Raw genomic sequence first — 60,948 nt, 5'->3', positions numbered from 1 at the left:
CTTCAATGTGCAACGGATGGTTATGAGGGTGACTAAATGAATTATCATTCTCTTTAGAGAAGGACAAATAGTGAGGTGAGGTCAAGTGATCCATCATAGATTAGAACCTATCAAGATCAAGATCTTGAGGTACACTTGCATCATTGAGGGATTTATCAAGAATCTACCTATGAGTAGGAGAGATTTTAAGTAATTCAAAGATTTTTATTTGAGTGCTTTTCCATTGTAATTAGTCAAGGATATTATAGTTGGTAAATGTGGAAGATGTTACAATTTTCATACCTTTGTCAGATGGACCAACAATAGGTTTGTCTTTATGTTGATCTACCTTGGGAGTAGAAGGCAAAAGACCTTTAAGTACTATCTTGGCATGAGAATGTGTAACAACATTAGCACAAGATTGTAATAGTTCTTGATCAGTTGTAGGAGATGTAGCACCTCTTAAGACAAATGATGTTTTTAGTTTTATATTGTCATATTTTCCTTTAATCATGATAACATCTTATGTCCATAGGTTTAACCATGTTGATCACATTATCATCATAGGTGTACTTATAATTGAACTTGTTATTAGATTTTTTTTAGAGTTTTCTCCTTTCTCATAATGTGAAAATGGCTCCTTAAAAACCTTGTGGTCCAAATTCTTATTATGTCCATCTACAACAATTTCACCATTGTCAATTAAGTATTGAACTTTATGATGTAGGTTGATGCAATTGCTTGTTTTGTGACCCTTGTTTTGATAGTATTTGCAAAATGAATTCTCATTCCACCATGTGGGTTGTGGTTATGGATTATAAGGACAAGAATTTTCCAATGGAGAAATGATCTTGTTTTATAGTAAGGTCTTATAGACCACATCTAGCAGTTCACCAAGGGGTGTGTACTCTCATTTTTGTTATGTAATGCAAGATTAATTCTTCATTTTGTTCCCAAATGTCTTATTATTAGAAGGATATATTTTACTAGTCTTAGACACTTTGATGTTGTTTGTGAGATCGAAAGTCATTATAGCAAGTTTGAGAGTAATGTCATCAACTACTCCATTGTGTACTACCTCTCAATTCTTGTTCACATACTTGGATTTGTCCTTACTAGAGGTAGATCCTTGCTTAATGTCCTTTTGAAGGGTTACTTCACCCTTTTTGACCATGAACTCCTCTATTCAAATAGCTTGTGTAATCATATCTTCAAAGGTGCATGGACCTTGAAGTTGTATTTTATACCCAAAATCAAGCAAAAGATTATGTGCAAAGATATCAATTTTTTCTGTTTCAGGAATCTTTCATGAATATTTGGTATACAATTGTCACCACCTTTGAAGAAATGTGAGGAAAGGTTCTCCAAACTTCTATTTGAGGTTACAAAAATCGCATATGTTGACTAGATGTTGTATGTTGTGTAAGTATTGCTAAATAAACATATTAGCAAACTCATCAAATATTTTAATACCAGTAGGTAACCTTGAAAACCATTCCATGGCCTAACCACCAAGACTCTATGGGAATAAATGTATAAGATATGTTTGATTGTACATGAATTCCATAGACAAAGAACCAAATTCCCTCAAATGATCTTGGGGATCAGATGTTTTGAAGTATTTGTCATACTTGGGTAACTCAACTCCTCTTGGAAAGGGAGGCATATCCAAACTTTTGTTGAAAGAAAATGGGAAAATGGTGTCTAAAGTGTATTTTTTTGTTGGTTTATCCTTGTCATGTATCATTTGGGCCAATTGTTCTTGCATGTCCTTTAGTTTCTTTTGTAACTTGGATGTTTCGATTTCTTTTTCTTGGGTGACAGTTATTTCAACATTGAAATGTTGAGGTAGTTTTGCTCCTTCTTGAGGAAGCTTGAGAAAATATTTCTCTTTTTCTTCATTATCTCCATCACTTTCTGAAAGTTTTTATCCTTATGAAATTTCTTTATGTCTTCGGGAGGTATCTCTTCAATATCATCATACTCATTTGTGTAGTTGTGAGGTTCTTTTAGTCTTTTGTTTCTTTGGTAGTCTTGTCTCCTACTATGGTATCCTATTTCTTGATCTTGATCAGCCATTTTAGGAGTGTAGAGGTTTCAATATATGCCAGTTAAAAAGGTGTTCTGAACAAGAATTCAACTTTTTCTAAAAAGATGCAGGCGTTCTATCAATTTCAGGATGTTCTTGATACAATGGATTCCTATTTTGCTGAAAGTTTATGGAAAATGTTCTTCGAGGACTAGATGGACCAATAGGTGAAAGAGATTGTGAGGATCCTTCACTAGATTTAGCTTTGCCACAATTTCTAACTCTAGTTCTACCATGTCATAGTATATAGGAAGAAAGCAAGTTTCCACTCCTTGTGGCAAAAATCATAGACAATGACTTAAAACAAAGTTTAAACAAGGATTACACTAGAACATTGTCTCAAAGTGAGTAAGTGTGTTGTATATCTAGGTACAAATAGTCCAAGAAATGGCTAGAACAACCAAGATTTGTGACTATTGTGACACAAGGTATAACAAACATAAGAGAATAGAATAAGACAACCAAGTAAGGAGACTAATTCGTGTATAAATCACAAGTGATCAACTAAGCAAGAAATTAGAGTTTGACACTATTACGGACAAAGAAATGACTAACTATTTTAAAGATAGATCAGATTTGGATCAAGTTTTGATGAGGGAGCTCATAATAGCTCATTGTTTTGGACAAATTTGGATAGACTCACATGAGGAAATGACTTTCAAGCAAGGGAATATAGAAAAACAAGCAAGAAAACACATCTGATAGAGAAATTTTAACAATTTTAGGACAAAATCTCGTGTGAAGATTCACACAAAGCCATACTAGGAAGTACAATGAACTAGGTGAGAATTCAAAACATCAATTTTGAACTTGTTTTCTCGCATGAGAATTTAGATAAAGCCACATGAGGAAAGGGAAAAATGAGAACAAAAGTAGGTTTTTGACTCAAAATTCAATATTTTGGTAATGTTTTACATGAGGATTTACATCCAAATACATGAGGAAATGCAAAGAACTAGGTGAGGAAATGCAAAATGATAGTTTTCTCACATGAAGTTTTGCAGAATAGCAAGTAAGAAAAGGAAAAAATTGACAGTTTTGGACTTTACTTGAAGAGATTTTCAATGATTTTGGTAATATCTAAATAAAGGATTAACAATATTTACAAATTTCAAGTAGATGGGACATTATTTTCAGATTTTTCGGACATCATGTTGGTTTGAAAGTAGACAGTTGTTTTGCAAAAAAGGGATGCAAGCAATAGTCTCAAACAATCTAACTGAGGACAAAGCAACTTGGAAGGATGGGGGAGTCTTGACCTTTTGATTTTTTGGATGACTTGGACAGTTTATAGACTCGAAAAAGACACTTTTTATGCCTCTAACCAAAAATGGTAGAGGAAGCAAAACCTTTGTCTCACAACTTATGTGCATGCGTTCACCTCACACAGTTGTGTTACCCCACTAGAGGGTGCTCGTGTTTTTGGTGTATTCCAAGGACTCAATGACATATATGCTCAATGAAAACCCTTGTTTTAGGTGTCAAGGACATATACCACCTTCTAGTGTCTAGGTATATGCCTATAGTGAGTATCTATAGGAGAGATTCTTCCCCCTACTTGCACAAAGATTATGCCCTCTTTCAGAGGTGAACTGGGTAGCAACTATCTAAAAGCTTTTACTTGGCTTCCATTTGCATTAATCCCCAGTGGCTTTGTGAACAAAGTTGAGGCCAACAACCCACACCAACATATGTAATTTCATACACTTAAACTAGCAAGCCTGGGGGTGGTGGTGCCTAGTGCAATAGATAGAGTCTCTTCTTGATATGTGATATCATAATGAAAAAGAGGAAATTAACATGTCTTTGGAGCATTTCTCTCTACAAAACTTCTTTATTATAGTGAGTTGGAATCACTGGCGAAAGGTGTGTGCTCACTTGGGTCATTCTCAGAGGTTGGATCACTTTGGAAGGCCCTCTAAAGGTTGACTCAGACTGGTGGTTCAGATTCAAGAGTCAAAGTTTATGATTTTCTCAAATGGAAAAGAGTATACTCCTCTACCTCACCACCTTACCCAAACACATAGATTATGTTCATGACCGAATTAGTTTATCAATCCCAATGCATCTTTTTTCAAGATTTTGATTTTCCTAAAAGAAAGTCATCATCTCTTTATAAAAAATATTTGTATAGGAGAATCACTAACTTTCTTGCCTCCGTTGGGTACTGTCTTCCAAAGGCATCTAGGTTTCTAATTTACTCTTGGGCATCACTTCCAAGTAGCAAAGAGCATATTCCCATATTCCTTTGTCTAGAGCCCTATGAAGTTCACAAGCCCTATTAAACTATGTGTGTAAGAAAATATTAAATAGACACAACATTTGAGTGGGTTTGAATACATTCTTTGACCAATGAATCTTTGATTGAGCATCCTACAATCAAACTATCAGTACTTTTTATATGTCCATGGTAAGGTATCTTTGAAAAATGATTTGCACACCACTGTTAAGCTATCAAAAATAAAAAATAAAATATCAATGCTTCAAAAAAAAGTTTTAGTTCAAACAGCATTATGAAAAGAAAAATCTAAAAATTATAGTTTTCTTTTACTGGTGCCAAGTTTCGTGCGAGCTTCTACACAGTCCCATGCGAGAATAGGCTATGTGTGAGCTTCTACATAGTCCCACACACGAATATGCTATGTACCACATGAGAAATGGCTTTCTCACATGCAAAGATACACTTTTTCGCTCAAGAAAGTATAAAATTATAGGCGAGGAATCTGCTTCTTCATGTGAGAAACCACTAAATCAAATGGAAAAAGACGTCAGAAAATCATAATGTTGAAAAAATATCAAAAGTTGAGGGCAAAAATTTGATTTTTTTGCCCCACGGTGGGCGCGAAAAATGCATGTGCTAATTGTGGACCTCTAAATTAATCACACACTTCAACATGCTCCTTACATGCTAGAAATATCTTGAAATTAACATGGGATTGTTGATCCAGAATGATCCAACAAATCAATCTGTTGCCTTCTGACTAGATGGATTTTGCTGTCCACTCTCACAATTGAGAGATCAACAACCAGACCACTAGTATGAAATATTTTAATCGATATGAAATGCAAGATTAAACTAAATGATGAGCATCTTAATCTAAGAAATAAATAAGCAAATTAATCTAGATGTATGCATTATACCTATATGAGAAGGGAATGTGAAAGTGATAAAGCTATGAATGCAAAGTGCTTGAGTAAACAATTTGGAATTAGTTCAATACTTTTCATGTGCATCCTCTAAAATGAGGAGTTGAAGGTTTCTTAAATAGAATCCTAGAATTTGATCAACAATCAAAGATCAAATAGAATGAATGGTTGAGATTGAAGATGAAATTTAGTCTGAATAGAAATTCCCTTGCAAAAAGGAAGTTAACTGATCACTTCTGAGTGTAATAAGGAGTTAACTGATCTAATTCCTATTCTAATTTCAATTCACTTAGTCTTTCCAATTCTGAACTAGCGAGATAATTTGGAGAAGATATTTGATTTAAAAAGGTTAAATATGACCTCGTAATTGAATAATCTAATTAATTAAATAATTAAATTCAATAATTAGAATGAGGATATTTAATTAAATCAAATATATTTCATTCCTCATGTATATTAGCTAAAGGAGTGAATTTAATTAAATTATAGTACTAAGACTTGTAATTAGATTAATTCAATTAATAGGTTTAATGTAGCTAATTCAATTAGTATTTAGGAATTAAATGAAGTATGTGATTAATGTAGATTAGGGGATTTTTGCATTTGACACTTAGGTCAAGTAGAGATTATCAAAAATAGAATTGCCTAGTACAATATGACTTTAAATTAGATTGATAGACTAAAATTGGTTCAAAATATCAATGTGCCAATTTAAGGGTAATACAAATATGATTTGTACTAATTAAATAATATTCAATATAAGTAAATTAAGACAAAATAAAATATTTTCAAGCTTCAAATGTTTAAGAAATTTAATAGATTTTAAATGACTTAATTTTGCAAAATTTGAAATTTTAAAATTATTTAATTCAACCATTTTACATAATACTATAGGAATTTTAGATAACTAAATTGTATTGGTTTGAATTTTGTGTAGGGTTGTTTTAGGATGGTGAGTGATTATTGCCCCTATCATGTCAAAAGTATTGTTATGATGGTTAAAAAATCCAAGCACTGAATGTAGTATTTTATTTTAGCATAAATTCTAATTGGAGTTATTATTTTACAAATAATTGATCATTACAATAGTTTCAAATAATTGTCACAATTTTGTATCTATATTGCTTTGTTTCACAAAAAAAACATCATGTCATTATTGTTTAAAAAATGTAAGCATTAAATATGTTTTTTAATAATAAATATGTCTTTTATTGCTTTCTTTCAACTAAACAAATTGAGGAGAATATTATAAAAGAGAAAGTATGAAAATCTATTTTTTGGCAAATGACAAAAAAAAGGTAAAAATAAAATTAGAATTTTGGTAACTTATGAATTAGTAAAGACCAAATTATAAGAAACATGTTTCCTTAATTGTCAAAATTTTATACGTAAATGCATTCTTTATAAATTCATGAAAATTGAATGAAGATGTAGTTGCATTATTCATAGATTCTCAATATTTAACGAAGATAACTTGCATTTTTTACAAAATCTCAACAGAGATGTAGTTGTACTCTTTACAAATTCATAAACATTTAAAGAAGATGCAACTAACTTATTTACTTGTATATTGCCACCTTCACCTCTAGAAAATTGCACAGGGTAACTTAGCTTATAGTTTCATCCCTGAAGATGAATTTGGGTGTCCCCAAAGCTAGATACATCGAGAATGAATCTTCTATACTCAAATAAAATGCACAATTTATTTTCGTCGTGAGAACTTATGTGCTATTAGGTGCACTTGTTAGATCCACACCCATAATTAATTCAACTCAACATCATAAATGCATATGGACCTAAACCTGTAGTAAACAAAACATTAGTATGGACAAAAATAAGTAACTATATGGATACAAATCCACATCAAACTTTCTCCTAGAAGGAGATTTCAATGCATAATTAAGCCTAGAGGAAAAATATGGAGGATTACATACCAAGTCACAAGTTATGACAAATTTCAAAGAATGGAACTAATGAGAAAATCCTTTTTAAACATTCCAACATCAAATGAAGCATACACTTGGAATAATAGGAGGAAAGGTTTTAGTTATATTGCATAAAGACTTGATAGATTTATCTTCAAGGTGATTTCAATTCTATTGAATTCACCTTGAATGCATCAATCCTCCCCTATGTAGGATCATATCATTTCCCTATTCAAATAGAAATTAGTGAACAATGAAAACCTACTAGGAATCCCTTCAAATGTGAAAAATATGGTTTCTCAACAAAAAAATTCTACAAAAAATCAAGTTATGGTGAAAAAAGAGGAATTTGAAGGATCTAAGATTTTTTTTTTTGTGAAAAAAATTAATGATACTAAAAGAAAAAATATTTAAATGGAATAATAAACACTTCAACAACATATTCAAAGAAAAACTAGACAATGAAGAAGTTATAAAGAATGGAATGGATAATGAAAAAATTATGAAAGAAAAAGAATTACTATTCAAATAAGAAACACTTTTGCCCAAAGAAGAAATTAATATTCTAAATGAAGAAGTTATAAAGAATGGAATGGATAATGAAGAAGTTATAAAGAATGGAATGGATAATGAAAACTTTATGAAAGAAAAAGACTTACTATTCAAATAAGAAACAATTTTTCCCAAAGAAGAAATTAATATTCTAGAAGCAAACATTGAGAGAAACATGACTAAATGAAGGGGACAGAAACACAAAATTCTTTCATGCTAGCACGATTAATAGATGTAATATTAATAGAATCTCTAGAATCAAAGATAATACAAGTCAAGAGATTAAAAACCCAAATCTTATTGCAAAGACTTATGTTAATTATTACTTGGATATTTAAATAACTATGAATATTCATATCTTGATGCTCAAAACAAAATGTTAAAATCGATCCCTAGAATGCTAACTGATGAAGAAAAAAAGTATTTCAATAAAAAATTCACCATGGAATAAATTAAAGAATCTCTCTTCTCTCTTAACCCTGATAAAACCTTGGGACAAGATGGTTTTCAAGCCTTTTTCTTTTAGAAATGTTGGGAAATTCTAGGAAAAGACTTATGGGAAGCTATAGAAGCTTCTAGGAAATCAGGCTCATTACTAAGTGAAATTAATAACACCTTCCTAGCATTGATTCCTAATAATTCTAATCTAGAAACTCCAAGAGACTTTAGGTTGATAGCATTACACAACACTCTTTATAAAATACTATCCAAGGCTCTAGCGATTATGCTCAAAAAGGTAATTCATGTAAATTAATTTGAGAATAAAAAACTAGTTTTGGTCCTAATAGGTCTATGTATGATGGGATAATCATTATCCAAGAATTAGTTCATTCAACACAAATAAATAAGGACCCAAGTATGCTAATGAAATTAGATATCTACAAAGCTTGTGACAAGATGAATTGATGATTTCTTTGCAAATTAATGAAAGCATTTGGATTTTCCCACCAATGAGTTAATTTAACCTTTAACTTTATTTCAATACCCAATACATCCCTGATAATTATTTTAATATATCAAGAGGGATAAGACAAGGAGACCCTATATCTCCCTTTCTCTTCATTATTATGGTTGAAGCATTTGTGAGGGCTATAAAAATGACCCAAGTAGAAGGAACAATCAAAGGAGTCAAAGTTAATGATGATGTGGCTAGGGTTACACATCAACAACTTGTCGATGATATGATATTTCTAGGAGAAAATTCCATGGAAGAAGCCCACCATTTTAAGAAGATCATTAAAACATATATGGAGACTTCAAGTCAAGAAGTTAGTGCAAAAACATATGAGATTTGTTTCCCTCAACACACCCCCAAATCTTGAAAGAAGCATATGCAAAATTATGGGTTACAGAAAAGGATCTTTTCCATGTAAATATCTAGGAATTCAATTAGAAAGAGGAGTAAATAAATGTAAGACATGGAACTTGATTGCAGATAAAATTGATAAAAAAATAGAAAGATGGAAATAGAAATACTTAAACAAGGTAGGCATATCTACTATGATCAAAGCAATATTAACAGATATTCCTACCTATCAAATGTCTTGTCTACCCCTCCCCAAAGGCACCAAAAAATAATTAAACAAAAAATTAAGTAACTTCTTTAGGCAAGGAACACATGAGAAGAAGGAATTAGCCATGATAAAATGGGATCAAATATGCAAACCCAAAGAATTTGGAGGCCTAGGTATAAAAAACCTAAGTCGGTAGAATGAGGCCCTAGGAGCCAAACTAGTATGGAGAATGTATCAGGATCATGATAGTAAATGGGCTAAAAATTTATATCACAAATATCTAACAATTAAACTCGCATAACTCTCTTTCACACTAGAAGTCCTACTAAAGGCTCAAAAGTCTAGAATTTTATGATGTAAAATCAAGATCTAATCTTGAATAACCTAACTTGGGATATAAGAAATGACCAAGATGTTATTTTTTGGGAAGACTCGTGGGATGGTCTTCCTTCACCAGATAAATCAAATTTACCTGTTAACATAAAGAATACTTTAACTTTATGGGGCCCTCATGTCAAAGATTAAATAGAGTATGTAAATGAGGATAGCCAAAGAGGATGACATTTGAAAAAAGTTACAAATACAACTTTGACTAATAAAGAAAAAAGAACCTTTTGAAATTTTTTTTGAGTAATAGATTAGAAAATCACAAAGAAAGGAGTGACATTTTAGTTTGGGGAGCAACTAAAAATGGAAAATACAATGTCAAGAAAGGTTATGAGACTATTATCAATTTGCAAGGATGGGAAAAATGGAAACTCCCCTTAATCTATTTTAGGACCTAACCTGCCTCCCTAAAAAATGCCCTTACTCCCATCAATGCTGGAAATGATTATGTAAGAAGCTAATTGGAATTTAGTTTTCACAAGTAACCTTTGGAACTTCCTTAGGAGTTGGCCCCAAAATGGATCATCCAAAGTATACAATAAACTATTGTGAATAGACTAATCTATTCTTCTATGGGAAATCTAGAAAGAAAGAAACAAAAGAATCTTTACTATCGCAAAGATGGATATAGAATCATTTTTGAAAAAAGTGGAGACTAATATTCTAGAAGTTTCCAATAATCATTTAAGGAATTCCCTCAAAGAAGAAGGTTCATTTTTTGATTGGGACGCATAGATAAGGAAGAATTGACATAATTTAATCACCCCTTTGATGTCCTACTCTAAAGCTAATAGGCTTGCAAGAGCTTCTAGTAAATGGGAAACCCCGAGGTGGATGGTTCAAATTGAATTTTGTTGGAGCCATGAGGGATAATCTTGGGGATTCGGCCCTAGGATACATCATTCAGAATGATTCAGGTGCATGGATGGTTAAATGAGCTAATTTTCTAGGCACTAACTCTAACAACTTAGTTGAACCTATAAGCTCTTATAGAAGGCTTGAAACTAAGGTTAAAGGCAAGTATTTCAAAATTATTCATAGAAGGAGACTCAAAATATTCTTAGTGAATTAAGAAAATGAAGCACACCAGACTAGATTCTCAACACCAAATTGGAAGAAGCTATCAAAATATTAGATAAAATTTAGGAAACTATAATTGGGCACAAAGAGGCAGATGTCCTATCTAACAAAGTGGCATAAGGTGAAGACTTCATCACATTTAACATAGATCGAGGGTATGTTCTAGAGTAAATTAGGATAAATTAAAATATTAACTTTCAAGATACATTACAAATCCAAACCATCTAACAAAAGTAGTTATCAGTAGGATCTATTACTCTCCCCTATTAGGATTCCCATAATTTCATGTTATCTTAAAGGTTTCCTATAAAATTTTCCTTATATTTTCCCTGATTAACAATTTTGCAATATCTCCCATGCATGTATTCACCATTCTTTGATTTATCTTATAGTTTTTCTTGAGCCTTGTTTTTTCTTAGCCCTTAGCCTTTTCACTCTTTCTCTTAGGTTTAAATAGTTGGTTGTTTCACCATTTAGTCTTTTGGTTGTGTTTTCCTATAGGACTTCTAGCTCATTTATTTGGTGCTCTCTCTCTCTCTCTCTCTCTCTCTCTCTCTCTCTCTCTCTCTCTCTCTCTCTCTCTCTCTCTCTCTCTCTCTCTCTCTCTCTCTCTCTCTCTCTCTCTCTCTCTCTCTCTCCATTGTTCCTTAATCCTGGTTAGTCAACTTTTTGTATCCTGGATATGCTTGTGATTAGTTTTCTCCTTTTAAGTTCATGACAAGTTTTGTCTTGTTTCCTTCATGTTTATCTTTCTCCTATTCAATTTATGATAAGTTTAGATGACCTTGATGTCATTAACTTAAGCTAAGCTTTATGTTCTCTTGTCAACACATTTGAAGGAACTCCTCTTAATGAGTTAATAGTTATTATTTAATCATGACCTGGCTTGGCCTTTGTTGCTTCCAAGCCTTTCTTGAAATTTCAGGAAGTATCTATTGGCATTTAATTCACAACCTTGTTCTCCTTTCCTTCCATCTCTACGTATTCAACTTGACTCTTCCTTTAAATTTGTTAGCCATTTATTCATGGAAACAATTTCCCCATATCACAAGTATGAAGATTGAACTATGAAATTTATTGGATGCATTAAGCTTGAAATATTTAAGAAAATTGATGATGTTTCTTGGCTAGAAGTTAAGTAAATAATTGGTGAGAGGGATTTAGCCTATGACAAAATCTGGAGAACCAATGGGGATGTTATTGGTATTTTCATAGCTATAGCTTTTAAAGACAAGCTCAAGTTCTGTCACATTAGATCTCTCTGTCTTTCAATCTTTGATGAAACCTAGATGAAAGGCCTTGATAATGTGGTGGTAAGCATTAATTACCGAATGGAAATCCCCCATCTAGAGGCCTGCATGACCTGGCCTATAGGGAGTCTTAAGGTCACAATGTGCCAAAAGGGTGATTTTATATATTGAAGACCAAGAGACTTTTGATAGTCAGGCCAGATATGGTGAAGCACCTGTTATTCTTGCTTAGTTGGCATAATGTCATTGAAGATAAGAGCGTCTGGGCAAAAGATTTATTTAAATCCTTGGGGATAAAGATTTCTTCAAATGTGGATTGTATAGATTGAGAGCAATACAAAGTGAAACTCCCTTACCTATACCAAGCTAATAGACTCCATAACAAAAAAGGGCAAGGTTTGCAACAGGGGCGCATATCCTTGATTCACACTCATAATCCAATGAAGATATTATTACAATCAAACCTAGGTATCAATAAGGGTGTAGAAGACTACTTGCTATTGTCTAATATGTTGTTATAGTCTTTGAATATAGTAGGGTTATGTTCATAGGACCTTTATTGTAGCTTGGCTTTGTTCATAGGGTTCTTGTCTTGTTTATGTGTTGATTTTCTCCTTTCTAATCTTAGTTCCTTTTTATAGTGGTTGTATATTCTGTCTCTGTTATACAATTAGTCTCTCTCTATAGGTTATTAGATTTACATTATTCTCAAGATTAGTTATAGTTTTTTTATCTATGCCTTTCTCCATAACTATACTTTATTCACAACATATAGGTTAGTTTAATAAAATTTGAATGTTTCTGTGCTCCAATTTTGTATCACTTAAATAAAAGTGTAAATTTACAATATGAGAATGAGTATTTTAGCTATAGAAAATTACAATAAGTAGTAGAAATTTAAAGGGTTTCGTAGGCACATAGCCACAATATTTAATATTTAGTTTCAACTAGTTTAAATCCAAATACACAGGTAATAAGGCAAGTTGTCATATGTAGAGATTCTCAATAACAATCCAAAAGTATACGGTATCAAGTTGATAGAATTGGAACTTGAGAAAAAATAAATCATGAATGTTAAAAGTATTATAATCGACATATAAATAGCTTCAAAGTAGAATCTAAAAATGAGCTATTATCAAGAATATTGTCTAACAATAATTGTAATAATTATGTATATAAGAAGAGTTAATAAGCTTATATTCTCATATTTCATTTATATAGAGAATATTATAATGGATTTTGCTAAGGCATATATATTTCTCAACAATAAATACTTTGTTAAGTGAAAAGGGTGAGATAGTACATCAGACCACTCTCAATAACAATTTAGGGCTCTAGTTTTGAAACTTTTTGTAGGTTCAACTGTCCTTAGATTTATTAGGTTATATCTTTCTATGGTAGTTTTTGGACTAACATTACTTGTGAGTTGGAAGATTTCTTGTAGTGGTAGAGGTTCACAAAAGAAAACAAGAATAATTATCAAAGTTAGTCAATGCTTGACACTCAATGTAGAGAGAGACTCTAATAAATCATGGTCTTCCTCAGAAACCCAAATTGTTCTTGCAACAAACATAAAAAAGGGATCATTTAATCGTGCCAAAAAAAGTAAAGGAAGGAATGCCTTCCTAAGACCCCAATTATGACAACAACACTTGTATTCAAGCTTAAAATTATCAAGATGCCTGGTTTTAGATGTAAAAAAAAGTTTGCCCTTCATTAAGATTTGGAAATTGGAGTATGTCCCTTTTAATTTTGTATTCATATATATGACTTTGTCTTCGGCAAGACTGAAGATTTTCTTCTCCATTCTTTCCTACCAGTGTCTATTTGAATGAAGATTTTGTAATCTTTATATATAAATATAATCTATAGAGCTTCAACCTTTTACGAATAAGAAAAAAAAATCCATTGTAATATTAAAATTTTTTTTTTGATAATATATGAAATTTTAAAAGTTTATTTAAAAGATTAACTTTTGTAAATTTGTTTATTTATGAATAGTCTCTTTCTATTAATATAAATATTAAGTTACATATTCACAAGAAAGGGGTTGAGAGACATGACATCACCTCGCGAAAATTTACACACCCAAAGACCAAACACTTAACTATTCATTAAAATAAGTATAGAAAGCAACCCTCAACCTACTAGAACATTGCCAGCCAACCAAAGAGGGATGGTCACGATCATCATAACTAGAGATGCTTCAAATTTATTGTACTTTCAATAAACTCTCGCATGTTGCCGCCAGAGATAGATAAACCAGCACGTAGGCTGCCCACTTTACTAATTGTCAAAGTATTTATATAGACGCTAAAATGCAGAAAGTAACGTGAAGCCAATTCATTCCCGTCAAGAAACAGGAAAGACAACACGACAGACATATCGTTGACATTGAACGGTATCGTTCTCATGGAACATTCGTATATTCCTTCTCTTCTCCGTGCTGGCTTCGGTATTGAAACACGGCATCGGTTTATTTTTTCATTTTCTCTCCGTCGCTTTACAATAGTTGCAGGGCGATTTCACACGTTTCATACTGCAATGGAGTTATCCAGCTCCCAACTTCTTCCCTATTTAAATGAAATGGCCGCTCTGTTTTCTCACAGTATTCTGCACTCTTGTTTATTCTCATTGCAATGGCGGAGATCAAGATCGAAGGGCCGATAAAAACTGTGGTTGTTCTTGTGCAAGAGAATCGATCCTTCGACCACATGCTCGGATGGATGAAGCGGATCAATCCAGAAATTGACGGCGTAACAGGGCAAGAATGGAATCCTCTGTCCACTGCAGATCCCGACTTTGCCAAATTGTTTTTCGACGACAAATCGGAGTATGTGGATAAAGATCCTGGCCATTCATACCGAGCCATCAGAGAACAGGTCTTTGGAAATTCCACAGACATTTGGGTGGATCCTCCTCCCATGAGCGGATTCGCTCAGCAGGCCGAGAGCATTGAGAAGGGAATGTCGGAGATCGTGATGAATGGCTTCAAACCAGAAGCTGTTCCAGTCTACGAAGCCCTTGTTAAAGAGTTTGCAGTCTTTGACAGATGGTTTGCGTCCGTTCCTGCAGCAACGCAGCCAAATCGGCTTTTCGTTCACTCGGCAACTTCTTACGGTGCAATCAGCAACGATTCCATCAAGCTCATCGAAGGATATCCGCAAAAGACGATCTTTGAATCCGTTTACGAGTCCGGCCTCGACTTCGGCATTTATTACCAGTATCCCCCTTCTACTCTTTTCTACAGGAATCTCAGAAAGCTCAAGTACATCACCAAATTTCACCAGTACGACCTCAAGTTCAAATCTGACGCTAAGAGCGGGAAACTGCCAAATTATGTCGTAGTTGAGCAGAGATATTTTGATCTGAAGATTTTGCCAGGAAATGATGATCATCCTTCGCATGATGTCGCCGAAGGTCAGAAATTTGTGAAGGAGGTTTACGAGACGCTGAGATCGAGTCCTCAATGGAACGAAATGGTGTTCATTATCACTTATGATGAGCACGGGGGTTTCTTCGATCATGTCCCGACGCCTGTGCGAGATGTGCCGTCTCCTGACGGAATTGTAGGCCCCAAACCCTATTTCTTCAAGTTCGACAGATTAGGTGTTCGTGTGCCTACCATTGCGATTTCTCCCTGGATCAATGCAGGAACCGGTATATTTTCTCTCCTCAAATTTACTTTCCTGTCACAAACAATAGCAAAATATTTGAAAATGATCATAAATTTGGCCTGTATTTGCAGTGGTGCATAAACCTACTGGACCGTACCCTTCCTCAGAATTCGAGCACTCATCGATACCTGCAACAGTGAAGAAAATTTTCAATTTGAAAGCAGATTTCTTGACAAAGAGAGACGCTTGGGCGGGAACTTTCGAACGAATTTTACAGTTGCGGGAGACTCCAAGAACAGATTGTCCCGGTATCAGATGATTCTCTTCACTTGTATCGTTTCAAATCTTTACCGTCACAAAATCAAATCTGATTTCTTTAACAAATTTTGTTTGTGCAGTTACGCTGCCGGAACCGTCAAAGCTAAGACCTGGAGAAGCAAATGAAGATGCGCGTTTGAACGAATTTCAGAGTGAGCTGGTTCAGCTGGCGGCTCAATTGAATGGAGATCATGCTCTGGATAGCTACCCGGATGAGCTGCCGAAGAAGATGTGCGTCAGAGAAGCTCAGAAATACATTGACCGCGCTGTAAATCGCTTCTTTGACGCTTGCGAACAGGCGAGAAGAGACGGCGAAGACGAATCGAGCATTGTGAAGCTTCCATGTGAATCAGAGTCTTCCGGAATTCGGCTACTTTTGAAAAAAATGATATCCTGCCTCGCCTGTGGCAGATAATTCGTCAAAAACAACGTCTTGATCTCCAGCCATGACTAGCGACAGAGTATTCTGAATTGAAAGGCAGAAAACTTCAGGAATTCAAAATAAATTGAAACCCCAATAAAGAAATAGAGGCTTGTGGAGCCGCCTCACAAGCTTCCTATTCAAGAAAATCAATTCGTCGTTGCAGAATAACGACGTTCTGTTTGCTGTGAAATAAATTTTTAGGCTATTTTTTGTGTGCGTCTCTCTTGCTGTGCAGCTCTCATTTGCGGTGTTAGCAGCCGCCGAGGAATGGTAAAATAAAATAAGGACGCATAGCCACAAGTTCGTTGCATTCAAGAATAAATAAATATAGTGTTTTATAGACAATTGTTTTTCAAAAGAATTTAAGATTATTTTGTTAATTATTTTTTCTTGGTCAATTAACTGAATTGGTTTATTTTGTTGTATGATGAAGTGGCTAGATTCTAATATGTTTTGTTTGGAAGAATCTATTTACGTTAACATTATTTTATTTTGACTAAACTCAATGTATTATAATATTGTTCAAAATATTAAATAATATGTAATAAAAATATATATTACACAAATAATAAAATTTTTGGTGATATTATGAGAATTGTAATATTTATTTGTATCATTATACAATTTTATTGAATATTTTTATATATTTGTCATTTCATGCGGAAAACATATTAATATTAAAAATTAATATTAGCAAGGTTATCATAATAAATGAAATTGAAAGGTTATAGGTGAAGTTCATCCAAATTCATGTAAATCAATCATTTATTTTTTATTAAATAACATGTACAAGATATTTATAGTTATTGTTAGATTGGTTGACATTATTTATAATTTTATTTAATCTCCAAGAGTGAAATGTATAAAGTTTGTAAAATCATTTATTGAGTTTTGTACACAAAAAGCTAAAAGTCTGAAACTACTACTAAAACAAAAATAACTAATCAAATCTCAAATAAATAATTTCTTTTCAATCATTTAAAATGCACCATATCTTATAACTTTATAGATGGAAAAAATAGGTGAAAAATAAACTTATATGATTGGACAACTAAAAATTTAAAATTCAAAAGTTACATTTCAACGAATGCTATGAAGTCTCGTGAGAGGAATCATTATGATAAAACACACCAACTCTTCAACAATATGTGAAACAATGTAAATGACCATTTAGAGGGTTAAATATTTTGTTTAATATGAATTGAAGGTTCTAAGAAGAAATAAAAATGATATGTTTTATTCATTTGGAAGAAGATTGTTTGTGATAGATCTAATAGTAGAAACAGATGTAGGAATAATTTTAATAGTTGAAATTAATATATGTCAACTAATATGATTCAATTATTTTATATCATATTGTGGGATTTCCTCAATTGATAAAATCGAGTCCTAAGAAAATATATTAAAACCAAACAATGTCATCTATAATACAAGACATTGGTAATTGAGTGATCTCGGTTAATAGTGGTTCCATCCAATGTTACCTTCATTAACCGAGTGAGCTTAGTTAACACTCAACCTTTGTGAACTTCTCTTTGTCACTCGAGTGAACTCGATAGACACTATCGTTTGAACTTGGCAGAGCTTAGAATGCTCAGCAGACATAGGAAACTATCCAAAACATAATATATAGTAGAAGCAGATGTAGGAATTTGATAATATTAATTTTAATAGTTGAAATTAATAGATTGCAGCTAATATGATTCAGTTATTTCATATCATATTGTGGAATTTCCTCAATTGATAAAACTGAGTCCTAAGAAAATCTATTAAAACCAAATAGCATCATCTATAATACAAGATGTTTTCTTTCACTCTAAAATACAATACTAAAATTGCAATTAGTCAATGTGAAGAGAGATATCTATCGTGCGCATCCTGCCTATGGAAAGAACTAATAAATCAAAATATGACATTGTAGCTCTAGTAGTTGTTTATTTATTTTAAAGAATTTCCATCCCAAAGTTTTGATACCATTGTAATCATAATAATTAAAATAAGGACGTAAACGTCAAAGTTCCCGTTTATAGTAGGACGCTATTTGAAATCAGAAAAGTAGAGCATGGTTACAAACTAAGTGAACAATTTTTGTTACAAATTAAGTGAAGAATTTTGGTCAACCATAAGTTCTGGAAGTGATAAAATTCGTCATTTTAGGAAAAAGTGAACAATGAGAAGTCCTAATAATTTGGTTGTGGATTCAAGTGTACAATCTTTTCATACATAGATGCTTTCAATAAGGCATGTGCTTCATTTTTTATTTCTAAAAATCATGTTTTATTTAACTATGGGTAGGTTATGTCCACCATGCATAATTGGAGATGCTCAATGTTTATTGAAAAGTTTCAATTAAAATGGTTTAGATAAATCTTTTGCCTCTATCAAATTACGAGAACTAAATTTTTTAGTAATTTTTTAAATTTTCAATTAGCTCTAAGTATACATCTTTTAAATATTTTAAGAATGATTATACAATTCAAGGCTACAAATATAATTTGAATAGTGGTAAATAATAATTTAACAAATAATTTATCTAAATATTGTTAATTAAAAGTATTCCAAAAGTTACATATGTAATTATGCTTTCCATCTTAATCTTAGATCTTAGGTCAATTTGTTTCTCAATATAATGCATAGTGCATTAAAAATATTAAATTTAATCCTTTATAATAATAAAATACTTTTACATATTCTTATGTCAATCTCACTTACATATTCTTATATTGAAAAGTGATATACCATTTAACTTAAATAATAATATTATTACAATTAATAAATACCATTTTTTATGTTTAATAATAAATTTTATAATTTAATTTTTTATATAAATAAAAAAATATATTCCTAATATAGAATATTGTAAGATAATAGTCTTATACAAAGAGAGCTAAGTCTTCCTAATCAAAGTATTGAAAAAAATTAGAAAGTAATATCTCAAAGATGAAACCTTATAATATTTTTAATATATGCTTAAAAATAAAATGATTGAAAATTTTGGTAGCCTTTATTTATTTTGGTTTTTAATATTGTTTTTGAAAAATCAAATTTTAAAAAGATCTTTATATTCAAAAGGAACCAATGCAAAAATATGTTTCAAATAAAAATTATTATTTTTCTTGAATAGGAATATGTACTTGTGATTTTCCACACATGTCTGGAAGCACCCAAATGTAAGCATGTTTGAAGTTTTTGTTTGACACATGGACATGCATCTAGTTACTTGTTCCTTTGCAACTGTAGCAAGCTTTCTCATGTTGCTAATCTAGAGAAATATGACCCAAAATAGGATTTAGAATAAGGCAGTAGTTATGATGTTTCTTGTATTTTTATTTGTAAATTTTTTATTTCTTTTGAATGAAGTTAAATGGGATTGTTTTTATTGCTTACTGAATTAAAGAACAAAGTGAATACCTTCATTCTGAATTGTAATTGTATCAATAAGTGATAGGCATAATCACTACATTACAACCCCAAAAAAACCACAATGTTTGTTGCTATCATTTTAATTTTTTTTTTACTATCATCTATGACTTACTCTACCTAAAAACTATGATGCAATGAAACATAACTTTATCTATTAATAAAGAGGCATCTAGTTGTAATTGTTATATTTTCATGAGTGAGGATTAATTAAATTTATTTTTTGTTGTTCACTTCATCCATTGAAGATACCTACCTAAACAAACAATTTGTAGAGCCAAAAAAATTACATGCAATCACAAGAAAATAGAAATCGCTAATCCGTCAAGCAACAAGGCATGATTAGAAATATCTAGAGGGTTGGACTACTTCACAACCCTTGCCAAAAATGTCCCACAAAGGAAATGCACATTATGTTTATAGATTTTTGCATCTCAAATAAAACTTAAAAAAACTATTAATCAGATTAGATCGAAGCATTTAGATAAAACTAAGAATAGAACAACTATCCAACTTCATTCACACTCAAAAAGTGACTAAATAAAAACTAATGAAATATTTTTATAGGGAGAAAAAATTGAATTTATTACAGATTCTAGGAATGTAAATAGAGCATTCTGATCTAAAAATGCTTAATAGTATTATTTTTGTAATCATTCATACTCATCAAAATCTCTTCTCTTTGTACTTCTAGAAATCAAGACTAGAATTTATATGCATCAATCTATGAATTTTTGTTAAAAATCCTTGTCATGATAAGTCACTAATCACTTATCCTTTTCTATTTTTTTAAAATCTAGTTGTTAGAGATAAAATGGGGTTAAAAATCATTAGTTGTGCCTATTTTTCCTTAGATACTAAGCCATTGAAACTAAACATCACCGGAAACCAATGTTTTAACAAAAATAAAAATAAAAATTTGATTGTATCATTTTTGAAACACCTCATGTGTCTTACCTACAACTTGCCAACTAGAAGGAGAGTTTTTATAGCCTAATGCAACATGTAAACTTCCATCCTCTACAAAATGTGGCAAGTGGCTTACTTTCCACTCCACCATGTATTTTTGTAGCCAAGTAGTCTCTCACCTATGGTAATTTTAGAAAAAGTAATTATTTATTGAAATTTCTTCACACTATAGACCCAAGTTGCACTTAAGTCATACATTTTTCTCAATTGTGATGGGTTTTATGAGGCTTGTGCATTATTTGTGAAAAATATAGGGTTGTTTTAGCACCTATGAGGAGATGCAGAGCACTAAAACATGTTTCCCAACCAATGTATGTCAAATGTTCCCCAATCAACACATGTCAAGTTTTATTCATAGAGAACTAATATCAGTGAATTCCTCATCTCTAATATTGTAGCAGTCACCAATGACAGTATTGGGTAAGTCAACATATTAACTTTCTAAAAATATAGAATTAGTATTTGGGAAGAGAACTGTTTTGCCTATTTGCTTGGCAAGGATATCACATTTGTCAATTTGAGGTTTTAGGTTTAAGATTTGGGAAATAATTTATGTTCATTGAACAAAATATAATGTTATATTATCTACCAAAATATGAAAGTGTAGATTAATTTATCTTCGCTTTTGGATTTTATAGTTTATCGGTTAGAGGGTAAAGCCCTAATATCTTCAATAGATAAGAAAGCCTAAGCCTCTTTGCTAAATTACCATCATAGAAGTAACATATTAGCCTCTATGCTAAATAATTGGCATGCCACTTTGCTCTCAACATCTGTTCTTAGCAACACATATTACAATACTCTCATCGTCTCTACTAAAAAGGACATTGTTGTGTAGGAAGATTAGAATGATAAGCATAAAGGGATTGTTGTTCAGAAGAGTTTGTACCATATGCGTACCCTTTGGATGGATAAGGAGAAAGGTCATAATCTCTTGCTGCCCATAAGAGTTTTGTTGTTATGACCATTTCTTTTCCTTTAGACAGATTGTGATTTCAGACTTTTCCTAGAAAGCCCTTGTGTTCATTGACTAAGATAGAAATTATTCAAGATAAACAATTTTGAAATGAATTTTTAATGGTGTCAAGGTACAAAGCTAGAAGAATCCCCATAATTTGGTTAAACAAGAGATGTACATTGCTAATAAGGAAGAATATATCTAGTAAGGACCTCATGGAAAGTTCAAATTTATTTTTCATTGCTCTGAAGCACAACAAATTTGATAAAGGTTTTCAGAAATATCTCTAGGTTTAGCAAGAGGCTTCTAGAATTATCCAACCTAATATGGATATAAAATGATGTTTGAAAAGTTTATGTATTATTTTGTCATAAGAAATATTTTTCTCATTGTTATTTTTGCTCTAGTTGAATAGAAATAGAAATAATTAATTTTTTTAATATTTCAATAATAATATGTATAAGTTTAGAAACATAGAATATATATAAATATGTTTAATTTTTTTTGAAAGGCTATTGGTTGATCAATTATTAAATGCACCTAATAGATCCATAAGTATCCTGCCATAGGCAAGAACTAATAACAATGGGCTATATACTCTGAGAAATATTGCTGAAATAGAAGTCACTATTCTAAGACAACATGTTGAGAAAGTGTATAAAATGCTAGAAATGTATGTTGTATGACAATGTGCACTATTCCTCTTTTATCTGTGAGGAAGAGGGTTTGTTACAGTTCATGGAATGTATGTATGGTGGGCATGATGAGAATATTTAAAAATAGTTTGTTTTGTTCTAGAATGATAGGAAAGTTATGTTGGGAGGTCTAACGTTTGAGGTCAATGAAGAGGTCATATCAAAACCCACATGCATGGGCATGGAGGGGAGAAAATGGAAAAAAAATGAGTAAGACTTCTAACTACAATGTCCTTAACCAATTCTTCAATCCCCTAGAAGAACCAATTAAAAAGCAGGGTGGGTTCAACAAGGAAGATTTGCCAGGCATTTGGAAGGATATTTACCACATTATTATGAAGTACTTCACTCTTAAATTTAAGTTTATTGTTAACTACTTCTACCACTTAAGTTTTATAAACCATTTATGCCACAAAATCTTAATTTCCATTCCATTTTACTTATTGCATTCCACTGGGGGTGACATTGAGGCTAACAAAAAAGATAAAAATAATGTCATTTTGTATCAAGAGTTATTGTTTAGGCTTTATATCTTTCACTGTGCACTTTTTCCACCGGTTAGGGGAACCCATTATGTCTCACGCGACCATCCTCTCTGGTCCACTTGATATCAACCCTTCCCATACTAGAAAGAAAAGATCCAAAATGGATTCTCCACCTGATAAAAAATATATCAAGCTCACAAAAAAAGGGAATCATGAGGTTTATACTATTGAGTTGGGCGATGTTATTGAAACCCCTAGAGCCTATAGGTATGATTCCCTTACCAAAGAGAAGTGTAAACAAGACTTAAAAAAAGTTTGTGGCTTGGATTCCAATAGGTCTATGGTTGCTGACAAAATTTTTGACAATTCCTTTAGCAAATCCTTGAATTCCCCCTCCCTCTAGTGTCAAATATACCCATTTTCCCTCCCCCTCAGAGATCCATAGCAAAAACCATGTCCCAAATCCTGTCCCCAACCCATTTGTTGTGCAGGTTCTAGAGGAGACTAAGGAGGCTACTAGCTCAATTTCTAGTGGGTTGCATAGCAAAATGAAGGACAAAATTGATAAGAAAGACTTGAAGATTCATGAGCTGAGAAGGGAGATCAACAATTTCAATAGGCATCTAGGGGACTCCAAAAAAATTTCTATTAAAGTTATGCATTCCTATTCGATGACACTTGTGCCCTCCATGACAAATTTATTGGGACTAAGCCAAAGGTGGGTGAAGAGTACAAGGATGTTTTCCATTTCCTCAAGGAAGAATGGACCTCCACATTGTTGTCTATCCAGTTGGGGAAATTCTAGTTCTTAAATTGCTGAATGGGCTTTCAATTCCTAGTTTCTTGCTCATCCTGAATGGCTTTAGAAATTTTACCTTCCTTGTGTGGCATATATACTCTATTACTATTATTATTTTATTGTATGACATTACTAGTACTGTTAATACATTGAAATTTACATTTTTGTTTTTTGATAGAGGCAAGATAGTTTTTGTTAATGTGTTATTAATATTTTAGTTTGTTATATGGGCCAACACCCTCTTATTGCTTTTAATGATAAAAAACAATGTGCAAATGTAAATCAATAAACATTTTTCCTACACTCGATAATAATAATTGTAGATTGAAGGTGGGAGAGAAAAAATGGAAAAAATGAACATTGAGAGTAGGTAGTAGATTGAATCACTTGACATCATTTTCCATTTTAAAATTTTGTAGTCCTAAATTTTCATACTCTATTATGTGTAATATTTTCTTTCATCTATAATATTTGTGACAGCTAATTTACGTTCCTATTAATTTTTGTGGTGAAATAGTTTTTGATTGTGAGTTTTTAATAGATAATATTTTATTACAATTATATTATATTATTTTTAGTCTATTTTAATTTTGTATCTCTATGTTTGATGTATTAAATAAGTGCTCTTTAAATGAGGTGGGTGACAAGGGTTCGTATTTATTTTTCTATGAAAAGATAGATATGTTAATAATCTACATATAATTTTTTTTGGATGGGTGATAGGCTGAAGTGAAGGTTAGTTATTATTATTTGTTGCAATTAATTATTATTACTTAATGTTGAATAGACTCAAACCGAAGATCTCTGAGATAAGAGACTCATAATTTACCATTGCGTTGTAGAATCTTGACTATTTTTGTGCATATAAAGTTATTATTATTAAAATATGATCTATTCATATTTTTTATAAAATATTATTTTTAAAATATGATCTATTCATCTTTACAATATTGTAATTTTTTTATTATTAATATCTAATAATATTATCAATAATTCTTGATTGTTGTCTTTTAATTTTTAAAATTTTATATTATTTCAATTGATAAAAATATAAGAGCCAATAGTTTTGTAATGTTGGATACCTAGAAGCATCTAAATCCTAGAAAAAGTTAAAATAATAAAAATAAAACCTTCATTAATGTTGCATAGGATATTAGGAAGTCTATAAAGAAAATACTTTTAAGCTTGATAAATATTTGGCTTAGCACATTGCAGATGACAAACATTGAAAAAATATGAGCCTAGTGCAATAAATGTAAATAATTGACATTTATCATGCATAGCATATATTTCTATTTTTTCAATTAAAATATAAATTAAAACACCAACAAAATAATAGCCAACCAATCAAAAAATTAGAATTTATTTACATAAATTCATTTTAAAAATAGAAGTCCTTAAACTTTAGAAACTTTGAATTTTCATGAGCACAAACTAATAGGCAAGAGCTAGCCAAAAACATTACTCCCCTATCTTATAAATGTAGGGACTGATAATGAAAAACTACAAGATATCTTAAGTTTCATTTGATGGCACAATTTTAAAGTTATTTAAATTAATTGCAAATGGAGTGCATTGAAAATATTAGTCTCTACCTTAATTACTAAAGGTTTTTTTGAGATATACACTATTACTTGTGGATCAATTGGTGAAGATAGAACTGATTGTTTGGAGAGATCTATGGAAGACAGAGCTGGTCAGTCGAATAGATCTGACACTCAGTTGAAGGAGAAGTATAAGATGGATGTTTCTAATTTCTTAGGTACTTGGAATCCTAAAGACCTGATTAATTGGATTGGTGTATTGGAAGACTACATTGAGTTAGATAATATTGGTGATTTGGTCAGAGTGATGTTGGTACAAACTAAGATAAAAGGGCTTGCTACCCTTTGGTGGAAATAATTACAAAGAGATGGAGAAGAGGAAGGTGAAATGAAGATTACTCATTGGAGATTTATGGTGACAAAATTAAGGGCTAAGTTCATTCCTGCTAATTATGAACTTGAATTGTTTAAGAGGTTGCAAAATCTAAAATAGAAGGATTTGTTTATGAAGGATTATACTGAGGAGTTTTACAAGTTGACTATTCAGTCTAGACATAGAAAACTTTTTAAGGAGATGGTGGCTCGGTACATTAATAGCTTGAGATTCAATATCCAAGATGAGGTTGGTATGTTGACTATTGCTTCAGTTGAGGATGATTATTAGTGTGCTCTGAGGGTAGAATATAAGTCAAAGACAAGAAATCAAGGTATTTCCCATGGGAAGGAGAAGCACGATCACTCAACAAAGGATAAATTGAGTGCAGAAGGTGAACCAAAACCTATTGAACATAAGAAAATGATACGTAGAGGTAAATTTAAAGGTACTTTTTTTCATTGTGGAGGAGAAGGACACATAGATTTTGAGTGTTCATAGAAGGTTTGTGATAGAAGAGTTTCTATTGTGAATGAGGTTGAAGACTATATCAATGAACTTGACTAGGAAGGGGAGAGTTTATTGGTTTGATGAGTACTATTCGGTAAGATGAAACTAGAACCTTCTCAAAAGAGTAATTTTTTTAGGACTCATAATTTTGGTGGTCAAATCTACAAAGTGATTGTGGATGGTGGTAGTTTGAATAATTTTGTTGTTGAGGAGATAGTTTAGAAACTTGGTTTGAAGAGAATGGGATGCTCTTGTCCTTATTATATTGGTTGGTTGCAAGATGATCATGCTTTGGAAGTGAGGGAGAGATGTCATGTTGATCTTTAGATTGGGCAATATAAGGATCAAGTATTGTGTAATATTGTGGGCATGAGTAGTTTTCACAATTTTCTTGGTAGACCTTGGCAATATGATTGTAGGGCTATACATGATTGTGTCAAGAATGTGATTAATGTTGAGATAGGTGCCATGAAGCAGTCCCTAATTCCTTTATAGAATGAAGAATTCAATAGGAGGTACCTGCGTATTGGCAGTCAAGTTGAGTCGAAGGATTCTAAGATGGTTAGAAATCAACATGGAAAGAAAACCTATGGAACACCAAGGATGGATTTGAAGGAGCAAAGAAAAAAATTGTTTATTGCTGAAAAGGATTGGAAAAAGTGGAACAAGGGAAAGAGCATGGAAGTCAAAGATTAGGAGGATATGTATGTGAAGAACCAATTTTTGATTTATGTGTTGAATCCTAGAAGACGTTCTTCCAACTACTAAGAAAATCTTTTCACACCTAGATTGTCTGATGTAGGAGCATCCTAGGATAGTTGGAAATCCTCTATGGTGAAGTGGTTGGACCTTGGAGTTGGAGAACTTGATCGTAGAACAACTAATGCTCAGTCATTGTTGGGTAGTTCTTGGGTGTACTATTCAATGAGGAGCTCAATTCTTGAAGGTTTTCTTGGCACCTACACTATTTATTATCTTGTACTATATTGCTTGGCACTTGAAGGAGCTCGAAAGTGCTTAGTTATGGAGTTCTTGAGGATTTGATCAATTGACTTGGAGCATTTAATGTGTGAGGAGTGTGATAGTGATGTGGAGCAATTGTGGGAGTTTGTGTGGACCTATTTGGGTCTTGGTTATTTGTCCTAGGCATATTTATTAGGTGTTGTAAGCCATCTTACAAATTTGATATTTAATATCTTTTTTCGGCCAACTTGTGGCTCAAATATGTATTTGATATAAGGGGTTTATTTAATTTATATCTTTCTAGGCCAACTTGTTTCTTAGTTGGGCATAAGTAGAGGGTCTTGTAGAGTCTTAAATCATAATCATCTAGCATGGAGAAAATGGTGTATCTTAGAGGAGAAAAGTTTGAGTAGAGCTAGTAGCTAAGTGTGGCTTAGAGAACAAGAAGCTTGCTTGGTGATATTACAAGCATAATTTCAAATTCTTCTTGTTTTCTTCTATCAAATTGTGAATCTGGACTAGCTAGGATTTGGATCTTGCGAGATCTTGCAAAATTTGTGTTGGAATTACTTTGTATTTGGCTGTAATCTAGAAGGCCTTACAATTGGGTGTGTTGGATGAAAATATTATGGTATTATTATGAGAATTATAATTTTTGTGGATCTTTATTTGTGTTATTTATTATATTCCAGTGCATGGTTATTTACAAGGGACTAGGACATCTCTTTGGGGATTCTTGTGCCTTGCACTGCATCAATTATATTCCCATGCATCCATTGATTCCCTATCAACCTAGGATTCAACTAAAATGGCACCATCTTCATCACTCGTGTCCACAAAAGCCATCATTTTCCACACTTTTTTTCCTTTGCTAGACCCAAGGGTTTTCCTCTTATTCCCCTCATAGGGTAGGCTAGTGATTTCTGAAATAAAGTAAGTGTTGAGTGGAAAAGAAACCCATACATTGATTCTCAATTAGTAATGTTATCCCAAGGAATTTGCATAGTTTCCATGTCATTAATTTTAAACCAAGTTTTGAAGTCTCTCAACCATCATGCTTCAATAAGTTCCCATATGTTATATTGTCTTAATAATATTCATTTTTCAATCATGGAGCAACCTGCAAAGAAAGTTGTAATCCTTATAGAATTACCTGTGAGTGGTAAGTACAAATCCAAAATTATTTTCTTCTTAGTATTTATATGAATTCATTCACGATGTCTCATAGAAATTCATGAATCACTTAAAATGTTAATATTTTTTTTTTTCTATTCATTTTTGACTTCTTCAAGCATATCTTATTTTAAGAATTATAAACCATTATGTATCAACATGACACTTCTGGTATGAAATTTATTTTAGCTAATTTAGAGAAAGATAATTAACATTAGTATAGTTTCATTTTGTCCTTTAGGGATTCTTGCACCTCTCACAAAAAATTGAAAGGTAACATTAAATCCGTATATACTACATATATGCAAATCTGAATTCTATATAACATATTACTTATTTAAAAATCTAAAATGCTTATATACAGATATGAAAACACACTTACATCATTTACATGTCTAAAATGTATTTCTTTTGGATGAAAAAAAATCGTGTATTGAAGAGTTAGTTTATTTTACATTCTATCTCCTTTTATATGCATGTCTTTGGGTTGTCTTCATATTGTTCATATTTGCCCCTCACATTCATTTGTATGTCTCTAAGTACTTTCTATGGAATCATTTTGGTGCACTTTCTTCCAATGCATAATTTTATTTTTTATTTTTTTATTGGACATATAATTTTATTAATATTCTAATATCAATACTTGTTTCTCTTTCTTTAATGTTTATTTATGTTTTTTCTTAATTTTTCATATATACCTATACTATTTTTTAAAATGTAGAAATAAAGCCTATTATGAATATTGATTGATCTTTTCAAGTGTCATGCTCTAAACTTTTTCATGCAAATATAGCTAACCATATTAAGGGATTCACTTAAGAATTTAGTGGTTAAACATCTAAAACATGGTTTAACTTGGAATAAAACCTAAATGATTTGGAAACACCTAAAAATGTTCAAAACCTACCAAAGCCTTCCATAAATGTCTCATTAGATTCCCAACTGAAAGTTTATCTTTGTTGATAATTTTAGGATTAAAATATGAGAAAATCTACCATTTAAAAAAAAAAAATTATATAAGTGGCTAATAAAACATGATATTCAGTGTTTAATCAAACTATTCAAAATAACTATTCAAAAGAGCCAGATAGAAACTACCACTAAGAGTTTAAACTATTTAAAGTTAAGAAATTTAATATATTTCATTTGTTATTATCTTTTTAGTCTTTTCATTTTTTGTTAGTTATTCCATAAATATTTCTAATATTTAGTTTTGGTAAAAAAAATGTTCATGGGAGGTCATAATAATCATAGTAGAAAATTCACTTACAAAGGGACAACATAACCTTGAGCATGTATCCTTGTTCTAACTCAATTTATTTATACATAGATCAAATTTTTGTAGGGTAAGTATTCAGAACTATTACATGAAGAGTGTGATATTAGAAATGAGGTAACCACTATTCAATTTTGGTTACTACCTCATATGGAATTCATGCAACGACATCTACAGACTACATATACATCTACAGACTACAAAGAATCTTGTATAGAATTAACACTTATCTATTGTTTTTAACATGGTGAATCTAGTGAACAAAATAGAGGTTGAAGAGAAGGTCCATGAAACTTTAAAGATAATTGCAATAGTAAATTTTGACCCATTTTTTGATGAAACTTGGTCAAAATTTTGACCTTTGTTGGTCAAATTTGTAACCAAGTGGTGCATAAAAAATTTTATCATCGAAATTTTGATGAAACCTTGAATTGGTCAAAATGGACCACATTCGGTATGACCATTATTGGTGGCCATTGGTCAAAATAAGCAACCAAGATTAGTCAAAATTTTAACCAATCTTTGGTTGAAATGGACACCACAATGACAAGGATGCCATACTCACAACCAAAGAATTGGTCAAAATTCTAGCCACAACGACAAGGATGCCATGGTCATGACCAAAGAATTGGTCAAAATTTTGACCAATCTTGGTCTGATTTATTTTTTTTAAACAATACAACAAATGATGCATGACGATGCATGAAAATGGATGGAAATAAATTGGTCCACCTTTATTTAGAATAGTAGGGGCCTCTACACTACCATTTTATAGGTAGACACACCACCCACCTATAGAATGGTAGGCCCCCCCACCTTATCATAGATTTTTCCTCTGGATGCATGCACCACTACACTTGACTGACTATCCACCAACATGAATTGTAGGGGGGAAATAGGAAGGGTTCACCCCTACAATTCTATGGTGACCAAGGCTAGACCCCCTATAGAGTTATGGCTAGAAGCCTAATGAATCATAGGGCCCAGTTGGGACCCTACTATTCTAAAGGGGGTGGGATCTGGTGGACCATTCAATTGATGGTTCAAAATGAGTGATTATTGGTTGTGTTTTAAAAAAATACATCAAAGGTCCTAGGATAGAAACAAATTGAGGTATGAGAGAACAAAAACTTGGCAAATAAAGTGCATGAAAACCTCCAAAAATAACATAGAATAATTTAAAAGATACCCTTGCTTTCATCTTCAAAGAAAATGTCTTGGCATCATATGGATTCGCCTTCATATAAGTAATGATATTGGGGAATGATTCAAGGATTGTTAATCCTTTTTGAAGTGCTTTATATTTTTTCCTATAAGAGAAGTTGGTATATATCTCTTCCCATTCTCTACAAAATGCCACATGCTCTACATTTAGATTCCAATAAGTGCAGAAGTCCTAGGATAGAAACAAATTGATCATTCCTCATTATAGTTATGCGAATAGGATTGGTATTTTATTTTTTATCTTGACTTTCTATATCAATGGAGCTTCTTAGCACATCTTAAGTAACAAGGGAACTCAAAAAAAATTTACCTATTCCAATGAACAAGAAGATCGCCAAAAGCTAGTTAAGTATCAATGTAGCTTCTTAGCATATCTTAAGCAATAGCAAGGGAACACAAATAGTCAAATGACCTATTGATTAAAACATTTAATATCACGAGCATTCACATCTTAATCTATTATTACTAAACCTAATCAAAAGAAGCCATAAAGCACCTAGATCATGCAAATATACATTTTATTAGTGATCTGTTTAAATACCACACATTATAATTCTTTTTATATTGATTTGAAAATTGTATTATCAAACAATGTTAAGATTGTTATTGTTGCACTTTATGTTTATCATTGAAGCAATAAACTTAATTGTTGTGTACCTCATAGAAAAGGAGCTTCACTTCCGATGAGACTACCAATATTAAAAATCTCTTTAGAGAATCACCTTTGAATTGATTGGAGACATGTTGTCTTAGTTTAACCCCTCATAACTTGTAGAAATAATTTTGTCGTTTGTGCAAAGTTCAAATTGTTATAGAGTCTATGTGAAACATTTGAAGTTCAATCTTTTAATTTTTGGAAAGCATATATATTTTAGGAGCAAGCAAATCTTCCTAATCATTAATATTGAATGAATCTATGTTGATTGTAAATGATAATTACTCAAAATTTAGATCAAAGTTTTAAAAAACATTAGGTTCATCAAAGATGACTCTACAATAGGGATTTGCTTCTATGGGGCCTAGTTTTCACAAAGAAGAATGGAGATTTTCTATAAGTTTTGTACTAGGATTGGGTATGATGGTTGTGTCAATTCATTTTACTTTAGTTTTTCCCAAATTTGTAAATGTAATTTAATAAATAAAGCAATTGTACATAGAATTTGGGAAGAGTTGTCTTGTGATAAAGGGGGGGTTTCATCTTGCCTTTCATTATAGAATTCAGTATTTTATTAGATCCTTTCACACTCCTTCCCAAGGTCTCTAGTTGGGGTTTGGGTAATCTACACCTATGTTTTTAGTGTTATTATTACATATACGGGTTTACAGGATCCCATCAATTGCCCCTAGTTTCATGTTTCTATATTTCACATGCATGCAAGATAGGTGGAGAAAATTGTGTTTAGTATAAAGAAGATTTTGATTGTATTCTTTGATGGAGCTGAAGCTTAGATGGGTAATGGAGCTGGACTAGTTTTTGGTGGTCCCACTTTGCATGCAGAGGAATAACTACTTTTTCATCTAGCAACATCTCACTTAAATCTCATGTTGATCTCCCCTTAACTTGACATTTCACCATTTACAACCCATAGCTATGACTCATTTATCTTAGCAACAACAAGTTATTAGGGGAGATACCTGTTAGTTTGGAGGGATGTCAGAAGTTGGAGCTCTATGACTTAGCTCACAATAATCTGGAGGGGAGGATACCTCTTGAAGTCATTGTTAGCCTTGGAAACTTGCAACTCTACCTTAATATTTCTTGGAATTCCTTGCAAGGGTCATTGACACAAGAGGTAAGTAAAATTGTAATGTATCAAGCCATTGATAAATCAAATGTTTCTTTCTATCTTAATGCATACTTGTATAACAAGAGCATAGAGAGGGAGAGTTAGATAGCTACAAAGTATTTGAACTACAACCCTAATGAAAAACAAATGCATTTTGAGTTAGCAATGTTGTAGAAATGAAAATAAATGTTATTGAAAGAAAAATCTCCATAAAGAGTAACTATAATTTTGTAATGTTGTGTGTGTTTCATGATCATGTTTGGTCATTTCTTCTACTACCAAACATTTCAATTTTTCCATATTAGGGCACTAGCAAACCATCATATTGACTATTTGGGGAAATTTAACATATCAAGGAAACTTACCAACAAGTTATTCTAATTACAATGTCCACCATCTAATCATGGAAGTAGGATTTTAGACCATATTCATACTGCATTAATCATAAAAAAATAAATATAAGTTTGTTGATCAGATAGGAAAAATTATACAAATCCAAGCTTTAAAATCAACTGAAAGTAGATATACAAGGATATTTAGATAATGGTTTTTATTTCTTATCCATGCGCAAAAGAAGAAAGGTAACTAAAATGCACTCTACAAAATGAATATTCAATGATTAGATTTTGTCAAGAAGTGAAAGATAAAACAAATGAATCTTAAGAAGAAAAAAGGAGCTTATCTAACCTAAAATAGGATAAAATGAATGAGATAGAGAATCAAATTGGGCCGACCAAACCAAAATAACCTATCATTGGCCTTCACCACTAGAGCTCCTTGCACAACATGATTTCTATCTTGAATATCTAATGCCATTCTAATTATTATAACTTGTAGCATCATTCCCACTATCAAAAGAAACTACAAAAAAAGTATTTTTAGTCTTTCTAAATTACTATTTAGAAATTAAACAACTGATACTTTCACACTACATGGTGTTAAAAAAGGATGTGATATCTTTTATAATGAGGTGTGCTTAAACAGTTTGAATGTTCTTATGAGATAACAAGATAATGCTATGGATATCTCGACTTATTACCATCAAGTCAATTATTTTGTATGGCTAAATATCTCAAAAATCTTCTATGACATTGGCTATATGGTCCATAAATGGAGATTTCTAGTGGCATTCCTCTTGATAATGAAAACATAATAGTTTACTCCCCAATGCACACATTCATAAAGTACTATCTATCATGGCCCCTAGCATGGCGCCTAGGTCAACTTCTAGATTTGTTCCAAGCATGGAGGCACATAATGAAAGACCAAGTTTGAATGCAACACTAAGAACAAATCATTCATGGCATTCAATCTATCTGTAAGGAGTGGAATTACAGTATCCCTCATATCACAAGCTTTCTATATATATTTCCTTGACATATAGTTCAAATCAAGTGATCAACTTGCATTTTTTCCATTGGCAATCCTTGGGAAGGTGCAGGCTAATTGTTATCAACAATAATCATCCACTATGTCCATGTTATATTGATTTTTTCTATTGTGCCATTTAAAAGGCTTGATCTTGAAAGAAAAACCTTCTTAAATTTAGTGATATAAAGGGAGAAAAGGAAAATGCATAACCAATTGTTCATGATAAGGGCATCCAATATGTTATATGTGGTATAGGTCAGTTGGAATGTCTAGAATATTAGCTTGGGCCATACCATCTGTATTCAATTCAACAAAAGTGATCGAAGTGAAGAAATCCATCCTTCCCAGCTTAGTGATATACAATGCATGTTTCATTATCAAGTACTTTATGCTTTGAGTATGTGTATTCAAAGGTTAGAGTGCTTAAACTTTAACATGATCTTCTATTTTTGAGGGTTTCTACTAACAAACCCTTTGGTAACTTTTTGAAGGTAGGGGTTATCTTTATATAGTCCTTGAGAATATTTACGATCTTTTTATTCCTTGTAGTTTATTTCAGAATGAGCACAAATTGAATTTATTGGTAATATGATTTTCTTAAAGAGACGAGCACATTCTTAAATTTTAAAACTGCAAGAAAATTCAGAGTTGGGTGAAGAAGCAAATTTGGTTTCATTATTATTGTTGCAATCTAGTTCTAATACAAGTTGCAAGAACTTGATTTGCTTGAGATAAATAGATAGGAGATACTTTACTCAATCCTTTTTGGGACCAAAAAATTAAACTCTACCAGATGTAGAAAATGAGACCTTCATAGTTTACTTATTCTCGTTAGGTACAAAGAAATACAACATCGTGCATTATGATTACTGTCTAATGATTGTGTTCAACAACTTATTGGTGATTATTTCAGATGCTTATTGTTTAGTGCTATATCTGATAAATTAAATACATGCTGTAATAATAAAGATGACAACACAAACCAAATATAGGAGTAAAATATGTCTTTATTCTATTATACAATTATTATAGAGAAGAACAAAGATGGTTTTTAAAGGAGTACAGTTCATCCCACTACACCATGCTACCTTCCTTTATGATGCACAATATATTTAAAAGATTGGCAGTTGCCAAGAGGAACCCAACCTCCAACTAGATGACACTTATAACTACCTAGGAGAGACAAACAACTTAACACAAACAATTAATACATTGTTTTTAATTAAGCAATAGAAGTTTTATATAGGGTTCCTAAAACCCACCAGTTAACAAAACTACTAAAAGTTCAGGTCTAGAAACCAAGCAATAAAAAAAACAATAGGCCAAACCCAACCATCAGACATAAACAAAAACATAAGGCCAAAAGCTAGGGAATAGAGGAAAAACTAGGAGCAACGATCAGGGCACTAATTCTTTAGCCAACTCTACTTTCTTGAGCTCTAGCTCTTCTATGGCCTCAACCTCAATGGTCTTCAAATGGCTATCATCCATGGAGACCTCCTATTCCCTCTTCCTCTTTTCCAATCCCCTTCTTTTGCTCAAGCTCTCTCCTTGCAAAGAAACATCCTCATTAACCACCCTAATTTCCTCTTTGTCCTTTTCCTCCTTCCCCTTTTTTCTTTTCTCCATCATCACATGTAGCTGAATAATGTTATCATTAAGACCTTTTATTATGTTAAGGCTCTAGTTAGCCAAGCTATGGAGATAACTCTCCATCCTATCCACTCTTTTTTTAATCTTAGAAACCCTTGCATCCAACTTTCCATTTCTGATATTCCCATCCCCACCTTTTGGCCTTTCCTGCCCCTACATCCTAAACTTACTCTCTTGAATTTCATGGAAGATCCATTTAATGGACTAGAAATTATCCACCAAACTATTGTAGGTATTGTTAAGGAGGTTCACCTCTATTTCTTGCATGTTGTTGCTAAGAATCACCAAAGTCGAGCCTATGATCTCTTCCAACTATATTTTTCCATTCCTTCCCTCCAAAACCTTTGGGTGGATATGTTCTCTAACTGGATCCATTTTCACAATACTGGCATGAAATTTCCTCCAAGCAGTTTTCCTTCCCTTTGCATCAAGTGTTACAGTAGTATTAGTCAAACCCTCTTCCTCTTTTCTCTCTTCTTGATCTTCAATAATGCTCTCCTTACCCTTATCAAGACCCTTCTCAACATCCTTCTCACCTCCTCTTTTCCTTTTAACTAATCTGTTCTCCTTCCTACTTACCTGAGCCTTATGGGTTCCCTCCTCTCTCATATTTCCCTTCTTCTCTGAGTCCATCTTCTCTTCCTCGTCATTATAATCCTCCGTTGATTTTCCCTCTTGATTTTTCATTCTCTCCATTCCTTTCCTTGGCTTATTTTTATTCTTCCTACCCATATCCTTCTTGATTTTATGACCTCCTCTTCATATTTTGAGTGTAAACTAGCAGTATCCTCCATATTTGATGGGAGGTAGGAACTCTCCATCTCCTCAGAAGAATTATCCTTCTAGCAAACATCCCTTTTGTGAGCTTGAGCTTTAAAATGCTCATGTATGAGTAATAATAAACCCTCATGGAAAGTTGAATTAGTGTACACTTTCTTCTTATAATCCATAATACTCTTACTTGCAAAGAAAAATATGTAGAATGGGATGGAAATTTTTGTTCCATACTTAAAATGATTTAGGATAAAAAAATGGTGGGTTTGAATCCTGTCAAACCTAGTGTCAAGCATAATATAGGATATAATTTCCCTTGGGACAATTCTCCACATTTTCTTAATAGATGTGGGCTCATAATAGGCACTAATCTTCACTAGATCCTTCATCTCCTTCGTGTCCTTTACAAATTCTTCTACTAAATTTAGGGATGTTTTCTTATCCCTATAGAATTTTATGCACTAATTGGGGGAGTTAATGAGCTTAGTGATAACCCCTTCATTGACTTGGAAGTCAATCCCATCAATCTTCACCTTCCCATCTTTCCATGACTTCAGCATAAGGTCAGTTATCTTTGGATCCTAGCCATGAAGTGTTTTAATGAAGAAGGAGATGCCACCTTCCCTTAGCTTCTCCCACACCTTTGAAAACCTCTTCCACTTCTCAACTTTTCCCTTTGGTTCTCTACAATACCTCTCCCTAATCATTATGTTGTAGAAAGAAAAATAAAAACATTGTGTTCTCCAGGCTCCATGAGCTAAAACCTAGTTTATCTTACAAAAACTATACTTGCCTCCAACCTTGATAAAGCAATAGAAATACTAATTACCAGATGCCCATAAAATTGCCCATAAAATGTACTAAAAAGATTCCCAATTATGATGTCTTTGAATCAGCTTGTGCTAAGCTCTCATCACTTTACAACTTTGATTGACATTATTAACTACCATAATTACACTTTATGTTGCCCATCCTCCTCTAGATTCTCTCTAGCTCAATTATACTTTTAGTGGCTATCAGAAATATCTCTCTACTTGGCCATATGTGTGACATGTACCTCCTTACTACCTCATTATCCATCCAATCAGTAGCCACATTTCCCTTACGATGAACATGTGACACAAAGACCCTTTCAAAGGAAAGAAAGTTATTTTTCATTTCCTCCATCATATTCTTAATACTCCATGATGGAGGATGTTCTCCCCTAAAACATTTAATAATATTATTTGAATCCCCCTCCAACCATAGGCATTTGACCCTTACCTATTTAGCCAATTTAGTAGTTTGAAGGGCTACACAAGCTACTGCATAATGATTTGTTTTGTGTCCTAGGGGGAAAGTAACTACCACAATTCCAAACCCATGACTATTTTTTATCACCCCTCTATAGCCTATCACTCCCGAGTTGCCTTTGGGTACAACATCAAAGTTGGCTTTGTGCCAACCTTCCATGGGTAAAGACCAATGACACTCTCTTCTTGTTTTTGTATCAGTACTGCTACTAGTTTCACCTTTGAAAGGCTTAGTTCCTTTAATAAACATGTAGTTTTCCATGAAGGCACTATGAATTTTACTAGACACAATTCTAGCATGAAGGATACCATTCCTACAGATATAGTTATCGTGCTCCTTCTAGATACCCCATCCAAAATGAGGCAAGGCCCATTTACTTATAGTTTGTAGCCCAAATCCATGCCAAGAATATTCCCACTACCTGAAGAATTCAATAGTTGAGTTAGGAGCACAACAAATCAACCCAAAGGCTAGACTAAAAAAATAACAAACCCCTCTAGTGAAGGAGAAATGTATAAATAGGTGATCCACTATCTTAGCCTAGTTTTTGCAAATGATACATCTAGTAGGAATAGGAAGACCTCTTCTACTCAAGTTGTCTATAGTTAGTATCCTATTTTGGAGTAAAATCCAAAAGAAAATATTAATTTTATGGATAAGACCAAGGAACCAAGCCTTAGCCTAGTCTAGTCTTGAATCCTACCTCATAATAGCTTGGTATCCTAAGGCCACCGAATAGGTACCATTTGAAGTATTCTCCCAAAAAAGTTGGTTTCAATCCTCATTCACTACCATATAGTGAAGAATAGTTATTAGAGGTTTTAGGTCCTTTGATATGGAAGCAAGATCCCTCCAACCCTAACCTTGTTTTATAATCAATAACAAATCTTCTAAACCTCTATAGATACAAATGTAGGCCTATATTTCAAAATCAAGAATGAAGATAAAAGGTCCTTGAATCAACCAATTGTCTTGCTAGAAAATGGTATCTTCTCCATTCCCAACAATCCATTTTGCCCTACTATTAGCAAATCCTCTAGCACTAAGAAAACCATTATAAATATTAGATCCTTTGAGAATTGACTCATCAAAGAGTGAGTTTCTAATTGAAGGTCTTTGAAGGTATTTGTCTTCCAAGATGTCCCTATATTCCCCCTTACTGGAAAAGATTCTCCATACCTATTTAGCTTGGAGAGATTTGTTGAAAGGTTGCAATTTCCTAATCCCCAATCCACCATTCTATTTTGGGAGGCACAAATTATCCCACACTACCAAGGGAAACCACTTGTTATCGTCAAATCCTGACCAAAGGAAGTTCTGTTGGATCTTCTCCATGAGATTTGCAAACTTTCTTAGAATCCCAAAGAGACTCTATGCATAGGTTGGAAGATTTTGAAGGGTAGATTTGACCAACTAAATCTTTCTAGCTTGGCTAAGAGTGACTCCTTTCTATCTAGCTAGCTTCTTATTAAACCTATCTATAAGGTTATTCCAGAAAGATTCAAGGGGTCTCAGACCCATGGGGAGACCCAAATATTTAGAAGGAAGGCTTACCATTTCACAACCTAGAATAGTAGCTATCTTCCTTTGATTCTTAATTGGAGTATTCATGAAAAAAACAAAGCTCTTGTTCTAGTTGGTAAGCTACACTAAACCCCTAGAGTAAGAGTTCAATATCTTTTTCACTAGCCTAGCCTCACTAATAGTGGCTTTCCCCACCATAATAGTATCATCAAAAAATTGTTGGTGGGAGAAAACTATAGGACCAAAATAAGGTTTGATTCCAAAAAGAGTACCCTAAATTCTATTGGGAAAAACCATCCTACCAAGACAGTCAACCAAAATAATGAAAAGAATGGGAGAGATTGGATCACATTTCCTAAGACCTCTAGAAGGTTTTTAAAAAGCTGAGGGGGTGCCATTGACTAGCACAAAAAGGGAGGTAGCAGTCACCAACTATCCAATAAGTTTTATGACCCTAGAATTAAACCTAAAGGCCCTAAGAACTTTGAAGAGGAAGGCCCAATCCACTTGATTATAAGACTTGAACATGTCAAGCTTGAGGAGGAAACCTTCTCTCTTACCTTCCTCCAAAGAGTGGATAACTTCATGGATAGTCATAATAGAATCCAGGATTTGTCACCTTCGGACAAATCTAGATTATTGAGGTGCTATAATGGAAGGGAGAATCTTAATGATCCTTGAAGCCAAACTTTAGAAATAATCTTATGAAAAGAGTTGCACAAGTTAATAGGTCTAAATTGGTCCATAAAGTCCACCCTAGCCACCTTCAAGATAAGCACTAGGAAAGTGGTATTAACCTCCTTGAGAAGACTTCTAGCACCAAAGAATTCTTGCACCACTTTAGTGACATTCTATTGAACTACATTCCAAAACATCTGAAAGAAAAAAGATGGGAAACCATCCAGACTCAGAGTCTTGTCAGCAACAAGAGAAAAGACATCCTACTCAACTTCCAGAGGTGAGGGAATAGCCCCAATCATCACATTCTCCTTAGGTTGGATCAGAGCTGGAATATTAGATAAGATTTCCAACTATTCATGATCCTCTAGATTTGGATCTTTTGAAAGTAGATTAGTGAGGAAGGAAATAGCCTAAAAAGCTATTTCATTTTCTTCTTCTAGAATAAATTCCCCCTTCTTGATGTTGCTAATTTTGTTATGAACTCTATGTTTCAAAGTAGAAGTGTGGAAGAACCTAGTATTTTGGTCCCCCTTTTTCAACTAGACAACCCTTGATCTCTGTTTCCAATAGGCCTCCTCTTCATTATACCCCTCCTTTTGAATAGCATCTTGAATGATGCCAAGGTCCTCCAAGATCTGAGCTTTGGAGTGAAAGATATTACCAAAATCAAACTTGTTCTAGTTTCTAATGTTCAACTTAACATTCCTCAGTTTCTTAGCCACCTTAAACATAACAGAACCCTCTATGTGGATATTCCACCAATCCAAAATACAAAGAGAAATATCTGGTGGGAGGTGCACATTTTCTAAAATCTGAAGGGGAAGTTATGCTTAATATCAATGGGGTCTAAAGTGAGAGAAATGGGCAAGTGATCCAATCCAGTCCTGGCCATTAATGAAAGTTTGCAATTATATGAAGACATCTAGTCTAAAGAGATGAGAGCCTTATCAAAATGAACCTAAATGTAGTCTCTACCCACTCTTCTATTTGACCAAGTGAAGAGACCTGCTTGAAGGTCGACATCTAGAAAAGCCAAATCATTGATAAAGTCAAAAAGCCTCAACCTACCATCTAGGTCCGGAGGCAGACCTCCCTATTTTTCATCATGCCTTAAAGGGGTGTTGAAGTACCCCATGATAATACACATTCTGACTTGGAATCTAGATAGAACATTCTTTATTTTAACCCAATCGATCCTCCTACCATTCTTATATTGGGAGCATACACATTCAAAAGGAACCAAGTTTCTTTATTTTTAATATTTTCAACTTGAATGAGGAGAATATTACCTTCACCATATAAAAATTGAGACTTGAAAAGATATGAGCTACAGAGAGTAAGAAAACCACCCAAAGCCCCTTTTGAATTTTTTGTACAGCCCTCCAAACTTCTACTAAAAGAGATTCTTTCCACCATCTCCTTTCTCATTTTGGTTTCTTGTATAAGGATAAAATCCAACCTATGATCCCTAATCATATTATTATTACCTCTTATATGTGGTCTCAATTTAGCCTACAAATGGTCCAGGATATGACCTTCATTTTTTCTTTGATAGGAAGGTCTCTTGGATGGTCCTTTGGCTTCCATCCGCTAGATTCCTTCTAGTCTCCTCTTTCTTTTTCTAACTATTAATATTTCTTCTAGGAGCCTTAGGTTTTGCTCCAACATCAGACTTCACTTTGCTTCTTGTTATAGTTGGGGAAATTGGGGAAGGGTCTTGACTCTTCTTTTTCTTTGTTATAGATGTCTATTTCTCCTGGCATTCATCAATGCATGTCACAAATAGAGCCTCCATATGAGTAAGTTGAACTAGCAAAGTGGATCTAACCATATCCACCACTCTTGACATCTTCCTAGGAGAGGATATCCCCATCTTAACATTTCCACCTCCCTTGAGGATTAAACCTCCTGAGAGAGCTACCTCCTCCCTCACACCCCTATCTATTTCTAGGTTAGGTCTCACTTTCCCTTAAAGATCCTCTTGGATTAATCCCTTGTAGGACATGAATGCTTCAATTTTTCTAGATCATCTGGCTTAGATGCCATCCTTTGCTCCTCAATCACAAGCCCTTATGGTTCCTCAAAAATTCTTTTGGTACTTATAGGTTTTTCCCTTGGGACTCCCTCATCTGCCAAAAGATGAGTAACCTTCGTTATCTCCTATTACTGCTCTAGAACTCATTCCTTGTTAGTTATTTCCTTCAGTTTCCACAATCTCTCTCCCACTTTAGAGCTATCAATTTTGTCATTTTTTATTCCCTTGGCCTTACTTTTATTTTGATTTTGTTTCCTGGCTTTCTCCTCTAAGACCCTAGGGAAAAGCTTAGCCACATGGTCTACCTTCTTGCAATGAAAACAAGCAAAAGAGACACTTTCAAAATCTAGCTTTTGAATATGGGTACCCAGCCTGGGGTGGAGGTAGACCACCTCTAGCATATCTCTTCCCTTACTGACTCCAATGCATATTCTAGCATAAGTTAACCAACTCCTTGACACCATAACAAGATTAATGGATAAGATTTCCTTAAAAGATTTAGCTATGCCATTAAATACATGCTCATACCAAAATTCCATTAGAAGTTCGAACAAATAGACCCATATAGGCACTTGAACAAAGAAAGAATCGTTGAGATCCATCTTTGAAGTCCATTTCTGTAAGGTTAGCATCGAATGTCCAAAGGATTAGGATCCAGCACACAAAATCCTTGTGAGATCCTTCATACATGAGAACTCAAAGGAGAGGAATCCCTTTTCCATAGCCATTATCTCCACATGCCCTTTTAGGTCCCATTTGTTTCTCACATGGGTCCTCACAATGTGTATATTTGGCCTATGGCCAATGAACTTCCCAACTAGAGAGGATGTCATAGATGTAATTTTATGATCTACTAGCTCATTAGGGATTCTAATAATGAACATTCCATTTTCTTCATTCAAGATGTCTTTTATCTCTAGGAAGGAAGACTTACCTATAGGTTTTATCCCAGAGAGAGAAGATCATCTTCCCCAAAAAACCAAGTCAGGGACCTTTGGAGCATTTTGCAAGCCCAACATTATTCAACTAGATTTCAAATCCTCCTTCCTTAAGACCTACCTTGAATCCCGTGGGCCCTCATTCCCTAAGGGAACAATTTTTTCCTAGTCTTCCTCCTCTTGGTAGGCCTTAGAACCCTTCTTTGCTCCCATCTAGACAAAATTGCCTAATGCAGAATTTGAATTTCCTATCTCTCCAATTCTTGCTTCGACACCCACTCCTTTCATCACAATTAATACATTGTTGGATAACCAATATTTTCAAATTTAACAATAAATAGTGTATGCTGCCTAGACTTCTCTTTTGAATCTTAGTAGTGTATTTATGGTATTTTTTGATGTACTTGAGATGATACCTGTAGTTGTAATATTTGTAGGCTACCTTATAAGTGGTATCACTCTAATTTAGTTTGATCCTACAATTGAAATAATTTAAGCCTATCTTATGGTTGATATAACTCCCCTAATTTAAATATCTTAATGGCCCCTCACACCATCCTTGTTATTGACTAACATTGTTAGCCAATGAAATCCATCTCTTTAAACCAAGGAGGTCTAACAATTTTGTAAAGCTATGTGGCTGTTGTTGATTTTATCTGGTTAATTCCTATTTTTTCTTGGCAAAAATCTTTAGCTAGAATTAAGAAAGAAAATCATATGCCAACGATGGTTCTATTATACAAAATTTTAAAAAATAATCTCATTTTTCATTGCAGATTTGTTAGAGGAATTATTGGTCAACCTTAACAAGTTTAGGCAAGACATGAAGCTTACTTTTCTGACCAAAAATGAAAATATCTCTTGTTTGGAAAAGCAGTTAGCAAATCAGTGTAAAGGCCAATTATGTAGCAAATCTATAGAAGAAGATACTATGCCTGGCATAAAACTTCAATTTTCAAACTATCCATAGTTTTTTGAAAATTGTCACTTGAATATATCTGATACCAAAGATGGAGTAGTTATTCTAGATTGTGTTTCTTCTTTAGATCCAAAGATAGCATTTCATAATTATATGCATTCAAAATATCTTCAGTATGTGAATGAAAAAAACTTTGTGTCAGCTAGGGTTGCTTCTAAAGATAATTGGTTTGTGTCCTTACTTCCAATTGTGGGGCTTTACTTCTAGTAGCTTGAAACTCCAATTGGTTGATTTCAATTATTTAAAACCCATTTAGTTTGATATGGTCCAAACATCACATTCCATGTCTTAAGAACAATCTCAATGTACAAATCCATTGAGCCCAAAGCCCACATTTTAGTTGCTTTGGACATTGTGGTATGTTCCACTTGTCCCAAATTTTATCGGCATGACATCGTTCACATAAAAATAACTCATGTCCAATTTCCAAAAAGATTTGCTATCAAAATATGTTGTCTAATTTTAACATTCTAGAAGTTGAATTTTATTTCATTTCTATTTATTAATTTAATTGTGTCCTTGAGCATTAGGATTTTCAAATTCAATTTGAAATTTCTATTTTTAGTATGCCCTAGTTTTCATCTTAAAAATAATGAAATCTACATTACAAGACATTAAAAATATTTACTAGTTTTGCAAGTAAATTAGAAGATAAGAAAACCACCAAAATACAATTTAGAAAGTTGGGTATCTAATAATTGATTGTTAAATATTGAGTCTTACAAACCTTTTTTTTGTTATATGAAAAAAAAATTAAGCTTACAAAAAAAGTGAAATATATTCTATTTTATTTATGAATATAATTTCTAAGAGTATGACATTGGCTAAGAAATTGAAGCTTTCTAGAGCAAGTTTGTGCACTTAGAAACTTTGTGATCTTGTTCTAACACATCCCCAAATATCAAATATGGGATCATGTTTAAATATAAGTGAAAGGGTAGTGGCAATGAGAACATGAATAACATAAGATAAAACAATTACACAATTGACAACACACATAGAATAGATGAGTATGTCGAAACCCTTGTGGGTGATTATATATTTAACTCCCATGTAAGCCTATTATAAATCTGCCCTTAGGTCTATTCCAAATCTACTATAAATCACCTTTTTAGATCTGCTCCAAATCTTCTATAAATCACCTTTCAAGTCTATTCCAAATCTGCTCTAAATCACCTATAAGGCTTGTTCCAAATCTAGTATAAATCACATTTTAGGTTTGCACCATATCTTCTATAATTTACCTTTTAGGTCTACTCCACAACATACTTATGTATGTTGCATCATTATTTACACACTCCCTCCCCAAATGAAAATCTTTCACATATAATGTGGCATGTATAAAATAACCATAATAGGGGAATAACTTAAACTTGTGTAACAAAGTGGAAAAATAACTTTGCACATGTATCTAGCCAACACATACCAAGCAAACGTTCTCAAAATATCTGTAGTTGAAGCATAAGAAAATCATTGAATGGACTTCAATATCATATGAGACATATAATCAAAATCATCAAATATGGTTCAATATCATATAAGACATAATCATAAAGTTTTAATAACCCATTAAAACTCTACATACCAAGGTCATTTATGTATCACATCTATGAACAAACTTGACTTATATGTCAACAATCTCCCCCTTTACAATTAGTAACAAAAACACTTATTGGCTCAAAACTGAATATGATGTATTCATCACCATGTGATACTAGCTTGGTCTATTTCAAAATTGATCTTTTGAAGATATATACAGAGTATATAACATATATCTCCCCCATACAATGTGATCTACTATGTACATGTAACTTTTTTTTTAATACATATCACCCCTTGTAATTCTTCTCATATCTTATCTCCCCCTTTAACTCTACTCTTCTCCCCCTTTTTGATAGTAATGCCAAAGATTTATTCTATCATATTTACATGGAGACACCAAAATGAGATAAGAATTTAGAGTGTATCCTAAGGGTAATTGCCAATGTTATATCCCAATACTCTTGTAATACCTTGCATGTCTGAATGACAATTTGCACTTCAACTAATAGTTCAATCATGTGGTCAACTATAGAGAAGTTGTTGTCATGAATTAGGGTTTTTGAATAAACAATATGTTTCTACTTAGAGTCCATGATAGGAACGATCATATTTTAGATATCAACTAGTGTTGAGTGGATCCTTGCTTCTTCTCTTAACAACACTACTTGCATATCTGACAAAAATTTGATATTCTTAAAAAGTGTAGAACTTGAACTAGGGTCAAGTTGAAACTATTGAGCACTTGCTTTAAGTTCAATATCAATTTTGGATAATTTTTCCTTAACTTCCTTAGTATACTCAGTGAAATCACATAGCTTTGCAAAAAGTCATGACACATTTGAATAGGACGCCTCAAGATTGACCAAAATTATTGATAATTCAACTTGGTTAATATAAATTTATTGATCAATGTGCTCCAGCACTTTATTATTGAACTTATTTTCTTCCTTTTCAACCAATTTCTCTTGTCCCTCAGTGTCCTCTTTAAACTTTTGAACTGCCTCTCCAAGCTAAAACAAAATAGGTTGAGAAGAGTCAACCTCAATTCCAATAGCCTCAATCAAAATGTTCTTGGCATCATCTAATATCTTGTACTCTCAATCTTTGCTACTTGGCCTTTTTCTGAAGAAGTTCACCAACTATGTGCAATTGATATATAGAAAGATTGTAGAAATCCCATTTGGGAATTTCTATTTCTTCATCCAAATCAATATCTTCCTCTATCTCCTTTCCTTTCAAAAATTTTGTACTCGGTTGAGCCTTGGGCTCAATTGTCCTTGTACTTATTGCTTTAGTACCTAGAATGGAAACAATAGTGGACATGCTCAGACTTGCAGTAAAAATTAATATAGCACTAACTAGTGGAATACTGATAGAAATGCTAGAAGAATCCAAAATTGATGAAGCCAAAATTGTAGAATCCAAAACTAAATTAGACAAAATTGAAGTGCTTACCATGGATGAGCTCAAAACTAAAGAAGTCAAAATTTGAGAGGTAATGACTGAAGACAATAAATTGGTAGATGAAGAGAGAGTCTACAACTCAATTGATGAAGTGGAAGTCACTTCTATCAATGATATGCTGAGCTGTGTTGGGGCAAAGAGTGATTGGACATTTGATGTATCTAATGTAGTCACAAGAAAACTTGTTGAAGTTGCCTCCATACTTGATGTTGTCAAAGGTTTGCTCAAGGAGTGAGGAAGTGAGGCAATGAATGCAGCTACTATCTTTATTGGGTCAGTCCCCTCATCATCTTCCTTATCTTCCTCAGTAGCTTCTTTACCTTGATCCTCTTCATCTTCATTTTCTTTAGCTTCTTGCTTCTTGTACTCTTCATAATCAATAGTAACATAATTAGTTGATCCTTCATCATCCTGTTCATCCTTGCTTTCTTCTTCTTCATCATCCTTTACATCCACTAGGAAATCACTTGGTTTATGAAGATGATAAATGTTCTTCCAAGTGTTTGTAGCAATCTTAACTACATGCTCTATATCTTTGATCAAAATCAAACAAGTATTAAAACTTAGAGTCATTATATCTTCATTTTTCTTTAAGGACTCTCTCACCTCAGCATTGCTTAAACTCTGTAGTAACTACCTCAGGGTTTGTGTATATATGTCTTTTGCTATTTACGTAGCAAAGTCACATCTTGGCTTTATTTTCTCTAACAATTCTTAGATATTTGAGAGGCGATTTGTTATGGTGAGTACTTCCATTTACCCATTTTTTTTTAGCACTAGTTCTTTAACTTGTTTTTGCTCTACCTCTATCCTTTTCTCATACTTCAAAGATTTGAAATTTGTTATACTAGTACCTTCTTCCATTTGCTTTAACTTTTCCTGAAAAGTAGGTGGAGGTCTATTGAGAACAATATCACTTCCTCTCTTCGTGGACCTCCTTGTGAAGACTACAGTGGATGCCTTTGGAGGCTTGCTGATAATCACCTTGCCCTTTTTCTTCAAAGGTTCTTCTTCTTCTTCTATTTCTTCTTCATCCTCTACCTTCATCTTCATCTTCATCTTCATCTTCAAAGGTACTTATGAAGAGGTTCTTCTTCTTCTTCTATTTCTTCTTCATCTTCTATTCTTGCCTTTGCCTCTTCTTAAGTACCAAAGTAAAGGGCCTTCGGATCTATAGGGTCATTGACAAAGGCTTCAATGATATCCTTAGTCTCATCAATGTTTACTTCATAGCCAAGAGGCTTGACCCACACAATTCTAGGCTTGACTGCCTAGATGTTTACCTTATCACAATCAACCATGGAGCATACATCATCCTTGTAATCCTTAACTAACTTCTTAGGTATCCTAAACCTATTATTCATTTTGTTTTTAAACACATCAAAGTAGTTGTTCATGATGCTGCCATAGTTTTCTCTCACTTCTGTAATGTATTTATTCATTTGGTACAATACTAGTGTTGGAAATCTAATTGAAAAAGATCATTATAAGAAGAAGATTAATTGAAAGAAGGAGAATGTTGTTGAAATAATGTTTTCAATATTTTTTTTTTCATTGATATCAAACCTGCTACATGTAGGAATGGAATTTTCTTATAAGATCCACGTATTGTCACTTAGTTGATTGATGAAGAAGATTTAATCAACAAGATGTAACAAGAGCACCTAAGGGAAAGGTTGAATTATGGTTTTGTAATGAAGTGCAAGGATCAACTAAGACAATGGATAAATGATGTATTGACAACATACTTAAAGATATAGAGGTTGGTCACACTTAGAAACTTTGGAGGAATAAGTTGGAACAAGGTTGACTACAAAGCTTAAACGAAGTTCATTAGTAAGTGCCAAGTAAGCTAGTTCAAGTTGAGCAAATGAAAATCTAGTGTGTGCTGAGTGATACAAAAGGAGCCAAGCATGTTTAGGTGCCAAGAAAAGTAACAGGTGCTAAGCATCAAAAAATCTTAATTGATGCTGAGTGAATCCATAATAGGTGTTGAGCATCAGCAAAATATAGTTAATGTTGAGTAACACAGTAGGTGTCGAGCACCAAAATTTCAATAGTGTTGAGTTGTTGCATTATTGAAAAATTCAAAGATTTTCCATATTTGAGTTGATAAGTTTATTACCTTGAATTTTGTGAACTAGTTGGAGGATAAAGATGATGAGCTGATTGTATAGAATTCTATGTAAACCATTTTTTAGTGAATTCAAGAGGATTCTTCATGATATTTCTAGAAGGAAAATAATGTGGGTAAGATTCAATGAATCCAACCTAATCCATTCAAATAAAAATTAAAGGAGGAAAGAATTGAGTGGGAAAATAAATTCTATACTTCTATTTAAGGAGTCATAGGCCAAGAAGCAAGAGCTGCTAGAGTGCCAAATTGTGAAGTGGTTGAAGGATGTCAAGGAGAAGACATCTAGGAGAAGGAAGAACAGAGCACCGAGACTCTACTTCGATAAGTGATCAAAAAGAGAGGATTGCATTGGTACATTGAGCCTAGAGACTTAAGGAGACAAAGCTTGAAAAGAGGGCAAGCTATCAGAGTTGCAAAGATTGAAGCTAGGTAAATTGTAAAGAGCTAAAGAGTGATTTGAAATCTACAAGTTAAGTTGTATGCTATAATCAGGTCAAACCTCTTATCATTACTCTCTAACAATTGTATCAGTTAGGGTAAAAATCTTATGGACTTAGGTTGGTTTAACAACCATTTGTAAATTCTTTAACAGGGTGACATTCCAAGTGAATGTTCTAAAGTCCTCTAACCAAGCCTACTTCTAACAAGGTGGTTAAATCCTTATAACTAGGTCATATTTAATATTGTGTTGTAGTCTTTAACAGGGTAGGCCTTTCATAGGGCATCACTTCAAAAGAGTGAGAATTGAGTACCATGTTACTAGTGGTTTTTCTCAAATTGGGTTTCCACATAAATCACTATGTCATGTGTTATGTTTGCATGTTGATTTACAATAACTTGCTGAATAGGAAAGTTTAAGCTTGGATGAATGAATAGTCTAATAAGCTCACTTTACTTGATGAAAAAGTTTAAATTGGACATTTAGACCTTGAATAATTGATTTACCACCCGCAACCCCCCCTCCCTCTCAATTATTCTAAAGCATTTCTAACAATTGGTATCAGAGCCATCTACTGATTTAGTTTCAAGGTACTAGAAGTAGGAAGTTCAAGATGTCCAAGAGAGAAGTTCCCAAGCTCAACAAAGATAACTTCATTGCATGGCAGAGCCTAATGAAATTCCACCTTGGATCAATAGGTGATTATGCAAAAACCTCAATTGGAGTGGAGCATGTAGATCCAGCTAGACCCCTCTCTACAGATGATTTGAACAAAAAGAAGGAGCACAATCAAGCAATGCTAGAGATTGTCTCTACACTTAGCTATGTTGAATTTGATGATATCAAAGGTTGTGATATTGCATTTAAGATGTGAAAAGACATGTAAGATATCTATGGAGGAGATTAGAATGTTCAGAGAGCAAAGAGAGAAAACCTCAAAGGAAACTTTGATGACATGAAAATGGAGGAAGGTGGGAATGTTACTCAATATGGCTCCAGAATGAAAGAAGTGGTAAGTGCAATAAGAAGTCTGGGTGTTCAATTGGAAGAAGAGACTGTCAATAGCAAATACTTGAGAACCATGCTCCCTATCTATACTATTAGAGTTTTAGTCATCCAAGAGCTAAGGTGCGTACCAGGAAACACACTAACCTTTGAATGAATAGTGGGAAGACTTACTACATTTGAACTATCCAAAATTGATAACTATAGACTGAAGAATCTTGAATCTACTTTCAATTCCAAGCTAAAATTGAAAGATACTTAAGAGCTGAAATCAAAGAAGAAGAGTAGAAAAGAAAAACATGCATCTAGTGATACCAGTATAGATGAGGAAGATGTGGAACAATTGGAAGCACTACTGGCTAGAAGATTCCATAGAGACAAAGGTAAATTCAAAGGAAAGTTTCCTATCATTTGTTTTAATTGCAATGAAGTAGGTCATATTTCTAGAAGATGTACATAGAAGAAGAACTACAAAGAAGGAAATAAGTACAAGAACAAGAGAGAAGATGATAGAAAAGATTACAAGGACAAAGGCAAAAGATGCTACATTATTGAAGAAGATTTTGATGAAAATGATGATGAAGTAGTCTATGTAGCCATAAAGGATGAATTAGATGAAGATGAAGATGAAGCAACAACACTAGTAACTTGTGTAAACAAGAATGACAAGTGGATCATAGATAGTGGATGCTCACATCACATGACAAGAGATAAAAGTAAGTTTATTACTTTTACTCAGTATGATAGAAATAGTGTTAGATTTGGAAATGATGTTCCATGTCAAATCAAAGGAAAAGGTTCAATTAAACTTACAAAGAAAATTTCATGTGATAATGCATACTATGTTGAAGTATTGAACTACAATTTGTTGACTATATCACAGTTAGGCAATATAGGTTGCAAAGTAGAATTTGGAAACAAAATTGCCAAAATCTATGACACTAATAGAAATCTGATAGGAAAAGGTGAACAAACAAGAAGTAATCTATTTTACCTAGATATGGAAGATGCAACTTGTCTTGTTGTTAAATTTGGTAATGTATGGCTTTGGCATAAAATACCGTGTCATGTTAACTTTGACAATCTGATTAGCATCAACAAAAAAAAGAAAGTCAGAGGTTTTCCCAAACTAAAGAAGCTTAAAAACACAATGTGCAAACAATGTTTACTAGGGAAGATGACCAAGTCAATATTTAAAATAAAAACCTACACTTCTAAAGAAGTACTCGAGCTAGTCCATACTGACTTATGTGGACCAATAGAAGTGCAAAGCTACCTAAGAGATGGATACATAATGCTATTCATAGATTACTATTCTAGGATGATGACTGCCATGTTCTTAAAGAAAAAGTTTGATGCATTTTGAATGTTTAAGTTTGGTACTTGGCTAGGGTTGAAAAGGAGGCAAGAAAGAGTCTGAAGTGCCTAAGATCAGACAGAGGAGGAGACTTTACATCAAAAGAATTTGAGATATTTTGCAATGATAAAGGTATCAAAAGACAAACATCAGCACTGAGAACTCTCCCACAGAATAACATTGTAGAAAGAAGGAATAAATTAGTAATAGACTATGCTAGAAGATTGATGATGGAGAAAAATATTGCTTTAAAGTACTGGAGAGAAGTTGTAAGTACTACTATTTACACCTTGAATAGATTCCAAGTCAAGAAAGGAACAAATTCAACACCTTTTGAATTGTGGTATGGTCAATCACCTAATGTAAAAGATTTCAAAATATTTGGTTGTAGATGCTATATTCTTGAAGACACTAGAAATGACAAGTTTGATGCAAAAAGTGATGAAGACATATTTCTTGGATACTCCACTAGAAGCAAAGCATATAAGTGTTTGAATGCTAACACTAATAAGATTGTGGAGAGTGCAAATGTAAATTTTGGTGAGCATGCAAAAGTCCAAGTTAATGAATCCAAGCAACTAGAAGATTATAGATCCTTTGTATACTTCTATGAAGCAATGACTATTGAAGATAATGCTACCAATCAAGTTGGAAATAAACAAAAAATTTCAGTATCAGTCGAGCCACAACCAGTGAATGCTAAGCTACATTCAAAAGCTAAGTTGTAGAATGAAGAAAATGCAAATACTGATTATGAAAATAGTACACATGGAAGAGATGATGAAATACTAGATGGAGAGGAGAAAAATGACTTTGAAGCTTAAGGAACAAACATGGAAAGAAGGATAGAACCAAGACTAGCCAAGTATGTGAGAAGACATCACCCTATAGAGAAAATCATTGGTGATAAGGATGCAAGACCAATGGCAAGGAATAGAATAAGGAATGAATCATGTCTATTGAGAAAGGTTGAGCCTATAATAATGAAAGAAACACTACAAGATGATGACTGGTATAAAGCTATGGAAGAGGAGATAGACTAGATTGAGAAGAACAAAATCTGGACCCTAGTTCCTAGACCGGCTGATAAGAATTTAATTAGTACCAAATGGGTCTTTAGAAACAAACTTGATGAGAATGGTGAGATAAAAAGAAATAAGGCTAGACTAGTTTGCAAAGGCTATGCACAAGAAGAAGGACTAGACTATGGAGAAACATTTGCCCCTATTGCAAGAATGGAAGGAGTAAGAGCACTCCTTGCATATGCTATTTACGAAGGTTTCAAAGTCTACTAAATGGATGTAAAGTCTACTTTTTTGAATGGTATACTAGAAGAGGAAGCCTACATAGAACAACTAGAGGGATTTGTTGATGACAACAACAAGGATATGGTTTGCAAACTGCATAAGGCGCACTATGGTTTGAAGCAGGCACTTAGAGCATGGTATGAGAGATTGCACAAATATCTTGTGAAGATAGGATTTGAGAGAACATATGACAAAAGTAACCTGTATATCAAGGTAGAAAAAGGTAAAGACATTTTGATATCTGAAATCATTGTTGATGATATAATATTTGGAGGAAAAGATACTCTGTGCAAAGATTTTTTTGATCTAATGAAACTTGAGTTTGAAATGTCAATGTTTGGAGAAATCAAATTCTTTTTTGGATTGCAAGTATATCAATTGAAGCATGGCATATTTGTGACCCAATCAAAATGCATCAAGGAGATACTCAAGACATTTGGATTAGAAGACTCAAAACTAGTCAGCACACCAATGGTAATAGGACATAAGTTATCAAACAATGATGAGTGAGTTGAAGTGAATCAAACAATGTATAGTTCAATGATTGGAAAGTTGTAGTATGTCATACATAGTAGACCAGACACTACATTAGCTATTGGAATAGTGGAAAGATTTTTTGCAAATCCAAGGGAAAATCATCTGATGATAGTGGAAGGAATACTGAGGTACCTAAAAGGAACTAATGACTTTGGTTTATGCTACAAGAGGAGTGAAAAGTTTGAGTTAAGAGCCTAGACTAATGTAGATTGGGGAGGTAATATTGATGATAGAAAAAACACTAGTTGAGGAGCACTTTTCTTAGGTAAAAGACTGATTACTTGGACCAGCAAAAAGCAAAGTTGTACCTCATACTCCACAATAGAAGCTGAATATGTTGCAACTGCTATCAATTGCACTAATATTGTATGGATTAAACATCTATTGCAAGGCATGAAAGAAGAGGTAAATGAGCCTGTGATACTTTATTGTGATAATACAAGTTCCATCAATATATCAAAGAATCGTGTGATGCATGCCAAAACAAAGCATATTGCAATCAAGTATCACTATGTAAGAGAATTGGTGGAAGATAAGCAAGTGAGAATGGAATATGTAAGTTCAAAGGAATAGATTGCTGACATTTTTACAAAAGCTCTACCTAAAGATGCTTTTGAGTATCTTAGAGGTAAGTTAGGGGTGATACCCCTAGCCAAGGCTACTTGAAGTAAAAGCAAGATTTACCTACATCAAATGAATTGATTATTGAAACATTACACATTGATGTAGAGGATACTTACTTTAGGATTTTGCCTGAAGTAATTAAAGTGCTAAAGTTTCAAATTAGTCACAAGCAAGGTGATAGAGGGAGAAATTGAAAGAATCTGCAAATGCTACACTTGCATGTTAAGATGTTGAGATAAAATGTCTTTGGCATTGTTGTCAAAGAGGGAGAAATGTCAAAAATTGATCAACAGTTGAGGGAGAAGATGAAGAAGAATGAATAAACTAATCAAAGTGATGAAAGAAGAATGAAGGAACTGATCAGATTTATGGATGGAAAAAGAAGTAGTTAGATATCGGAATAGTAGAAAATGAGTAATGCATATAGAGGGAGAGAATGTAAGGATAGAAAGGAAATAAAAAGTATACAACAGCTAAGAGGGAGAAGTAGAAGTAAAGCAATCAAGATAGTAGATCAAGAAAGGGAGATGCAACAACTAATGGTATCACAATTTATTTTTGGCATTTGACTTATTGTTCTAACCTAATTAGCCTTTTGATAACATGGTTGAATAGTTTGGTCTGATAGTTGATTAGTTTGGTTTTCCAACAATGCCAAAGAGGGAGATTGTTAGAAATCAAATTGAAAAAGATCATTGTAAGAAGAAGATTGATTGAAAGAAGGAGATTGTTGTTGAAAGAATATTTTCAATCATTGTTTTTTCATTGATGTCAAACCTGCTACATGTAGGAATGACAATTGCTTATAAGATCCAAGTACTGTGACTTAGTTGATTGATGAAGAGGATTTAATCAACAAGATGTAACAAGAGAACCTAAGGGAAAGGTTGAGTTATGGTTTTGTAATGAAGTGCAAGGATCAGCTAGGACAATAGTTAAATGATGTGTTCACAACATACTTGAAGATACAAAGGTTCGTCACACTTAGAAACTTTGGATGAATAAGTTGGAACAAGGTTGACTAAAAATCTTAAACTAAGTTCATTAGTAAGTGATGAGTAAGATAGTTCAAGCCAAGAAAATTTCAGTTAGAGTTGAGCAAATGAAAATCTAGTGTGTGTCGAGTGATACAGAAGGAGCCAAGTGTATTCAAGTGCCGAGAAAAGTAACAAGTGTCGAGCATTAGAAAATATTAATAGATTCTGACCACAATAGGTGTCGAGCATTAGTAAAAAATAGTTGATGTCGAGTAACACAATAGGTACCAAACACCAAAATTTCAATAGTGCCGAGTTGCTGTATTATTGGAAAAGTCAAAGATTTGCTAGATTTGAGCTGATAAGTTTGTTACCTTGAATTTTATGAACCAATTGGAGGATAAGGATGATGAGTTGGTGGTACAAAATTCTATGTAAACTATTTTTTAGCAAATTCAAGAGGATTCTTCATGATGTTTCTAGAAGGAACAAAATGTGGGTTAGATTCAATGAATCCTACCTAATCCATTTGAGTAAAAATTAAAGGAGTAAAGAATTGAGCAGGAAAAGAAATTTCAAACTTCTATTTAAGGAGTCACAAGCCAAGAAGCAAGTGCTACTGGAGTGCCAAATTGTGAAGTGGTTGAAGGGTGTCAAGGAGAAGATGTCTAGGAGAAGGGAGAACAAAGCATAGAGACTCTACTTGGATAAGTGGCTAGAAAGAAATGATTGTACTGGTACATTGAGCATGAAGACTCAATTAGACAAATATTGAAAAGAGAACAAGATGTTAGAGCTATAGAGATTGAAAGCCAAGCAAATTGTGAAGAGCTAAAGAGTGATCTAAAATCTACAAATTAAATTGTATACTGTAATCAAGTCAAAACCTCTTATTGTTACTCTCTAGCAATTGTATCAGCTAGGGTAAAAATCCTATGGACTTAGGTTTCTTTAACAACCATTTGTAAATCCTTTAATAGGGTGGCATTCCAAGTGAATGGTCTAAAGTCCTCTAACCACTTGTAACAAGGTGGTTAAATCCTTTAACTAGGTCACATTTAACAATGTGTTGTAGCCTTTAATAGGGTAGAACTTTCACACAACATCACTTCAAAAGAGTGAGAATTGAGTAGCATGTTAATGTTAGTTTTTCCCAAATTGGGTTTCAAGGTAAATCATTGTGTCATGTGTTATGTTTGCATTCTGATTTATAGTAACTTGTTGAATAGAAAAGTTTGAGCTTGGATGAATGATTAGTTTAATAGGCTCACTTTACTTGATAAAAAAGTTTGAATTAGACATTTGGACCTTGAATAACTAATTCACTCTCCCTCTCAGTTATTCTAAATCATTTCTAACAACTAGCACATCCTTTCTCCAAACTGCAGTGCCTTTGGAAGGGAAAACTTTTGAACATAAAAGAATAAACATGTTAACAAAGAACTGAATTTGCATGGATTATTCTTGGAAGTCTTAATACTTTCCATGTTCTTATTGAATTGTCTTAGTAACAACTCAATGAGGTCATAAGACAAGTTATTCTTCACCACTTTGTACGCCAAGTCCACAACTTCACATGATACACTATTAAGATGGCTTGAACTATATATCTTGTGAGCTATAACATGAATAAAAAAAACTTGAGTTCTACATCTATAATAGTGCTTATCTTCATGCCTCTACCATCCCACTTGGCTAGGGTTTTCTTTTCCAACTCAGCTTGACCTAGGGTGTTGGTCATTTTGGCTTTGGTGAGCATGGGAAGGCTAGTGATTCAATGAATCATCTTCTTCATTATCAATATTGGCTGCACCAACCATAGTTGACCATCATGCACCCAGCTAAGAATATACCTAATCCACTTTATTTGAAACTCCTAGGGCATATGGGGAATATGAGTTAAACCTTTTGTTTCCAAATGTTGATGCTCGGGTTTTAGGGTTCTATCAAGACACAATTGATCTAGGGCATCATCCATCTCAAGAGTACCAATTTTTTGAATTACACATTTAAAATGAGTTTGAATGTCATTAACAAGAAGTATCTTGGGAGGGATTTTTGATTGAGCTCTACTGAGGTCTAGGGTTTCTACAACTGTGGGCATGAGCTTGAAGTTTGACGTCTTCCATTGAACACCATGAACCAACATATTGCAACCTTTCTTTGCCTTGCTGCTACTGAATGCCATTTTTCTTGTTAGCTTGAGAGAACTTCAAAAATGATTGCAGGAAATTCATTCAAGTCACTTGATTGCACAGAAAATAGCACTTCACAATAGCTCTTGAAAATTCATGATGAAAAATGAATTCTCTTCCATGGCTTTTGACAAAAATTTTGCCATTAATCCTTGATATGGCGGTAGATGAGTTAACATAATGCTTGACAAACTATCATCCACTATTCTATATTGATCACTTGGTGAAGTCTTCATGACTTAGTAACCATAAGTGCCTACATTACTCTCAACCTTGCTTGATAGAGTCTATGACCCAACCTTACTCAGTAGAGAAGGTAACTTGGTAATGACTGATATAGATCTTGCTCAATCCCTTTGTATCTTGCATACAAATTTGAATCTTTTTCACCTTTCAACTATAACTGATTATGATGTTTTTCTTGGATAGCCTAGTTCCATTTCTTCTTTAAGAACTTAATTAGGAATGGTAGAGTCACCTAGTTCTTGAGTGACTTGACCATCATTGCTCATACCAATATCCTTTGTAGACTTAGGAATCCATTACTGTCTCATCTACTTTTGAATGTTATTAGCTTTTTATTTCTTCTCATCTTCAATCTTACTAGTATTCATACAATTCTTAACAATATGACCAAGTTTTGTACAAATGTAACATCTTATAGTGGTATCTCTTTTCCTCAAATGATGTTTAACACAATTCATACCAATGTGTCCATATTCTCCATAGTAATGACATCTACACTAGGTATTGTAATCCCAACCAAATATTGCTTTCACAATTTTCTCTGTAGGATTCAATGTCTTTGTTTTGCATTATGATACCTTGTGTCCATGTTTCTTACATTTATGATAGTTGTCTTCAAATTTTGGTTTCTCTTTGCATTCATTAGCCTTGTGACCATGCTAATTGCAATTGTAGCATTTTCCATTGAATTTTGCTTTTCTGTTACTCCAACATTCGTTAGATGTATGACCAATCTTACCATAGTGATTGCAAGTATGTCTTTGATTCCTTTGAGCACCTTGTTTGGAGAATTCACCTTATTCTTTGTATCCAATTCTTTCTTTTTCTTTTTGCCTATAGAGGTTTTTCTCATTCAGTTGAACCATGTCTACTTGAGATTTCATCATTCTTTCATTGATTTTCTTCTCAATGTTTAAGTAATTTTTCAATCTTTCACTAATTTACTTTTCTAATCTTAGCTCATTTCTTATTCTTTCATTGATTTGTCTTTCAAAATTTAGATAATTTCTTAATCTTTCATTGATTTATCTTTCAAAATTTAGATCATTTCTTAATCTTTCATTGATTTGTCTTTGGCTCATGATTTCCTCATTTGCATTGGAGATTTGATCAACAAGATTTGCATGTTGAAGGGTTTGGTTCTGGATCTCATTATTCCTTCCATCCATCTCTTCTTTTATCTTATTTCTCTATTCCAAAATTTCACATAACCTTACTAACTGAATATCTTGTTCTATTTTCATCTTTCTTACTTCTTCTTGCAGGGAACCATTTTTCTCTAGGAGTTCTTTGATTGCATCATTTTCTTCATCTGAACTGCTTGAAGGGAAAAAATATTCAATTATTTCTTCAATGTAGAGATGATAATTCATTTGATTGGCAAGTTCCTTTCTTCTTTTTTAGGATTGGGAAAGTTGCTCCATAGCTTTCTTGAGTTGGACAATAGCCATTTCCACATCCAATTTTTCATTGTCAATAGCTTTGTCAAGTTTGAATATCTCCATATCATTGATCTTTGCTCAAGCTATTAGAATTTTTCCTAAGAACCACAAAGCTCTGATACCAATTAATGGAAATATTCAAGACTATGCTTAGTTATTGAGAGGGGAGGGGTGAATCAATAACTTCTAAAACTTCTACCAATTTCAATTCTTAATCCAATAAACCAATTATCATTTAATTCATCACATTTGATCAAATTGCATGCATGAGAAACTTAAAATATAAAAGCATCCACAACACTTGAACACAAAAATTTGGTGACCCAAAAACCTTCCAAATAGAAAGTAAAACTAGGGTGGGGATGATACACACAAACTTTAGTACTACAGCATAAAGTTGGCTTGTTAACGCTTACATTGATCACTAATGATGATCTATCCTGTTAGGAGCAAATAGGACTGCTAGGTTACCTTGTGAGAGGATTTACAAACATACAATGAATTATGCACTTGGGAAAGAGATTTAGAAAAGACTATTAGGTCTACCTTGCTAGAGGATTTTGACTGGTTCACCTATTAGGATGAAGTGGTAGATCTTTGACTTGCAACTGAGTTTGATGATAGAGATTCCTTGATGTACTGATCACCTTTCTATGATAGATTTGTCACTACTATTCCTTATGTTGATATGGCCTTTATAATTCTTTATCTATTGCATTCATTTCATATTCACATTCTTGCACTTGCATTACACATTCATTACATTCCATACATTGGATATGATACAGTACATCACATATATATTCCTATCCAATTTACAAAATTACAAAGTCAGCCCATATTAAGATACTTGGGTTCTAAAGACTAACTCAGTGAGGTTCTAATACTCGGCATCAAATTTCACTACTTGGAATCATAATGCTCTTGGTAGACATAGAAGCTTGGTCCATACTAATTACTTTCAAGTAGTCTTAAACTTGGTCTGCACTGGTGACTCGGTAGATATTATGCAACTTGGCAAACACTGAATTACTTGGTTACCATGGAGTGGATTAGTTAACACTATCTTCACATCACATGAACTGAGTACTCAGTAGATAATGCAATGCTCGATAACCACTAGCTTCATATGACATGAAATTTGAACTCAGTAACCATTGATGAACTTGGTATACACTAAACTGCTTCATTTGAATTGTTGATCTTCACACTTGCTCAGTAATCACTAGAGTTGGCCCAAAGGACTTGGTAGGAACTATATAAGCTTGGTGGCTACTAAATTAGATGGAAAGCACTATAAATTTTTCAATGAGCTTGCCAGAAGTACAAAATCTAAATAAGCGTGTGTCACTAATAAGAAAATTGATTGATATGTCAACAGAAAAATGGTGAAGCTAAAATATCATTCAACACTAAGGAAACACACACAAGATTGAGCTATACATACCTTGATACATAGTCAAAAATGATGCCAAGATTCACATCTCAAGGCTACACATGGGAAGGTCATTATAGAATGGGCTCAAATGCATACTCATCATCAAGGCATTTGCCATATTAGTGTAGTGAGATATAAGGCTTTTATCTATTTAAGTTTCCTTCAAAATCTTGAAATAAAGGTTGCAAATATTGTGCATTAACTTTTTGTGCATGTCTTCTGGCAAAAAGAAACTACTTCCTCTTCCTCAATGTTTGAGAGTAATTTATGAGTTACAATAACTTCATCCTTCCCTCACTTCATGCTGGATTTGTGTCAAACTTTGGTCAATCACTAAAGGGATGGAGGTCATCCAAGGCATTTTCAACATTTAGATGATTCTACTAGTAGTTCAATTCCATGCTCGAAGGGTGAGGCTATGAAAATGATGTTAGTGATGATTATATTTCCAATGCTAAGGGTTCTTTGAGTGGAGCTAGAAAATAGGAGTTACCATATTTGGAATGGTTTAGTTGCTCATTTTTGTTGGCCA

General features: G+C 33.2%; 1 protein-coding gene across 1 annotated transcript; it reads left to right on the top strand.

Moving 5' to 3' along the window:
- The first annotated feature begins 14,487 nt into the window (after nt 1–14,487).
- LOC149552145 (non-specific phospholipase C1-like) lies at nt 14,488–16,662 on the top strand. Its single transcript, XM_089787625.1, has 3 exons — nt 14,488–15,583; nt 15,672–15,848; nt 15,939–16,662. The coding sequence occupies exons 1-3, from the start codon at nt 14,563–14,565 to the stop codon at nt 16,271–16,273; spliced, it is 1,533 nt and encodes a 510-aa protein (XP_089643751.1). The 5' UTR covers nt 14,488–14,562; the 3' UTR covers nt 16,274–16,662.
- The last annotated feature ends 44,286 nt before the right edge of the window (nt 16,663–60,948 follow it).

This window comes from Cupressus sempervirens, chromosome 6 (genome assembly GCF_028749045.1).
Source record: "Cupressus sempervirens isolate cs-2001-9-10 chromosome 6, ASM2874904v1, whole genome shotgun sequence".
In the NCBI taxonomy this organism is placed as follows: Eukaryota; Viridiplantae; Streptophyta; class Pinopsida; order Cupressales; family Cupressaceae; genus Cupressus; species Cupressus sempervirens.
The sequence above is the reverse complement of the archived record's forward strand: the minus strand, read 5'-3'. Positions and strand labels throughout refer to the sequence as shown.

Bases quoted from the DNA above. Each gene is read 5' to 3' on its own strand.
- LOC149552145 (XM_089787625.1), top strand. From the start codon at position 14,563: ATGGCGGAGATCAAGATCGAAGGGCCGATAAAAACTGTGGTTGTTCTT. The intron at 15,584-15,671 runs GTATATTTTCTC...CTGTATTTGCAG, and splicing joins CTGGATCAATGCAGGAACCG to TGGTGCATAAACCTACTGGA. The intron at 15,849-15,938 runs GTATCAGATGAT...TTGTTTGTGCAG, and splicing joins TCCAAGAACAGATTGTCCCG to TTACGCTGCCGGAACCGTCA.